Raw genomic sequence first — 72,089 nt, 5'->3', positions numbered from 1 at the left:
ATAATGAAATTTTGTAAAGATTATCTATGCAAAAAAAATGAATTAAAACAAGGTCGTTTGATCAATTTATTTTAGCAATTACATAAACGGTTAGTAATGCATTTACAAATTCCGTTCATATGTTTTTATACAATTCGATGACTAAATAACCATACTTATAATTGATTTTTAGGAAAACTAATGAAAAGGGTTTGAAAACTTTGAGTTTTAACGATAAAGACAAAATAAAGGATAAACTTTGAGTTTTAACGATAAAGGCGTTCACTATACGGTTTGAAGCAATCTGAAAGAATTTGGTATAATCGTCTAAGTGAGTATTTGACTAGTCAGGGATATGTGAATACCGAACTATTCCCTTATGTGTTCATTAAGAAGTCACATTCCGGTTTTGCGATTGTTGCAGTATAAGTCAATGACATGAATCTTATCGAAACTCCTAAAGAGCTCATGCGAACTGTCGCACACCTGAAGTCAAAATTTGTGATGAAATATCTAGGAAAGACTCGATATTGTCTCAGTCTCGAGATAGAACATCATTCAGATGGAATCTTAGTACATCAATCGAACTACACCCAGAAGGTGTTGCGTCACTTTAACGAGGATAAAGTGAAGCCTTAGAGTACTCCTCTGGTTGTTCGATCGCTAGATGCAAAACGAGATCCCTTCCGTCTGAAAAAGGATGATGAAGAGATTTTGGAGCTTGAAGTTCCTTATCTAAGTGAATAGACTCTTTATTGTACTTAGCTCAATGCACTAAACCTGATATCTTCTTTGTTGCTAATCTTTTGGCAAGAAATAGTATGCATCAACGCGCAGACACTAGACTGGTGTTAAAGACATCTTCCGTTACCTTAAGGGTAATACGAATTTGGGCTTGTTCTATCCCTACGGATCCCCAAGTGATGTCGCACCCTCTCTTCTCGATTAGATTCTTGCCTTGTTGGTTATGTCAACGCATGATACTTATCTGATTCGCGCAAGGCACGTTCTTAAACGGGTTATGTCTTTACCATTGGAGGCACCACAATCTCTTGGAGATCAACTAAACAAAACTTAGTTGCCACTTTGTCTAACCATGCTGAAATTCTCGCCTTACATGAAGCAACTTGGGAATGCTTTTAGTTAAGAGTAGTTGTGGGCCATATTCGAAGCTTTTGTGATCATTACCCCGTCGTTGATGTCTCGACGACGATCTATGAAGACAATGCAGCATCCATCAAATAGCTCAAGAAATGTTACATGAAATGAGACAATAGGAAGCACATTACGCCGAAGTTCTTCTTCTCACATCAACAACAAGAGCATCAGAAGATTGAAGTCACGCAAATCTGTTCACAAGACAATCTGACCGACCTCTTCACCAAATCACTGTCGAATATGACGTTTCGGAAGTTTGTTCAAGGAATTGGTATGCATAAACTTTCTGAGTTGTAACATTGCTAATTCTCTTTGGAATTGTGTCAAACTCAGGGGGAGTATCCTGAAGTATACTTGCTTGATCTTAATGTACTCTTTTTCCTGCAATTAGTAACATTTTTTCCACTGAGTTTGTGCTACCTAACTATGTTTTAACGAGGCATCCATCTTGAGTTGATCATATCCCTGATCATTTGACTTTGCGTTGCTCACGCATTTTTCTTTAGACTATGGATTTTGTCCCTACTCTGATTTTTACCATAGCCTTAAGGTTCTTTGTAAGACTTACTTCCTTTTGCAAGTTCCTATCTTATTTGAGAATAGCGTATTCCCAGACCATCAGCAAAGCTTACGTCAGTTGCAATTAAAAAAATTAATAAAAATACAAAAATAATTATATAAATTAATAAAAAAAAATACAAAATTCAAAATAGTAATTTTTTTTTATAATTTTTTTTTATAAATACATAACAATGTTCTTCCACCTTGCACCACATTTCAATATTTTCAAATATTTTCAACCAATCTTTTATTATCGCTCAAAATTTAAAAATGAAATTATCTTTTATTATTTTATAACAAAATACAATAATATTTTAATGTGAATTGCCTAAGCTATTCAGTTTAGGAGTGAAGATGCAATTAGACAGTTACTATTCACTAAAGGGAGTTATCATTCAATTGGGAGATTGAATTGCCTATTGTTCGGGGGACATTTTAAGGGGAGTAAGATTTTCTTCCCTCCTAATCTCCCTCCCCTTCCCTCCCCTCCTATTTGAAATGTTTCGGTTAAGCCACGTCAATGTTTTGTGTTAATTTTTTAATAGCTAGAAAAAAGACAAAATAATATGTGAGAGGAGGTGAGAGAAGGGGAGGAAAATATGAAAGGAAATAATTATACTCCTTTTAGGGATGGAAATGCTCTAACAATTTTCAGTAGTGTAAAATGATGCGCAAAAATAGCAGGAATTTCGTGCAAGAATAGTTTTCTAATTAGTAAGTCCTACTCAAAACTCTTCGCGTTCAAATTACAGAGTTTTGTACTTGTGATTAGGACGGTTCATATAATGAAATTTTGTAAAGATTATCTATGCAAAAAAAATGAATTAAAACAAGGTCGTTTGATCAATTTATTTTAGCAATTACATAAACGGTTAGTAATGCATTTACAAATTCCGTTCATATGTTTTTATACAATTCGATGACTAAATAACCATACTTATAATTGATTTTTAGGAAAACTAATGAAAAGGGTTTGAAAACTTTGAGTTTTAACGATAAAGACAAAATAAAAGGTAAAGTGAATAGTACATGATTGACTTTTTAATGTAAAAATGTGATTTTTCTTTAAATTAAACAGTATCGGAAGTTTTTTTTGTTAAAGTTCCCTTGATTTTTTTTTGCAAAGATAAGTTTTATAGAATGATTTATAATATGAATGGTTCCGATTACAGACACGAAGTTCTATGAATCAGAAATGAACAGTTTTGAATAGGAACTCCTACCCATTCTTTGAGTAGCTAAGTGTTGTTCTTCTTTGATATAGAAACAGTTGTCGAAGTTTCGTACATGAACATTTGTTCAAATTTATAGCAAAAAAGTTACGTAAATTTCGTCGAAAACCAATTTCAATAGTTTATTAATATAAACGTTTAACATTTGAAATAGATTTAACGAGGAAAAAAGAGTCTTATATTCAACCATACCAACTGCAAAAAAAGGAGAGACAACACAAGAAGAAAGAAAGGAGATGGAGCGACAAGCGCATCATGTAGAAGTGGGAACAATGAGTCGCAAGAAACTGCATTGAAAACATGGCACAAAAAACCTGTGTATGAGTGGCAAACGAAGGATCAATAGCGCAAATGAAAAACCAACATATTAAGATTTTGTTTTGAATACTGTTATACACACTGTTGCAACACAATAGCCGTATTTTTGAAAAATTTTGACGCTAAAGACAGCTACATAACGCTGAAATCATAGCACAGATAAACCTTTTTAAAGCAATTCTAAATAGCAATACAATTGAATGATTTTTTATTTATTTTTTGGCATAATGGACTTCCAATCATATAACTGTTGAATGCCAGATCAAATCAGATATTTTAATTATTTACTTGGGGCTCGGGTGCTGCATGCAAAGGTTTGCTCTCTCGTTCCATCAATTACAAATGCTTTTAAAAAAACCTAATCCAAACACTTAAATATCCATTATCTACTCAGTTTCAGCGATCTTGGGTCACGACTCTCCAACATGGAAGTTTTGAAGATGTATTGAAACCTATTTTACAAAAGTTTGGTAGAAAGCTGAAACATGATAACCCCCACTCAAACAAATCTCTCAAGGAAGCCTTGTTTCTCTGCGATGAAAGGAAAGCAAGAAAAAGCATACTGATTGATAACAAGAAGTAATGCCTCGCATTATCCAAACTCTGCACTGCGACAATGGTAAGAGACGAAGGGGAGTGATGCCTTCCAAAAACATAAACCCACAAGTATATGCATAGGCTACCCATCTTGTAATCAACGGTGGCAGTGGATGGCTCAAAGCTTCAATGAGACAAGGCAATCAGGACCAGGATAAAGGTTGTCTCAGGATGACCTACCATTTCATCAATTCAGCATACTAACAGGGGGTGAAGAGCTTCTTCCTCCAAATCCTCACCAATCCTTAACAATAATGCCTCAACAAGCAAGCAAAAAAAAAAAAAAGGTGCCACAACCGCCAAAAAATGCTTGAAGCACAACAACACAGACAAAACAAGCTCACCAATCAAGTCCCTCCCTTCCTCCAAACACAAAAGCGAAATCAACAAAATCACAAGCAAAAACCCATTGTCCTGGAAATGCAAATGGTCCACAATCACACAAAGACTAGTAAAACTAGCCGGTAAGAGCAGAGTTGAGGGCACTATGCACATCAACTCCAATCTGGGCTTCAGCTTTCTCCAAGTTCGGTCGACGCTGAGTTGAGCTTCTGGGTGAAATCTGCAAGCCCCTTCTTGACAAGATTTGCATCGACATAATCAAGAGGGGCAGCCTTTACAGCAATTATGTCTGCCATAGAGTTAGCGTGGATGAATGCAAAACCACTAAAAATAGGTGACTTTTACAATATCCAATTCTGTCAAAGCAAGGGGCATCTATCGCTCGTCATTCTTCAACAAACACTAGTTTTTTGTCCGGCAAAACAGTAGTTTTGGCACTAAAAAGGTACTAAGAACATTTTTAAAAATATGGTTTTGAAAGATATTAACCAGAACATGGACCATGCAACTAATCATTGCGTTTAGTTCCATTTCCTTTTAATCTATCAGAAGCAAGTTCTGCTAAAAGTTTATAGTCCATCTATCAATGTCAGAAATGCAGTGAAAAAAAAAGGATAGTAAAGAAGGTTTTCAATGGTTATCAATGTTAGAAATGCAAGTCTTCAATGAAACTGAGGCGAATAACCCTAATATTATAAAAGGAAAACCATGCTTAGTGGGGATCACAAAGTTGACTGTGACCTTAGTGGGGATCGACGACGGGGTTGCAGGCCGAGGCTTTCATGAAGGTCAACTGAGGCTTGGGGGGTTCTATGTGAGGCACCACTTTCTTCCAGAAGTAGAATCGGCTGGGGCAGTCGCAGCGACGTCGGTGGAGAAGGGACGGGCCCTGAGGGGATGGCTGATCGGGTCAAGACTCAAGAGGGTCGTGGCTCAGCGCAGCCTCGTGGCAGATTGAGGGATCGGTCGGGTCTCGCAGGGTCGGAGACAGAGAGGGTCGAGTTTGTGGAGAGGGTTTGGTTTATGTTTCGGAAATGGCTTCTGCCGTTTCGGCCTGTGGAGATGGAGGAAGAAATGGGCATGGGTTTTGTTGAGGCCGTTGTGGGCTTTAGTCAGCTTAGGCCCATTAAACGCATTTTGGTAATGACAGTGTCTGGCTCCTCAGTACTCCTCAATTTACTTACTGACTGATTCGTAGAAATTTGTATTTATAATCAAATTGTTTATATTATAAATACTCTTTAATGATATTTATGCAAAAAAGAAATTCAAATTAAGATTTTTTTTAGTTAATCAATTGTAGCAAATAAATAGACAATTCTTAATGCTTTTTCAAATCCGTTTATATATTTTTATACAATTCAATGACTAAATAATCTCATATTTTATAATATAAATCTGATCATAAGCGTGAAATTTCGTGACTTGGCTATTGACGATGTAGTGAATCAAGGAGGAACTCTTCATCAATTGAAGAGCCAAGTTAATTCCTCTTAGTAATTAGTAATATATGTGAAAGTATGCCGAATTATACTGATTATTTCAATTGACTGATTTATCGCCAAACTGTACTGACTATATAATTTAGAGTATGGTGTTATGTCGGATTAAACGGTGGATTATGTACTGTGATCATGCAATGGATAAGAGGTCATCGAATTGCACGATAGAGTTTTCAAGAGTACAAGTCTTGCGTTTTGGATGATGTTGGACCTCCATGAGAGCTTAAGGGAGATTGTAATTGTTGGGCATGTGAGGTTTTTTTTTTTCTCCGCTAGAAAATTTCCCATGTGATTTTTTTAGTCCCCTTCCTCTCATTCACGCACGATTTGTGGACGTACCCTTGGTTAACTGTTTAGTAAATTACCACTTACCCTTAAAATTTTTGGGTAATTTGTTATAGGGCATGAATATTTTCAATATTACAACCGACTTAATCAACATTTTAGTAGATTGTGTTTCTAAAGCAAGGTCAATGACTCTAAGCTGGAAGGGGAAGTTCGTATTGATCATAATTGAATAATAAAATTGTTTATATTAACCTATTTTAGAAATTTAAATGGAAAGCAACCTATGCCAAAATATTAAGGGCTTGTTTGGTATACTATTAAAAAAATTTCATCATCTTTCGAAACATTTTTTAAGGATATCTCTTTAAAACATTCTCCTCTAAATTCAAAAACTTGTTTAGTATGAAATTCATAATTGTTTTTAAAGAAAAAAAATCTCATTTTATACTGGAACTTCTAAATTCAACGAAAAAAAATAAGAAGAGAGAGCATCGGAGGAGAGAGATGAGAAAAAAAATAAGAGAGAGAGGAATGGAGGAGATTGAGAAGACTGGAGGCGAGAGAAAGAGAGAAACAGGGGTGGATAAAGAGAAAGATCGGAGGGGAGGGAGAAACAATAAAGGAAAACTAATGAAAAGTCCTAAAAAACTTTAATTTTTAACAAAAATGACAAAAGAAAAAAAGTGTAAGTAAATGGTACCATGAGTGCCTTTTCAAGGTTAAAATGTCCTTAACGTTAAAAATGAACAATACTATGAGTGTTTTATTAAAATTCCCAAATAATAAAGATAGAAGATAAGGGATTAGGTGTAAGAGGAAAGGGAAGAGAGAATGAGTGAGCTTTAAATTCAAAAACTCTAAAAACACCATTTGATGTTTTTAAGAAATAGGGTAATTCTTAGGTTAGTTTTGAATACAAATTTTTAAAAAGAGTCATGCTATACAAGTTTTCAACACTTAAAACTTGAAAAGTGTCTTTTAGTTAAAAAAAATTGAATTCAAGTAGAATACCAAACATACTTTAAATTATTCATTAACGTAAATCGAATTTCCCATTTATACACACGTTAATGAATATTTTCAGCTAGTGTATTATTAAAAATTAATTAATTAAAACTCCACCCAGAATTTCATTTCATAAACTCAAGTGATTAGAAGAAAAAAAAAAAAAAAAAAAAAAAAGGTGATAAGATAGCTTTTGAGAGCACGTAGGTGAGGAACGACACCACTATTGAATCCTTACTTCCTCCTTGTAGAATTTTATAAAGCTCTGCCTCGTACAAAAGTTGCGGGTATTTTGTCTTGACATTTTCCTGCCAAAAAATTACAACCGGTTGCTCCAACGTCATACTATTCGTCTACCTGAATTGAGAACAGGGAAACCCATATCCATTCTAATCCCATTGTTCATTGCCACCATAGAACTTCTGGACCCGAATTCGTCAACGAGGAGAGAGAAAGCTAGGGGTTTTAGGGCGAGGTTCTGTTAGAACCAATTTCTCAACTCCACTCAACCTGCGAGTAGCACTGGAAGCAATGGAATACTGATGAGGTGAGGAAGAAGAAGATAGAGAGCTGAGCTCAGGAATATTTTTTTTTTTTAACCAAATGACCGTTACAAAGCTTCACACGCAATTCTTCACTTATGCTATCTCCCCAAACACTACATGACAGTTGGCCACTCATTAAAACAACTCAGTTACTAATTAAAACACTCAATATCCTAACATTACCCATCCGTTCAAGAGTAACGTTGTCTTCAAGGTTACAATTCAAAGCTTAAAATCTGAAAATTTTGAAGTGAAATCATCACAATCTTCCCAAGTTGCTTATTCTTCATTGACATGCCTCCACTAGACTAGTAACTGGACTTCTGCTGGATTTCCCTTCTTATACATTCTCCTTTTCAAAACTGCTTCCGACTCATGAGATAGCAACCCTTCATCTATCACTACCGGCAATAATGACACATGACTTACATTTGTACCCAATTGTTTCTTAAGCATCTAACATGAAATACGGGACGAATCTTGGACTTTGCAGTTAGCCCTTGGCTTATAAACAATGGAAGTATCGAACAATCATCAAATAACGTACTTTTACATGTTGTCGCTTCTCCAACCTATAGGAGAATTGCCTCAAACAAGAGTGTTGGAGCTATTTCTATTTTCGGCCTATTGAAATCAAACATTTTGGAATATCTCCCTTATTGAGTTGTTACACTTCCGACATGGATACTTGATTTGAATTGAACATTGGTTGTGTCTAATTGCGTATCCACTAAACTGATTTATCTCGTCCAAATACTCAGCAACACATCTATTCGGATTTTGTATCCTTTATCTGTCCATTTTGTCAGCAAGCACATAATATATTTGAGGATTATTGTCTTCTGGTAACGCCACTTGAAGATGGCAGCGAAATAAAGTTAGCATGTTATGACACAGAAATAGTAAAATATTAATAATTATAATAACTATTATGTAAAAACTAATTATTAAATTACTAATTGAAACTTACTCATAACTCATTTAACAAAGACTTCTTTGTTTCCTCTAACACATTAGCAACCTTATGTCATGCACAAGAAAGGAGTTCGCCGGCCTCTCATATTCCGTTTTACGCATGAAATCACAGCTGATGCGCCTCAACTGATCATTCATCATCTGTTTGGCCTTGCGAGATGGTCTCTTTTGTTTCCCCTACGGAAAAAACAAAAAATTTCAAAACTAAACATAAAATTCTACCGAAAAATCGGCATACCCTAGCTAAAAATTAAAAAATTCCATAACCTAAACACTTTGATACACACACACACACATATATATACATATTGTCCACATCCAAATTCCAAGATTTACAATAGCAAACTAAGTAAATTAATGAACTTTTATTATAATAATCGAATAAATTTTTCCAATGAAAAATAATCGTAAATCATACAAAATTGGGTATTACCTATCCTAGATCCTTCCCCCTCACATGTCACAATCGCTCCATTGTCGAATGTATGCTCATCTGAATAAACAGCTGGACTAGCAGTGGAATTAGCAATCTACAAAGTTATAATTTTCATATACCCACAAAATATGAGACACGATTTAAAATTCAAAAAATAAATATAATCACCCAAACAAAATTTTCCTTTATTTGGAGAAATAGAGACTTACTATGGAAATCCAAGATCATCAAGGATGAAAGTATAGGAAAAAGGAAACAAAATTTTGATATGGGGTAGAAAAAGTTTTGGAGTTTGGGGGAGAACAAACTAGGGATTTTGGAGAAAAATATGAGGAAGAGAGGAAATGACGAGAGAAAGGTGTGGATCTGAGATTTTAATGAATCCCGTGAACCTTTGTGCGACGAAGCCCTCGTCGCCTAATGTTTCTTCTTCGCCGAATTTATTTTTTTGCCACTATTGTCTCACCGACCATTTCAGAGACTTTTCACGACGAAGCCTGAAGGTTACTGTGGATGCAAATTTCCGTCATCTTCTCCTTTGACAAAAATACACATGTAAAATAATAACACTAAGATTAAGGCTAAAAGCCTTACACGCCCATGATAAATGAGGGGCTTTAGCCGAAGAATCTCTGATGCCAAAGTTAGAATTTGAAAGAGAAAGTGTTTAGGATTTTTTGACAAGAGAATGGCTTAGTATTTTAGTTGAAAAATGAGACTATTTATAGTGGAGTGGTCAAGACTATTTATAGGGGACCTTATTTGGAGAATAGGGACTGCCATATATGGTGGCATTATGAGTTTAATTGCAAGATATTATGTGAAATAATATCTTGCAATTAACTTGGCAATTAATCCTAATTTGAATAGGAAAATTGGAGTTACCTTTTGAGTGAGGATTTGATGAGAAGTGATGAGAGGGATTTGAATAAATACAACCCCTTGATTGAGTCGTTATTGTCCGTTGTATGCACGTGGGAATCCTGGTGTGCCTCGAGGGTAATTTTGTCCTTTTAACCCAAAAGTCCACATGTCACCTCCATAATTTTCTTGATTATTTTTTGCTCCACAGTAATGGGACGAATAGTTTGTAATTTGTCTCACAAAAAAAGGCACCAAATCCTCATTTTTGAACAAATTTATTCAAAGTTTGTTGCGACGAATAGTTGAGTCCATCAGGCTAACAACTGTTGGGCGATATTTGTCGCGTAAAGTTTTTTGGTTTTTGGGCGATATTCGTCGCGTAAAGTTTTTTGGTTTTTGTTTTTTTTGCCCCGAACATTTGGCACGACGAATCACTCAATTTGTTGCACAAAGATTACATGGGCAATAAAAATTGTTTCGTCGCCTAAAGTTTGGTTGTGCAGATAGTTTTTATACTCGTGACAAAAAGTTAAAAGATTGAAATACTATTTTCCTACCCATTATTATTAAAATAAAAAATATTAGAATGCTGATAAACCTAGCCAAGCCTCCACTCACCGCCAAGGCCTCCCTTTCCAATTTTTATACCAATTAGAATTCCATAATCCAGTCACTTCTCAAATCTCTAGTTGATTGCAACTCTCCTACCTTTCATCTCTTTAGACCCCAATGCAACTCCTTAACTCCATTTTCCAAATCCCACAACCAAACCTCATGCCTCATTCTCAAAATTTCATTCTCATGCCCCATTTTCAAATTTGTGACAACACAAAAATCCCACCCCTCCAAGCCTAATTCCTTGGTCTAGTCTCCCACTTTATTTTTCATTTTTTAAAATAATTATTTTATTAGTAAAATGTTCTGAACAACGATTATATATGATTAAATTAGAGAAATAAAAAATAAAATAAAATATTTATTTGAAGAAATTAAGAATAGTTGTAGAGATGGTGAACATGGAAGAGAATTAACACACTCTGACTCGGAATTTCCACTTGGACTCCGAATCGAGCTGTGATGGCCGACACCAGGAGGGTGATGAAGCTATAGAATGTAGTGATGTGAAAAATGTGAATAAAGTACAATAAGGGCTGTGATGGCCGACACCTGTTTCACACGTGATGTCAAAGTATAAGTAAAGTACAATAAGGGTTGGATAAGAATTATACCATCAGAAGTAGTCTTTAATACCAGCTATATGTTAGAAATCCTTGTCGACACAAAATCTGCCACTAAAACCTGGAGGGGCAAAAAACCAAGGGTGAATGCCCATGGTTGGAAATATTAATAAAATAATAAAATATCCCTCATAAAAAAATATTAAAATATTTATATAATATTATAAAATTTTGAACAAATATATAAAATATAAAATGGTAATTTTGACAAAAGTATTTTTCGGATTCGTAGTTCCGTAAAACCTTTATCGTAACTCCGATTTCGATTCCGCTTGCGCCCACGTTTTCGTACAGTCGATAACTTCAAGAATACGGCAAAATAGTGGCTCGTACGTGTCACGAAAAGATGGTCAATGAAAGTCAACAATCTCGTCTCTAGGGCATTTTCGTCAATTCACTACTTTAAATTTATTAAAATCGTAAGACTAGGGATGAGTTATTACAAGAACACTTTTCATCTTCTGTGCAGTTAATATATTAAAAGAGTTGACAATTAATTTTCTTCCCATTAGATTTGTAGGCATAGCAGATATAAACTTTTATTTTGTAATTAAGGTCATTGTGGTCTACAAAAGCTGATCATCATAACAAAAGGAGGAGATTGTATTTTTTCTGAAGCTAACCAAAGCTATTGGGCATGGCCGATCAATCCAAGGGCTTAATGTAGAGCAACAGGTAATCCTAAAAATTTTGAAAATGACATGTGGACTTTTTTCTGAAGAATACGAGATTGCATAGAAAAGTCAGAGGCATTAAAGATATGATTAATCTACCAAATCATATCTTTAATGCACTCTCAATTGAAGATCAACTCAAACAAATATGGAATCCTCATCACAATCAATCATGGATGCTTCCACCATCATCGCAAGATATTGTCTCCTAATTAATATCTTGGCAATATTATTTCCTCATCCATCCTGCTGATGACATAACCTTGGCCAGGCATGTGTAGGGCAAAACCCTACACCTAAGCCGGGTACCTCCAAAAAAAAAAAAAAAAAAAAAAAACTCTATCTACACTAGTTTTGACAAGCTTTTTGCTAAGCATACAAGCCCTAAGTACTCTTTTCTGACTTTTCAAACGTTCATTGGCCAAACCCTTCCACCCCACGTAGGCGCGTGTGGCTTTGGCCTTGATCAAATGTGTTTAGTTGATTTGCAGGTACAAATTCGTCAAGATTGAAGACGACGAATTTTTACCACCACAACTCTCAGTTCTCAGATTTTTTCCGTTTTACCCGTAAGTTTGAGTGTATGCTTTCTTTTTCTTTTTATTTATAGAAGAATAAACCGTAATCATATAATTTGTTCCACAAATTGAATGATTTTTTCCTTAAATAATATCTCAAATGTACAAATCAAAGTGATGCAACAAGTTAGCTTGTTGTATGATCAAGTACTGATAATTTATTTTGGAATTGGCCAACCGATGTCGCATACTTTAATTGAAGGAGAAATTAGGTTCTCATTCCTCCTTTTGCTACTTCATTGATTAAAACCTTATTCCTTTTCAATTTTTGATCAAGGTCTTTGTGTATTAATAACATCATTAATTATTTTAATAATACAATATTTTTTAAAATTTAAATATATTCCTTTATTGTTCAAAATGTTACAATTAGTATATTTATATTTATGGCTAAATTTTTTATCATATATTTTTATTTTTAGTTTGTACCCATTTTTAATTTGCAAGCCTTTTTTTAATTTGAACCAATTTTCGTTTTCAGTTTTAGTTAGTACCCATATATTAATTTCTTTTTGTGCCCATACTTTTTTAAAGTTTTATTTGCATTTGTGCCCATGTGTTTATCGTCATGTGACATTGTATAATTAATCAATGATAGAAAAATTACATATAGTATATTTTATGGCTAAACTTTGTATCATATATTTATATTTTTAGTTTGTACCCACTTTTAATTTGCAACCTTTTTTTTTTTTAATTTGAAGTATTTTCTTTTTAGTTTTAATTTGTACCCATGTATTAATTTCTTTTTGCGCCCAAATTTTTTTAAAATTTCATTTGTACTCATAATTTTTTAATCTTTTATTTGTACCCTAATTTATTTATAATATACATGTCACATCCCTGCCCGAGCCCCCACCACATCCCGAGCCGGGATGTGACAATACCCATTCTTCTTTATTAATGTACCACTTTGTTATATGTGAAATGTACCAATTTTTTTTGTAAAATGCACCAATTTTTTTAACACTATGGATACATTCTTTTGCCATTTATTATTTCTTATTGATACATAGTTTTTATCCATTTATTCAATCAAAATTTTTGAATTTTTTTATTGTAACCGTTTCTAATAGTATTATAATGAGGGGTTTTAAATTTATAGGATTGTAAATCTCATAAAATATCAAATAATTAATGTCAAAACTATAAAAATATAAATGTCACATCCTGGCCCGAGCCCCCACCACATCCCAGGCTTGACTCTATTGTAGTACGATATTATCTGTTTTGGGCCCCGACCACGGCCCTCACGGTTTTGTAAAATGCCTCGTGCTAAAGGATGTGGGCATGTACATATAAGGCATAAAGGATCTACTCCCCTGGGCGATGTGGGATCTAACAATAAATATAATAGTAATATAATGAGGTGTACAAAGTCAATAGACTTTGATCAAACATTGAATACCATTAAGGTTTTAGTCAAAGAGTGTTAGGGATTGGAGACCGCACCCAAAGTATCCCTTAATTGAATGATATATTTTCATGGTGTTAAATATACTTAACCCTGGATATTACTACTTGCCTAATCTTTAGTTATTGTTTTGCACATTCTCTAACAAAAGTTCGAAACAGAAAAAGCCTGCTTTGCGGTCTGTAGACCGAATCGCGATCTCAAACTCTTAGCTTCATCAATGCTTAATCGCTGGCGGTTTAGTTTGTTGAAATGCCGACAACTCTGCGGAAGGAGGATGAACTACACTTTCATATATTATTTATCATAGGCTCCAATGGCACGGTAAAGGAGTGTTGTTAGTTTGTCCAAATGTTTGATTTGACCATATGTACGTACATTTTCGGATTTCCCTTTGTAAACTCATTACCATTAACAGAAAAATTACGTATATCATTTTCAAAGGATTGCGGATCATTCTACTGTATTAATTGAGACAAAAAAAATCATACAAACGGCTTTGGAAAGAACTTAGTAACTTTCTTGTCTAAAATTGCTTTTACGATAGAAGACAATTTTCTCAATTCAATAAAATGAAAGTTTTAGGAATTGATAAAAGGGTAGGATGCTGTAATTCTAGCAATTCCTTTTTCATAAGGACAGAATACAAGGAGGGATTACTTGATAATGCCTTACGGCTACTACAGCTTGAATAGCGATTCACATGTGGCAATCATTTGAGAAAGAAATCTCCCTATGTAGTTCAGGTTAAGTTTTCTTTCTATGTTTTGGAGTTGAGCTACTTCGTCATTCGGAAGTTTCGCTTCACTAATTCTTTATTTTGTTCACGAGTTCTTCCTGTCTTTGAAATTTCTCATCTCAACCCAATGCCGGGAGAATTGTCTTATATTCCCTTCCTCCAAGACAAGGGAGTCACGGGAAAGCTGACCAAGTAGTCTATAGCTCCTCTAGGGCTTCCCCCGAGGAAACTAGTCCCCCCACTCCCCCACCCCCCCAATCCACCCCCCCCCCCCCTCGGCGCACCTTTGAATGGTTCAAAAACAGAGACTTTTTGGGTTAATAAACAAAGACCAACCACACCCACACCACCCAAAGTAACGTGAATGGTTTTCCGGCTCCTGCCTTTTGAATCGGAAAGGGATCCTCTCTACCAAATCAGGAAATCCATGCCGTTGAAATTTGATCAAATGGTTATAAACAAGGACCCACTTTAAAAAGATATAATAACTTCAACTGTTTGATCAAGTTTCAACGACACTAATATTCTGATTTAGTGGATTAGGAGGAAGGGTGTCGGAGAGGATCCCTGTAATACCTTGAAAATTTAAAATATATGAATATGTGGAGTGAATCGAGAATAAATAGATTTATGGTTATGAAAATTTGATTAGAGAATTTTAGAATTTTTTTTTCCGGGATTTATTATAATTTACGTCGTAAAATTTATCAATAAGCAAAAATGCCCCTAGTTGGTTTAACGTAATTGTACAAGAACGTATTTGATCCTCATAGATTTTATCAGATTTATTGACATATTTAAATAGAGGACAACTATACAAGCGCGTAGGCGAAAACTGTTTACGAAACGCAGTTATAACGAAAGAGATATAAACGATCAAAGTTAAGGGTAAAATGGTCATTTGACCATTAAGCTGGAGTAGTGGCCTGGTGGAGATAAGCCACGTGTGTGGTTATGGCTGGAAAAAAAAAAAAAAAAAAAAGGAGACCAATGAGAGGGAAGAAAAAGGGAAAAGGGGGAAGAAAAAAAAAAAACAGGTAGGAGGTGCTCTTTCATAGCTTTTGGAAGAAAATTCTTCTTCCTTTAGACAAAAATCGGAGAGAGTGTTTGGCGGAGAAATTGAGAGTTAGAGAATGTGATTGTGAAGGAAGGTTTCAGGGATTTGAAGGGTAAATTCCTTATTCCTTGATTAATTTGATTTTCGAATTTAATTTCCCTAAGTTGAATTGAAACTGGCATGATATATTTGGAGTTCTTAGTTTTATTAAGGGGTTTCTATCATTCAATGAACTAGTTTGAACATGAATTAGAGTTGGGTAATTCGGATTGGGTTTGTAGATCAAATTTCTTGATCAAGGGTTTGGTTCAAAAGGTCAATTTCTTGTAAACTTTTTAGTCTTGTTAGTTTTGGATGTTGTATACATGACTTCTGGAATACCTAGAAGTATTTTGGGATTTGTTATATGAATTGGGAGTGGGTTGTTACGTAAGTTGCAGAAAATTGGTTTCTTTGCAAAGAAAACTCAAGTTTCGAGTAGCCTTTTTTGGCTCTTAATTTCTAGGTCTTTATGTGCTCTGTAAACACGAAAATTCCTTGAAATGAGAACACGTGTACAAAATATATTTTGTATTGATTTTGGGGTTACAAACTCTTCTACGAATTTAACCTCTGATTCTATCTTCGTAAAATGTAGATATGTGGATGGGCTGTTGATCCAAAGGGCCGTCGGGGCTTGGTCTAGGGATGAATGGTTGATGAACAGATCTTCAAGGGCTTTTGGGCTTGATCTTGAAGAACAGGTGTGCGGATTTGTTGGTGTTGTTGATCCAAAGGACCATCGGGGCTTGATCTTAGGATGAACGGATGATGAACGACGAACACTTTCTTCAAGGGCCATCGGGGCTTGATCTTGAGTTGGTGGAAGTTCTTCAAGGGCCGCCAGGGCTTGATCTTGAAGGACGATTTGACGAAGAACGAAGAGGGCTTTCTTGATCCTTCGGGATTTGCTTGAGAGCTTTAGAGTTTCAAAGCTTCAAGGTTTTGGTGTAATGTGTATTAGTGAAATGAAATGAATGAAATTGGCTTCTATTTATAGAAATTTTCAAGGCTTAATTTTGAATATAATATTCAGATGAAATAAATCGTTTCTGCCAGGTGTTGCCACATGTCCTATTTGATGACTTTTTCGATTCATTTCAATTTTTCGTTGAGTCACACATTACGTGTAAAATTTATGTGACACGTGAGCGTTAAAATTTTATTTATTGGTCAACATTCATTTCACCGAAATTTCGATGTCAACATGCTCATTTGGAGAAAGTTTTTAGCGTGTTGAAGGTACATATGTTCATGATCGTAACCTAATTGTTTTCACTCAATTCCGTTGAGTTTTAGTTGATCAAATCCTTATTTAAACTTGGGTCGCGAGCTGCCAAATAACAAGACTCCATTTTTCTTTTTGGCATAACTTCCAATTTAGAGCTCTATTTTCTACAAGCTTTATATGCTTTTAAAGTACAAAACACAAGCTTCAAAGGGAGCCTAAACTTGGTCCAATAGTGCTGTTTTTCTAAAATGTGTAAAATGGATTGTGAACTACGATTGGCTTGATCCATCCGAAGGGTACGTAGGCAGTCTAACGAGAAGTTAGATGCAGCTATAAAATAAACGAGATTAAATATTAATGGAAAAATCGTCAAAGAGAGAAATGTTAGTATGGTTAATAACATAAAAGGTAACTATGACATTTTTGTGCCTATCACTGTAGTTAGTTTCTGAAATAAAATTTTCGGGTTGGGGCGTTACAATCCCTTTCCTTTTGAACCTGCCTTTGAATGGTTCAAAAATAGAGACTTTTTGGGTTAATAAACAAAGACCAAGATTTGAAGAAAATTTTCAAAGTGACAAACATGATTCGATACAAAGTGTCATAATACAAGTGAATGAAAATTGGAAAAAAAAAAAATTTCCAACAACTTTGTATTATGACAATTGATATATCAACTCGTATTTCCAGTACATTGAAAATTTTCTCCAAGACTCAATAACTTGCAATTTTAATAACATCTTTAAAAATGAATCAATAATTTAATTAAGGGATATAAGTAACACAACTAAGAACTTGCTCAAGTTATTTTTGTCGGGCCAATTCTATTCGTTCGACGAATGTTTATTATCCGTCAGGCAAAAATTTAAGCGACGAATTTTACACGACGATCTATGCTTGGTGGAATGTTGTCGGGTAAAGTTGTAGGCAATAAAAATGTATTTTGCCTGAAGATAGATTTTTTTTTTTTTCTTTTGTGTAGCGAATTTGCTCAAGTTGCTGTAGCAAATACTTTCTTTTTTTGGTTAATAAACAAAACTATTTCGGTTTATAAACAAAGATCAAGACTTAGAACAATGCAATTTTAATAACATATTTAAAAATGAATCAATGATTTAGTTAAGGGGATATAAGTAACACAACTAACAATTTGCTCAAGTTGCTGCAACAAATACTTTATTTTTTGTTAAAAAAAACAAAGATTTTTTTTATTAAGAAACAAAAACCAAGACTCAGAAACTTGATTTTAAGAACATATTTAAAAATGAATTAATAATTTAGTTGATGGATACAAGTAACACAACTAGCAATTTGATCAAGTTGCTGAAACAAATACTTTTTTTATTGGTTAAAAACTTAAAATATAAAGACTTTTTTGGTTATTAAAGAAAGACTAATACTCGGAAACTTGCATCTCTAATAACATATGAAAAAAGTTAAAGTTTTAACATAAAACCAATAGGTAATAAGAAGAGTAATAGTCTAACTTACTTATAAGTTTATGCAATGTTACTTTTTCTATCAATATGAGATCTATTCTCAACATATCCCCCTCACTTCTTAGCAAGCTAATCGAATTCATTCTCAACGTGCGACCTCACTCGTTAACAACCTAAATCTCAAAGGTGTAATAATTAACAAGATTATGCTATTTAATTTCCATACGTGATGCAACTTGAGAACTAAGTAGGATATTAACAAGCTTGTTGTGGATGCAAATTTCTGCATTCTCCTTCTTTGACAAAATTGCACCTACAAAACAAATCACACTTTTGGTCAAGGCCAAAAAGCCTCACGCACCCACGATGAATGAGGGGGGCTTTGGTCAAAGAACCTCCGATGCCAAAGTTAGAATTTTGAGGGAAGAGTGTTTGGAGAATTTTGTAGAGTTTTGCAAGAGACTTGGAAGTAGTTTTTTGAGAGAATGGAGAGCTATTTGTAGGGATATGGCCGGCCCTATTAGTAGAATAGGGACCGGCCATTTGTGGTATTTTTTGGGTGTAATTTGTAGTTAATTAGTCATTAATAGATTAATTAGGTAATAAATCCATTAATTGACTAATTAACATAATTTAAAAGAAATGTTTTGGGGGTTATGGAATAATTACCTTGTGGAGAATATCGGATGAGGGTGGATGAAATAGTTTTGAATTTGTTACCTATTTTGGGCACTTTTGACTTGGTTGTGGAATGATTGCCCGCTGCTCGCGCGTAGGAATCCTGGTATGCCTTAAGGGTATTTTTGTCCTCTTCTATCCAAAAATCCATGTGTCGCCTTGTGATTATTTTTGGCTCCACAAATGCCCCCCACACCTATTGGGCTACTCGCAGAAAAGGGCAACATGTGTACAGATTTTATTGCTTTAGGAAACTTTGGACTGCTTCCTATTTTGATGTAGATTCCCTCTTTAATAGGAAATTAGATCCTTCTGGGAAAGAGAAATAAATTTCTCTCAAAGCCTATTTAAGTCCACCTTAAGTGGGTTATTAAATCAACTTTGAAGAGTGATTTATTCTACCCTACAAGAGAGAGAGAGCTTAGAGGATATTTGTTTCCCCTCCTCTAGCAATCCTCTACATCTTGCCCGTGCAAAGGATCGTCTTTCATTACTTTCTTCGTTTTCTCCGTGCCATACTGATTCATTTTTCTTATCTTCTTCGTGGATAGTGCTGTTGTGGGGCAGCCGTCGGGGTGGTGTGACATGTCGGCTAGCAGGGGCCAGGAGTCAACTTGGCATAGGCCAAGGAGGTGGTTTGGCAGGGGCCAAGGATTGGCTCGGCATGGGTTGATTAAAGCCAAGGATTGGCTCGGCATGGGTTGAGGAGGTGGCATGGCATGGGCAACGGTTTGGGCTGCCACGTCTAGGCTGTTTGCCAAAAATGAGGAAATTGCTTGAGTTTGATTTCTTAGCTGCTGTAGAGGGGAATTAGTTTGCCCTCTCGCACTGGAGAGCAATTAGTTTATCTTCTCGCACTGGAGAGCGGATCCTTTTGGGTGTCGGGGAATTGGTTTACCTTCTCGCACTGGAGAGCAATTAGTTTATCTTCTTGCACTGAAGAGCATGGAAATCATTGTTGTGAGGGCAGCTGAGGAAAGCTGGACTGTTGGGACAACCGAAATAATCCTTACCTTCCTGCAGTTATTGGTAGTTGGGATGGTGTGTCTTTCTGGTACTCATCTACCCCTGGTGTGCCATTAGGCTGAGCTGCTACATTTATCGGAACAGAAGTAGTCCTTATATCCAGCAATCTATATCGGGTAGTCCTGTCTGCTCGATCTTGTCATTGAAAGATAACTCACTCATGTTGGTCATGTCTCATCAGAACGCCTTATCAATAGCTTTGTTGCGCGGGAAATTGCGCAATCGCTTGGTTATGAGTCTTTCTACTTCTTCTTGAATTTGAATTTGTTGGGGGTGGCAGAGCTCTCAGCTGCCCCCGGTCGTGACCTGCTGATGAAGGCTGCTCTTCCATGCGTTCAGCTCGTCTATGTCGCGGCTGCGGTAGGTGTGGTATGTTCCTAGCAGGCGAACGGGTAACTCGCAGGTTGCTGGTTGAACTTGAACCGGATTGAGTGACTGCTTCTCTCCGTCCACTGTGCTGCCTACTCTAATGTGAGGTGGAGGATGCTCCTTGCGGGTCTTACCGTGAATGAACACTTGTAACAACCCGTCCCGGGATTTACATAACAAAAAGGGTATTTTTGTATTTTCACTAAGTTTGGGGATATTTTTCCTTTCAAAAAAATGGTTTTTTGGTCTTAAACGGTGTGCCCAGGAAGCCCACCTTGCTTTTGTGTCCCCCGTCTCTCTCATCTCTGTTCTTCCCCGAATCAACCTCTTCTTTTTCTCTCATTCTTTTTCTTCTCTCCCTTGTCTTTCTTTCGGCTTTCTCTGCAACTCTCTTTGTCTCCCCGAGGACCAACCCACACACACACCCGTGCCCACACCTTATCAACGACAACAACATCACCATCATCACCATGTTAGCTCTCTCTCTTTCTCTCTTCGTCTCTATAGAGCATAGAGAAACTCCGACGAGTTCCTCGTCCTTCCGTTTTGGATAAGCCTCAAAACACTCCAAATGCTTCTTTTTCAACCCTATAGTTCTTTTTTGACCCCGTGGTTGTGTTTTGGACGTCAAACCATGAAGAAACACCTCAGGGAGACTTCCCCAGATTTTCAGTGAGAAATTGACGGCTTTCGAGCCAATTTTTGGCCAAACCACGGAGAGTTAGCCAGCATGTAAGATATTAATCTTTTCATCTCGTTGAGTACTACAACTTTCCTTTTTGTTTCACCTAATTTCGTTGAGTATTGAAGAAGTTATATCCATTTGAATCTTACCCAATTTCCGGCGACCTCGGCAGCTTTCGAGTCATTTTTTGGCCAAAAAACGATGATTTGGACGTCGTGCGATGTACCATTCTTTTCGCCTCTTCGAGAGCTATGCTTTCTATTTTTAAATCACTCGATTTCATTGAGTATTGACAAAGTTATGAGCGTTTAAAGTTTGTCTAATTTCCAACCGAATTCTAGCCTTCTTCCCCGGTGAGTAATGGGCTCCCAGGCCCAACCCTTCAAACCAGGCTCTTTGGCCCGTTAAAAATCAAACCCAACCCTTCTAAGCCCAAACCTTTAAACCCTAAACCCTTTGTGACCCAAGCCCAATCCTTTTTAAAACCCAAACCCAAGTCCAAACCCTAAGCCCAAACCTGGATCAAATCTTAAGCCCAGGCCCGTTTGACCCGGTCTGACCCAGACCCATGAGCCGTTGACTTCGACCCGGTCTAACCGTTGACCCGATCAACGTTGACCGTTGACTTTGACTTTTTGAGTTTTATCCGGGACCTCTCCTAGGCTAATTTCGACGTCCTGGACCTATTTTTGAAGTCCGTTTTCCCAAATTTAATCGTTTGAGTAGAGTTTGACTAAATGTACCCTTTATGTGCTTACGGGCAATTAATTGTGGCGTTTCCGTCTTCGCTAGTTGCATGGCTCTTCGGCAGCTAAGTACTGTGAGTGGACCCCTTCTAAAAATGCATGTTTTAATAGTAGAAATGCATACATGGAAAATCATGATTTAACAATTATGTTCTATGAAAGGCTTTGAAATAAAATGCTTACTAAGGCTATTTTGAATTATTACTATTTTTCCTATAACCCGTGTTCTTATAGAATATTTGATGGATGACGATATGATATTTAGAACATGTTTAGAACACCTCTTTATAATATAGATGATGGAGATGACTTTATACTATGAAGTTGCTTTTCAATATATGTATGTTCAATGGTTTTGTACTTACCTAGTGGTCCTTATTTCGCTATGGGACATAGGGATAGTTTCCGGTCCGTCCCGGGCGACGGTTTGGTGTTGGCATAGGGCTTGAAGTGTGTTTCCTCTGGCTATTAGCACAGGGATGGGAAGCCAGCATGGGGCCTGTAGTGTATTTTCCTCTAATTGTCTGCTCAGAGACGGGGAGTCGGCTTGGGGCCTAGGGGTTATCGGACATTCATTAGTGATTATTATATATATAAGTTATGATTTGAGACATTGCACGCCATGCTAGGTTTCGGAAAACCCATGTTTATCATGATATATATGTGTTTTCATAAAACCTGGGGGTTAGTACGTTGATAACTGTTTTATTTTATATATATATCAACTAGGTCCACTCATGTTTGTTTTGCGCCCCCTTCAAGACTTAGAATCGAGGCATACAATCCCAGCGTCCAAGCACTTCCGTATCAGCATCTTCGAGTCCTCTCGGTGTAGGACCCACTCCTTTGTTCATTAATTTTTTTATTAATTTTTTTAGTGTTCTAGATTAGATGTGTGCTCTGAACACGTTCCTTAATTGCATATTCATTATTCTTTTATATTTATAAGCCTTATTTATTCCTTGTTCTCAGTTTTTGCATTCAATAAATGGCTTTTGTCACCTTTGGGTGTCAGCCAGCACATGTTTATCCTGGAATTTCGAGGAATATCGGGATCCGCGTGTGTCAACACTTCGCCTGGAAGGTTGCTCACGTTGATTATTGAAGTGTGGCCCCAACCGTGAGTGTATGTTTGTCCGTGGGCCTAACTGAGAGTGCACGCTCCTCCACGCGCTAAGACGGGAGTATACGCTATCTCGGGGGTTATGGAATAATTTGTGGATAATATAGGATGAGGGTGGATGAAATAGTTTTGAATTTGTTACCTATTTTGGGCACTTTTGACTTGGTTGAGGGATGAGTGTCCGTTGCTCGCGCGTAGGAATCCCGATATGCCTCAAGGGTATTTTTGTCATCTTCTATCCAAAAATCCACGCGTCGTCTTGTAATTATTTTTGGCTCCACACTTGTGGTTACTGTAAATTAGATATAGCAATTTTTTACATGATCTATTAAACTGATTCGAAACGATATAAAATAACAGGTTTCAAATCAACACATTAATTAATCGAATCGTTATCATATCACATGTTAAGAACTAACAAATTCTTAATATATTTACTTGCGAGTCGTTATCTGGTCAACACGTTAACTCATTTCATGTTTGTTTGGTTTATTATGGATTTATATTGAAACTATTATTTCAGTTTGCTGCTTTACGACTGCAGCGAGATACGTAAATGGTTGAAGTGGCAAATACGACATTGAGAATGAAAGAACAGTTTTAGTATTTGCGTAGATGAATGTTGTAATGAAACTTGAGAAATGGTTGTAAAGGATTGATTGATGAAATGGCATAGTTCCACTGATTCAATGGTTGAATAACATTTAATAGCATTTAGAAAGACAAAAGACTCATAAACGAAAACTTTTAATAGCATTTGTCAAAAACAGATTTTTTGGTTAATAAACAAAAGACCAAGACTCAAAAACGTGCAATTCTAATAACATACTTAAAAATGTCATTTAGTACTACGGTCTAACGGTATTTATTTTCATTTGTAAGTGAGAGGTCTTAGGTTCAATTCTTATCAAAAGCGAATTTGAACACATTATTGCTACCTCATTATGAGGCCTATCTGACACACCCCGACCGAGATCAGGGCGTGCTGGCCGTCACGCGGAGGTGACGTAACCATGTGTACGCGCGGAAGCTAATAAAAGTAGTAATATAAAAGTACGAATAATTAAAAACTAGCATACACAGTACTAAACAAGTGCTAGCGTATGTGAGACATAAGTTCAGAGCAAGTCTACAGCAGTCCAAAAGAAAGGATGCGACAATAGTACACCCGAAGGTGACCCTACGCTGGTGAGTATCTGTCAGAAATGCCGGGACGCCCTCTGGGAAAACCACCGAACTTGCTAGACCACTAGAACCTGGAGGGGCGCAAAACAAAAGCGTGAGTGGGCAAAAACAAATCTCTTTGAAATCCATTTAGTAAAACACATTCTAACCCCTCGCCGTAAAACCTGTATACTTCCCAGAAAATAAACATATATACGTATGTATAAATATGCCAAACGTGCTCAAGGGTACATTAATCATGCTCAAGAATGTGCCATGTCAAAGCCTCATAATGATATGCAAGTGCTCAGGTATAAATCACATCAATAGCATAACATCTGGCAGCCGGAGTCACCTAACGTGACCTGTACGGCTGCATATAGAGCTCAAATCTCAACTTAATAACTGAATAACTGAACCTGCCCACGAGTCGGAACCACCTAAAGTGGTCTGTACGACAGGCCTGGGTGTAACATATATATACGCTCTAGTGCTACGATCACGTGAAGACTGTGCGAATAATCGCGGGTCACCTACGAGTCGGAACCACCTAATGTGGTCTGTATGACAGGACTGTGCACCTAACTTGGATCCAAGCTGAGCGTATGGTGCGGGAGGTGAACATCACGTGAAGGATTGTGCCCTACTCTGGGCGGGAGCACTAACACCGGGGGTGCAGGTTATGAGCTCTCTCAGCATCTCAAATCACTACTGAATGTAAATACGAATACCACTTACCTGGCACTTACCTGTGCGTCCACAGCACCAATTACGCATATATAAATGTATGCCACTACTAATGCATGTGATGATGCATAAACAATAATAATATGGTGCATGGCATAACATAAATAACCCTTTTTAATCAATTTCTGGGAATATACATGTATATAGGTATATACGGAAAACCAAAAGCCCACTCACTGATAAGTGGAAGGGTCGTAGCCCCCCTGCCTCGAGTGACCACGCTCGTCCTCGGGGTACGTATCACCTATACGCGAAATAACTACAAAAACGTTAATTTAAAAGCACATAACCAACTTCTCGTAATAATTTCTCATACATTGCTCAAAATGGACAAATGAATATACCAACGTGCTCTACACAACCTCAGGATCACAACCATATTTTTAGAATAATTTTCATCCGCCGCACGCGCCCCCACGCGCAGGCACGTGCGGTGCACACGGACGGCGTCAACTGACGGCGTTAGGAATATTCCGTCAGTTTTGACAGATTCCGTCAACGGCGTCAGGAATATTCCGTCAGATTTGACGGAATATTCCGTCACCTTCTCCGGCGACGTCGCCGGCGCCGGAAAACTGGAAAAACTTCAAATCGTGTTTTCTCGTTCGTTTCTCAACCAATTTTCATGATTCTTGGACCAAAATGAAGCTTAGACCTAGGAGAATCACGATAGACTACTTTTAAGGCCTAAAAATCACACGATCATACCTGTCCACACAATCCAAAACCGGCCAACTTCGACCACGGTGATCCCGACGTCCAAACTTCTCCAACGAAGCACTCTGAGACTCCTTAGGACCTCACTAAGACATCTATGAGCTTCAAAAGTCCAAAAACATGCTAGATTAAGTTTGCATGAACAATACACAAATCGGACCACCTCGAATCGACGTGAAAACGAAGGATTTCTCACCTGAAAATGGTATGGTTGCACTCGCATGAGCTTCACGAGTTCAATGGTGTAGTTGGTTCCCTCGATCTACTAAGGTTTGGGTGAGTTGTGTGTTGTCCGTACGTTGAAGGAAGAAGAAGAATGATAGAGGACTCGGGGGAGAGAGAGAGACAGGGAAGAGACAGAGGGATAGGGAAACATGGGAGAGAGAGACAGTGTGTGTGAGTGTGTGTGTGTGGTCCAACACATACCACACCACACAAAACAACCAATAACGTGACAAAAACGAACTAGGGGCAAAGTCGTAATTTCACACGTACGTTAATATGAATTTTGGGACGGGATGTCACACTATCCACTCCCCCTTAATGCAGATAATATTGTTTATTTTTAAAAAAAAAAACATACTTAAAAATGAATCAATAATTTAGTTAATGGATAAAAGTAACACAACTAAGAGCATCTCCGATGTGAGTCAATTTTTGGGACTCCGACCACCACACATGACATGAGGACTCATTTAGGGACTTAAAGAGAATTTTTGCATTCCTAAAGGAATATTGTCTCCAATAGGAGAATCCATATAGTAGAATTTTTAAATTTGAGGTTTTTATTATGTTATGTGATAACTTGATTATGTGCAAATTTTTTGTTTGTGTTAAATTTTTTTGAATTAATTTCACATTATGTTGTCGTAAAATGTTTTTTATGGGCATTTCGACAAAAAAAATTAAACCATAATGGCTTTATGTTTGTAACTTAAAACGAATGAAAAAAAATTAATAAGTACATACAGATTTAACTATTAAATTAATTCATTACATAAAAGAATTAGTAAGTGCTTACGGATTTAACCAAAATTAGATTTCGAGGGAAGAGGAATGATGAAAGCAGCAGCAACGGCAACAAAATTTGATTGGGGAAACAAAAATCACCATTCTTGATCTTGTAACTATTAATTTTCAACAGTAACAAAATATCAATAAGAGGGACCTTCGATTTGGAATCTGTTAAAAGGAAAAGAATATTATAAGGCATGTCAGTTGGGCCATGTTTTCCACTCAGCTGTCCCAATTGGCTCCATTGTCCTTAAACAGTTTTTATATCGGTGAGTAGCGATACATTACAACCATATAAATAAATAAATAAATTATAAAAAAAAATAGTGAATGCTGGAACGCTAGTTGTACAGATCCAATTGAATAAACAAGGGGATCCCTTCCACTTATTTCTCTTCGTCAAACAATTCGGATTTTTAAAATTTAATTTAATAGTTAAAGTTATTACAACTTTTAGAGTGAGTTCCTGTTTGTATTCGTTAGATTAAATTTTAAAAGTTCAAATTATTTAATAAAAAGAATTAGATGGAAGAAATCAGAAGATGATCCCTTTCCTAAACAAAGACCAATATTCAGAAAGGTGCAAAGACCAAGATTCAGAAAGGAACAAGTTTAATAACATATAAAAATAAATCAATAATTTGGTTAGAGCAACTCCAGCGTTGGAGCCCTCCCCCCAGGCTATGCACTATTCAATTCACCTAATGAACAGTAACTTCCCTTAATGAATAGTAATAGCCCTGATAATAGCATATGCATCTCTACCGTTACACTTCAATAGCCCTGGCAATAGGCAATAAAATATTAGTATTTTTTTTATTTATAAAATAATAAAAAATAATTTTAATTGTAATATCGGATAAGATTTTTAATCGTTCTCGTTGCATCACGTGTCATTATCCGAAGTATTATTAAATAATACAAAATAATTTTATTTGTAATTTCGGATAAGATTTTTAATCGTTGTCGTTGCACCACTTGTCATAAAATCTGAAAAGACAATTATTGGGGATGGATTTCCGATAAATTTTTTAATCGTACTCGTTATGCCACATGTCATTATCTGAAAATACAATTATTGGTGATGGATTTCTGATAAGATTATTAACCAATCACGTTGCGCCACGTGTCATAATCTGTTCACAATCTTTGAGGATAGATTTCCATCAAATTTTTAACGAATGACGGCATGCCACGTGTCATAATCTGTTCACAATCTTTGAGGATAGATTTTCATCAGATTTGTAACTAATGACGGCATGCCACGTGGCATTATGTACAACCTAATCCTTTCTGAATCCTCCATATAATCCACCATCCATCCTCACAAATCTCACACCAATTTTCTCAAGATTTCTATCATTATTCATAGTTTCTGCTTCCTTCTTCACAAAAATCTGTATCATTATTCATAGTTTATGTTTCTTTCTTACAATGTCTTCTTCTTCCTCAAGGATGATGTGGGAACTCGATCAGGAAGAGGAAGAATTGTTTAACGAATCAGAAGAAATGTTCAATCACCAGGGGGCAAGAAATGAGAGGGAAGAGGATGAGGAGCATAAAAGGAGAGATGACGAAGTAAGAATGGGCAGAGCCTCACATTCCCGTCAAGTCGTCCAAGCTATGGCTCAGATTTGCAGGCCCAGCCGTTCCGGAAACCTTGATAGAAGCAGGCAACGACGAGGTATGGAACTCTTGGATGATTATTTCGTTCCTAATAGTGCATTCCCTGATACGTACTTTAGACGTCGTTTTAGAATGGAACGACATTTGTTCAACAAAATCATGATTGCTGTTTGCAACCATGATTCTTACTTTGTGCAAAAGAAAGATGCTTTTGGTGCTATGGGTCTACTGCCTGAGCAAAAAATCACTGCTGCCTTGCGGATGCTTGCATATGGAGCATCTGCAGACCAAGTGGATGAGATAACGAGGATAGGGAAATCAACCATTCTTGAGTCCCTGATGAGGTTTTGTGGAGCAATCGAATCTATCTACACCGTTGAGTACCTCCGCAAACCTACAAACATGGACTTGGAATGGCTGTTGAAGAAGGCCGAGATGCGTGGTTTTCCTGGGATGATTGGAAGCATTGATTGTATGCACTGGACGTGGAAAAACTGTCCAAGTGCATGGTAAGGCACTTATGGGGACAGAAAAGGAGCAAAAAGTATCATTCTGGAGGCGGTGGCATCTTTTGATACATAGATTTGGCACGCATTTTTCGGGGTCCCGGGAGCTCAAAATGACATCAACGTCCTTACCCAATCCCCTGTGTTCAACGATGTCCTGCAAGGAAAGGCACCAAAAGTCACGTATGAGATCAACGGACGTATGTACGACGGGCTATACTACCTAGCTGACGACATTTACTCGCGATGGTCAACATTTGTCAAAACAGTGCCACGTTCGTGAAATGCAAAGGAAAAACACTTTGCAAGTTGTCAAGAGGGGTGCAGGAAGGATGTGAAGCGTTGTTTCGGTATCCTCCAAGCTCGCTAGGCGATCGTCAGGGGTGCTGCCAGATTGTTTGATGTAGAGTCGCTTCGATCCATCATGATGACGTGCATCATTCTTCACAACATGATTGTGGAAGATAAGTACGATTATGAAGCCGTTGATGAATATGAGCCAGACACGATGAACAATTCAAGAACACGTATATATTGTGTTCATGACGCCACCGATGAGCCCGTGCAACATGAGCCATTACAAAGGGATGGACGTTACTATGAAAGGCTCATTCAACGATATACTGCATTTCAAATGTCAGACATGCACAATGCCCGACAAATTGACTTGATAGAGCACCAGTGGGCATTGAAACAAGCTGAAGATAATTAAGTTCATTTTGTGTGTTTTTTTTTAATTTGGTATGTTTATGTTATTTTATTTGGTGTGTTTTATTATTTGGTATGTTTATGTAATTTTTTTAGTGAGTTTTTAATTATTCCGTATGCTTATGTAATTTTATTTGGTGTGTTTTTGTCATTTCAATAAATATTCTCTTAGTATAAATAACTTACCAAATTAATTTGAATAAATATTCAATAAATTGGAAACAACATAAATAATACAAACAATAAATAATAAATTACAACCCAAAGTGATTGGAAAATTATGGACTCCGATTACAAAAAGTACTCTATTCATCATCACTTAACCAATTTGTGGTGCTAGGATGATCTTCTCTTGTGGTGCTAGGACCACCTTGGCTTGCTATCGCTTCTCTTGCACGCCTCCTTCGCACCACGTCCGCTTTCTCTGACTTCCAAAAAAATTTGGAATTTGGAGACTTCCCTTCTAAAGGTGTGTTCATAATCTCACGATCTCGTTGAGCCCGTCTTTCTTCTCTAAAATGTTCCCTTTCTTGCCTAAGTAGCTCTCTTTCTCTCTCATTAGCCTGAAATTCTCTCTCAATAGCTGCAGCTTTTGCGTCCTCTCTAGCCTTATCAGCCTCATATTTCGCCAGTTCCCTCGCCAAAGTCAATTCACCTTGGCTCGTAAGTTCTTCCATGAACTTTGCATAAGTATTCTTGGAAGCACTCCCTTTTCTCTTTGAAGCCTTCTTACCTTGAGGCCTAATTGGATAACGGGTCGAACCCGACGCTTGTTCAGGGAGGGGCATTTCGGGCACTTCTTATACATCATCTTCATGAACATGCGAGACATAATCGGGTGTAGAGTGTAGAGGGGTGTTGTTCATGTGCACTTCTGGACCGACTGGCACAACTCTAAATTTAGGACAATCTTTGACAATATTCCAACATTCCCACCGGTTGAATGATTTATTTTTGCTTTTGGTTTTGGCAGCGTACCAAGTTTGTGCTTGAAGTTCCTACACAATGAAAATAAGTAACAAATAAATAATTATAATGCAAATAAGTAACAAATAAATAATACAAACAACATAATTATAATGTAAGTAGGTAACAAATAAATAATACAAACAATAAATAATAAATTATGTAGGTAACAAATCAATAATACAAACAAATAATTATAATGTAAATTTGGGTATCAAATAAATAATATATTGTTACATGATCCGAGTAATTTTCCCCACTTCGAATATCACTACTAGCTTGTGCCAAGGCGTCTCTCCACGTACTAAACGATTGGCTAAGTAATTTCCAACGACTGGACATCGATTCTTTGGTTCTTTTGCCACCAATTTTCTCAAGATAATTGGTATGAATAAGACTCCACATTTCTCGCAACTGCATCTCATTACCTGTAAGCGAACTATGAGTAATTTCAACCCAGCTAGTACACAACGCAACATCTTCAATAAGCGACCAATTCATACCTGCACCAGTGGTCATTTTGTTGAAAAAAAATGGATTCAAACTTTGAGACAAAGAAAGGAATGTGATTGAAAGTAGTTGAGAAAATATGAAATTGTTGTGTAAGGTAGATGATAATGAGAAGGTATTTATAGAAAAGTAAAAACAATTTTTTTTTACAATTTTTTTTCAGATTTTTCATATTTTTTTAGACTTTTCAGATTTTTTTTTTGAATTTTTTACAATTTTCTTTAAATTTTTATTCAATTAATTAATCTTTGCCGTTGGATATAAAAAAAATTGAATTCCAACACTCCAGATTATGCCACGTGTCACAACGGTAACTTTTCTTAATTTTAAAACTATTTTTTCTTTTATTTTTTTATTTATAAAGCATATTAATATCCACCGTTGATCTCAGATCGAACGATGGATATTAAATAAGACTTTTTTATTTTTTTTGACCGTTGAGATCGAACGGTCCAAATTAAATAACCGTTGAGATCTAACGGACCGTGGGAAGCCACGTGGCTTCCCAACAGTAACTGACAAAGTTTTTTTTTTTTTTTTTTTTTTCTGATTTTGTGTTGGCGACGCGCGAGTGGGGTGCATGCGCCTGACACACAAAAAATTAAATATTGTCTGACGCCAGGCTGACGTCACATGGCCTCAGGCTCTCGGGCTGGCAATTCCCCACGGGCCCGGAGCTCGGGCCTCCACCTTCACTCGAGCTTGCCCACGCTGGAGCTGATCCACCGAGCCTCGGGCCCTTGTTCTGTCCCCAATCCCCCGAGCATGCGCCCACGCTGGGCTTGCTCTTAAGAGATGTAAGAAACACAACTAACAATTTGCTGCAATAAATGCTTTCTTTTTCGGTTAATAAACAAAGATCAAGACTCAGACAGGAGTACTTATAATCCTTAGCCAAAATTTAGCATCTCAAGTCATAAATATCAATTTTTATTAAAATTTTAAATATAGCAAAAAGACAACGTAAAAAGGTTGATATGCCCTCACCATTGAAAACTGAATACACGTAAACTACAAAGAGATGGGCTTCTTGTTTCCAAAAACAAAGAGATGGGCTTCTTTCCGATTTTATAGTTTGAGGCTTTGATCATGAAATCCAGATTCCAATTTGAAAAAAAATCCCTCAAGAAGCTTAGGATGGTGCAATTTTAATTACATATTTGAAATTTACCACTTAGTATTACAGTCAAGTAGTATTCCTCTTCACTTGTAAGTGAGAGATCATAGGTTTGATTCTCTCCAAAAGCGAATTAGAACCACATTATTGCTAAGCTGCTAGCCCATTGTAAGGCTTACTCCGCCCTGTTTAGTCTGCTCTCTCCCTTTTAGTGTAGATAATATTATTTTTTATACAAATAAAAATTACATACTTGAAATTTAATCAATTATTTAGTTAAGGGATATAAGAAAAACAACTAACAATTTGCTCAAGTTGCCGCAAAATACTTTTTTTTTTTTTTTTTTTTTTTGTTAAAAAGGCAAACACTATACATTTTGGTTAATAAAAGAAAGACCAGACTCATAAACTTTAATAACAGATTGCTAATTTAGTTAAGGGTGCGGAGTTTTATCACAAAAAAAAATCTCGATGTTAGTTAGGGTAGCGTCAAGATATTTAAACTCTTCTTTTCTAAAAGATATAGTCGATACGAGATTTTTCAACAAATATTCCTGTTATTTTATTTTTCTTCACTAATCTCTGGTTTGTTTGTAGTTAGTGTGACTTGTTTGATCTGAATAATGTTGTCAGGAAAAGATGATGCTCATTCAACTTCATTCTGAAACCAGGAGTGAAAAGGTTGGCTTGTTATCAATCTGACTTGACTAAACTATTTGTTTTTGATGATTTAGTTGGTTTAATTTACTTTGTTATACTATGTTCTCATTGTGCTCACTTCACAGAATGCTGAGATGCTGCTTATACTTTTGGAAGAAAGCGCACGTATCCTTTCCTTTTGTGATCTATTTGTTAATTTTCTTCTTCTTTTTCGTCTTTAATTCAGTTTAGGAAGTAAATCTGTGAACTACATTGTCGAGTTGGAAAGAATCAGAGAGGAGAACAAGGTGCTTGTTAAGGAGGAAACGTACGGAGTGATGTAACATGAGTTAATAAACTGGACGTTGTTCGACTTGTACATCTCTTCAATTCATATAGGCTGTGGAGGTGAAGAAGCCAGACCATTCAAGGAAGCGTCACTGTAGATCTCGAAATTACCACTATCATTTGGGAGCGCCAAGATAGGTGCATGAGTGAGACAATACTTAAATTGCTGGAAGCTTTGCTCATAATTATCGTCTCACTCAAATTTAACATATTTTCTTGTCAACCTCGTTGGTGGTAATGCAATAACTGAAAAATCTTTAACAAACCGTCGGTAATAACCTGCTAGACCAAGGAAACTCCGTACCTCAGTGACGGTTCATGGCTGCTCCCAATTCTCAACGGTTGCTACCTTTTGAGGGTCCACCAGAATACCTTGGGCGGATATAACATGTCCCAAAAATGCCACTTGATCTAACCAAAATTGGCATTTGCTAAACTTAGCATACAATTGATGTTCCCTCAACTGCTTCAACACCAAAGTGAGATGTCGAACATGCTCTACTTTAGACTTAGAGGACACCAGAATATCATCAATAAAGACAATGACAAACCTGTCTAAATATGGTTGGAATACTCGATTCATCAAATCCATAAAAGCTGTAGGTGCATTAGTTAATCCAAATGGCATAACAAGAAACTCATAATGACCATATCGAGTCCTAAAAGTTGTCTTAGGAACATCCTCACTTTTAATCTTCAATTGATAGTAACCAGACCTCAAATGTGAAATCTTGTTTCGGGATTTCATTGTTATAATCTACGTAGTTGTATTATTGAGATTTTATATTATTTTTCGAGAATTTATATTAATTTATTTGAAATTAGATTTCAATTAAACTAGTTACAAGGATGGAAGTTTGGAAAATTATTATTTACTCATTGAACTTTCGAGGTCACAAGTAACGTTTTCGAATAGGTCTCGAAGCCACGAGCGCATAGACGAAATCCGTTTGCGAGTCCTGATTATAACGGTATAGTTATGGATGTTTGAAGTTGTGAAACTTTAGGTTATGAAAATTATTTAATTTCCACTAGAGGGTAGAAGGCCCAAATATATAATTGGGTCAAGGGAACCGGCTATTAGAAAGAAAAAAAAAAGAAAAGGTTAGGCAGCAGCCAATCGAAAGGGAAGAAAAGAAAAGAGGGATTTTTTTCCCTTCCATTTCCATCGACCGTACACCCACAACAACACCTTGGACCCAATTCTAATTTCGGCCATTTCCACCATGTTTTCAGGTGATCTTCAACCATCCCACACCTGCCACATCTTCCATTACCTCCCATCTACCATATCCACACAATTTCGAAGGAACTTTAAGCCCAAAAACCGTATAAACCGTGCAGGTGCCGGAGGTTTTTCACGACGATTCCACCGTTCCGGCGAGTTTCACAACTCACCACCACCCTTAATCAACTTCCCTTGGACCCAGGAACAAGACCCAATTGGTTGTAGAGGCGTAGGAACACCAAGGAAGCCGAATTGAAGAACACCCACCTTAGGGTTTCAACGGGTGCGAGCCAATTCGAGGGCCTTCTCGGCCAAATTGGACTCGGCCACAGGTATAAAGTTTACTCCACTTGTTGAGATCTTCATTCTTGTAAAATTTGAGAATTTTTGAAAAAAGTCGAATTTTCCGATATGTAACATTCGATTTATGAAATGTTGTTGGTTGAGTATATTTTCGATAAGGTCCGCCACTTGAATATTCTAACAATTGACGATCTTACCATTGAATTGACACCAAATTTTAGTATGCTATTGTAGATATGATTTACGGACCTTAGGGAATTACTAGTGAAAATCTAGAGGGCTTATATTGGTTAGATAGCGACTTGAATATATATGAAATATGATTATTATCTTAAATTCTTATATTAGTATCATTTGTGAATATGAATTGGTCTTATAATTATAATTTCTATTGAAATGTGAATTTTATACATTTAGCCATAGACCTATGCTATTTAACTATGATTTGGCTTGTGTATTGATGATGTTGTGATATATATGTGTTTGATTAACTTTTTAATAATGTGAATGATAATTATGATGAATGTTATGATAATTATGGGATCTAAATATTGTTTGATAATGATTTGGTTATGCTTGCCAACTGAATGCCTATTTGAACTTGGCACTATTACCTAGCATGAGATGGAGATGGAAGTCAGGAGATGAGTTAGGTACTTTATTAGATTTTTAGTAGATATAGTAATTAAGGGAATTCCTTGTGTTCTGCTCCATCTGACTAGATGCTGGTTAATATGTGGAATCGATAGCATGTATGCGTATAATTATGTTTAATGTGTGATGATGAGATTGCATCACGTAGTAGTGGTACATGGATGGCCCTGCTTGGTATATCCGCGATGGGGGACCATATGTATTCAAGGGTGATCATGCTTGGTATATCCGCGATATATCTGCGATGGGTGATCACTGCCTGCACGATGAGTTTATGCTTATGGTCCTGCTTGGTATATCCGCGATGGGGGACCATACGCATTCTAGAGGTGATGATGATTAGTTGTACATGGTACATTTTTAGGCGATCATATTCGGTTTGGTTCCATTGAGTGGTCCGGAACCCGAGGTTGTTGAATTTCGTGAAGTGGCCTAAAATCCCATTATTTGAAGAATTAGGCTTGGCCTAACTGTGTCACTCTAGCCTTATATATATATATATATATATATATATATATATATATATATATATATATTTGTGTCAATGGTTTCGAGTCTTGTGAATTGAGTTAGAAAAGATGTTGGACGTCCGAGTGACTCATTCGGGATTTTCTATGATTCGATTATGATTTCATAAGGTATGAATTTAGAAGATATGGGAATGATTATTATTACTTTGATCAAATTAATTAATTAATGCGGCTAGAGAATGGTTTTGTGTTTCATCAGCTCTTAAATATGATGTGTGTTGTGAATTACGATATCATGATGAGACATAATGATTTATATGTTGGATGGGAGAGAAATCATGTTTTCATGGGGATTGGTTATGTAGCATGAGTCCAGGAATTACATGTTGTCAGGTTATATTGAATGATTGAGGAATACTATGTTTTTCTGCTTGAACTTAGTGCAATAAACATCTGATTTTTGTGATAAATGAACTACGAATGGCTTGATCCCTCTTTGAGGGTACGTAGGCAGTCTAACGAGGAGGTTAGATGCAGTCATAAGGTAAACGAAAAATTTCTTTGCAATTGGATTCTCGAATTGTGATTTGCCATATTCCTAAGACGGGTATATGAGAAATACGAGTAATTGGGTGACGTCACGTGTCGATCCTGGACATATGTCGGGATCGAGGCGTGACATCAAATCAACCTTAGAAAACACGCAGGCCTCGAAGCTGATCAAATAAATCGTCTATACGTGGCAACGAATAACGGTTTTTAATCGTTACCCAATTCAACTACCGATAGTCAATACATAGCCTCAAAGTCCTGTCTTTCTTACGTGCAAATAAAACTGGAGCTCCCCAGGGCGAATTACTAGCCTAAATAAAACCCTTATCAACTAGTTCCTGTAATTGAATTTTCAATTTTCAATTCTCTCAATTCGACAAGAGCTATTCGATAAGGAGTTACAGATATAAGATATGTACCTGGAAGTAAATCAATAGTGAACTCTACGTCTCTATCTGGCGATAATCCAGGTAAATCATCAGGGAATACATCAGGAAATGCCTGATTACTCGTACATCCTTCACACTATTAGGAACATTATCATTCAGCACCACATGAGCCAAATATCCTTGACAACCTTTTGTTAACAACCTTTTAGCCCTTATAGCAGAAATAACACCATGTCTCACTCCACTACGCTCACCCACAAACGTAACCTCAGGTAATCCAAGACGATGAAAAGTGATTGTCTTCTCATAGCAATCTATATTGGCACGATTGTAATGCAACCAATATGTGCCTAAAATAACATCAAAATCAACAATATCTAACGGGATGAGGTTAGCTGGCATAACAACATCCTCCACCAACACAAGACATCATGTATACACACAGCTAACATAACATGTCTCCCCTTTAGGCATTGAAAACTCTAAATCATACCCAAGAGGTGTAGGATAAGGTTGTGTCGTCTGAGCAAACGTATAAGAAATAACAGAATGTGTAGCACCACAATCAATTAATACTCTAGCAAAATGACCAAGAATATTCAACGTACCCATGATCAAATCAGGATTATTCTGAGCATCCTGCAGTGTAATGTGGTGAATACATCCATGAGCCTGCTGTCGTCCTCCTCGACCTCTGCTAGCCTGATTACTACGTCCCTGCACACTACGCCCCTGACCTAGTTGATTAGGCTGCCTCGATGGTCCTGTATTACTAGAAACAACCTCCACGTGCTAAGACTGTTCTCCAGGATACCATTGAAACCCATCAGCTAAATAGGGAGGATACGACATATAACCTCCAGGATACTGAGGGTAACCACTCTGATAATATGGATCATGTGGATACTGATACTGCTCTGCAGAATAAGGAGCTACGTCGCTCTGATAATGATAAGCACCCTCACGACTAGTCTGGGCATAACTACTAGGTCTTGGAACTTGCTGGATTGGAATTGGTGGTGGTAAGGAAGACGGCTGGGGCTTCTGCTGATTCTGTGGACAATGAATAGCCATATGCCCCATCTGACCACAAGTATAGCATCCGCTGCTGCCTCACCTACACTCCCCAAAATGTCTATTATTACATCTACGACATAAGGGAGCACATGTGCTACCGAAATCCCTCTGTCTCTAAAAACAAGGACCTCCAGAAAATCTACCACCCATTCTCTGCCTAGTGGAACTTAAACCCCCGCTAGAAGAACTAGAACTGGCACCACTTCTCTTAAAACTTTGAGTCTTATGAGGTCCCTGAGACGATTGACCCTTATCTTTACCATTTTTCTTCTGGTTACCATCTTTTTGTTCTTCATCCTCGCTATTACTGGGCATGTTCTTTGAATCTTCAATTCGAAGCAGAATCTCATAAAACTCCTGGTAAGTAGCACAGGGACTCATGGTCACCATAGAACGCCACTTTTTTCGAGTACCTATCCTAAAACGACAAAGCATCTCTACTGGATTAGCAGCAACCTCCGGGTGATAGCGAAATAAATCAGTAAACCTTCTGTAGTACTCGTTAGCTGTCATCTTCCCCTGTTTCAGGTGCGTAAATTCTTGCTTCTTGCGATCTATATGCTCTAGAGGAATGAATCTTTTCTGAAATAACCGCTTAAAAACTTCCCAATCAGCAGCTTCCTCTGGTGATAACTGATAAAACTCCTGTCTCCACCAGGATGCAAGCTCCATACCTAAAAACCAAGTAGTCTTCTCAACCCACTTATCCTCAGGGAGATTCCCCTGCCTATGCATCAAACAGAAAGTCTTCTCAAGATGATTGAGCCACCGCTCAGCTCCCTCATGTCCTTCATTACCCATAAACTTATCCAACTTCAGATTATACACAGTCTCCAGGGAGTCCTCTGGGGAAGGCGAAGCGAAGACTGAATAACATTGGCTATAACTTCCCCTAACTAAGCAATATCAGGGAAACCAGACTCAGCCGAGGAACATGGCTCTCTACGAGGTGGCATAGTTCTGACAGAAGACACCAAAATAATTAGAATATTTACAAGATATGCATGACTGCCAAACCTAGGCTCTGATACCAAACTGACACACCCCGATTGAAATCAAGGCGTGCTGGCCGTCACGTGAGGGTGACGTAGCCATGTGCGCAATGCGGAAATGATAATGATATAAAGAAATGTGAATAACTAAGAACCAATCTAGCTAATTTACACTAAGCAAATATAAATGCAAATCCCGATATTTAAGTGTGATACACCATAATCAGAGCATAGGTAGCCTAAGTGCAGTCCAACATAACACGTACTAATTATACAATACCAGAGGTGGTCCTACATTAGTGATAATTTGTCAGAACCGCCGTCAATTCCTTGTAAGCCACCAACAAGCACTCCTACCTAAAACCTGGAGAGGCGCAAAACAGAAAGTATGAGTGGGCAAAAACAAAGATTTTCAAAACCATTTCAATTATCAAAGGTAGTAACCCCTTGCCGTAAAACCTGTATAATTACCCAAAAATTAGAATACATATCTATATCACAACCATGCTCAGAATAGCAAAATCCACATATATGCCATGTCAAATATCTCAGCATAAAATATGTAAGCCAGGTGATATAAATCAATGCAAATGATATGTCAGCTGGAGTCACTTAATATGACATGGACGGCTAAATCTATAACTCATCCATCTAGCCGGAGTCACCTAATATGACCTGTACGGCTTAACCAATAGCTCAACAAATATGCCTGCACACGAGTTGGTACCACCTAAAGTGGTCTATACGACAGGACTGGGTGTAAATAAATACGCTCAAGTGCTACAATCACGTGAAGACTGTGCGAATAATCGTGGGTCACTTATGAGTCGGAACCACTTATAGTGGTCTGTACGACAAGACTGTGCACCTAACTTGGATCCAAGGTGAGTGTATGGTGCGGAAGGACTGTGCCCTGAACATGGGCGGGAGCACTAACACCAGGGTGCAGGTTACGAGCTATAGATACATCTCAGCATAATCATGCAACTCACATCCACAATCTATAAACTCACCTAAAACTTACCTAAGCATCCGCAGCGTCAAACATAAATATATGCAACTACTAAATGCATATTCTAAATATAAAACATTTGGCATGGCATTTTAAAGCACAAGTCCATTTAAACACATGTTCTTGGAAAAATACCAAGCATGTGTGTATATATATATATATATATATATAAATATACTGAACATCAAAAGCCCACTCACTAATATGTAGAAGGGTCGTAGCCACCGAGTCTCGCTTGATTGCGCTCGTCCTCTAGAAAAGTCTCACCTATATGCGAAACAACTATTTTAACATTATTTTTAAGCACATATACAAAACTAGGTAATAAGTTCTCATACGTTGCTCAATTGGGGTATTTGAATATATCATTGTGGTTTACTCAACCCCACGAACATCCCCATGTTTTTACAATAATTTTCCAAATTCCCACGCGCCCTCACGCACAGGCCAAGGCACGGCCACATGCGGGGCCACACGTAGGCACGTGCCTAGCACACTGGACGGAATCCCTAACGGCGTTAGGGAATATTCCGTTGAATAATGGAATATACCATTAAATATACCTGACGCCGTTAGTAATATTCCATCAAAGTTGACGGAATATTCCCCTTCTCCTTCCTGGGTTCGCCAGAGTCCGGCACTGGTCACCACTACTATCACCAGATTCTGGGAAAATTTCAAACCTTAATATCTCACTCATTTTAACACCAAATTTCATGAAATTTGTACCAAAATGAAACTTAGGATGAAAGGAAGACATCCTTACCACTTTTATGGCCTAAAACCAATGGAATCTCGCCGGAAAAATCTCGATAGTCCGGCCACCCCTGCAACTCGATGAACTCGAGTGTCCCGACATCCAAAACCTTCCAAAACTCCTCTCTAAGCTTCGTGAAGAAGTTTTAAGACTTCTTAGGACCCTAAAACTCGACGAAACCTCTGCGATCACAACGGATGAACAATGCACTTCGTCGGAGCTCCCTGGTTCTAGAGTTTCCGAAGTTCTCACGTCCAACCAAAGGTATAATTGAGTTCGTAAGGTTACAAGGAAGGTGATGATGGTGTCCACAAGCTTGATTCGTGAATGGAGAGCTAGATTAGGAGTTGTCTATACTGGTTGTACAGACGGATGAAAACGATCGAGAGGGAGAGAGATAAAGAATGGTCAATGGGTAAGTGTGTGTTTGTGGTCCGGATTTAGGCAACCAACCAAAAACAATTAAAGCCTAAATTCTAATTGGGTCCAATTAATTAGGGAGAAAATGAATTGGTCCAAATCCTTAGCCCAAACGCTCAAGGGAAAATTAGTCATTTCATGCCATCGAGAATAAAATATATTATATTTCAGGACGGGTTGTCACAATACTTATAAGCAATAAATAAGTATCAAATTAAATCTAGTATTGATAAAGACATACATACATTAATTTATTGAAAACTAAAGAGGCCAAAATTTTAAATCAAACTTTGTAAATCATATGATGTATTTGTTAATGATTGAATTGTTATGTCAGTGTTGTTTAATGTGCATATTTTCTATTAATGGCACGTCATATGTTTTGCAAATTTAGTTTATCTCGCATTACTTTTGCTGAAGTTTAGACTTGAGTTGGAATAAATGTCTAAAAACTACAACTCACATACCTACTAATTAGTAATTATAATTGCATAGGAGGTACAAAAAAAATAAGAACCAAACAGAAATTTGAAAAAAAATTAGAAAGTAAAAAAAAACAAATGTAGCATTTCAAAGCCAAGATCTCCTCATTAATTTTAAATAGGCAAAACCACCACTTCTTGTGACAGCCCGTTCCGGAAATTTTAAGAACGTACGCGTGAAAATACGATTTTGCCCCTAGCGTGATTTTTTGTTGTGTGGTTGTTCTTTTTTGGCTTGGTGTGGCTGGTTTTGCACCACACACTCTTCCCCACACTCACCCTCACTTTTCCCCTGCCCTGTACCACCCCTATCCCAAGCCCTCTCTTTCCCATTTCCCCCTCCATTGTACGGACACACACACAAACACACCAAATCTTCACAAATCAAAGGAACAAAGTACATATCCATGCTCGTGAGGCTCGTAGGAGTCCAACCATACCCATTTCAGGTAAGGTTACCTTCGTTTTCACGTCGAACTCGAGATACCCGATTTTTGGCACTATTCATACACACGTAATTTCTCATGTTTTTGGGAATTTCAAGCTTGTAGGAAGCTTGGTGAGGTCCCTAGGAGGCTCGGGGTGGTTCGTTTGAAGGTTTTGGACGTCGGGATCGCGAGTTTCGAGGTTGGCCAGAGTTGGGGGTATTTTCCAGGCGAGATTTCATGGATTTTAGCACTTGAAAGTGGTATGAACTTGTTCCTCTCGTTGTAAGCTTCAATTTGGTACCAATTTTGTGAAATTTGGTTGAAAAATGAAGAAGATAGGACGATTTAAAGATTTCCCGATTTTCCAGCGCCGGAGCCTCGCCGGAGAAGACGACGGAATATTCCGTCAGTTTGGACGAAATATTCCTAACGCCGTTGACGGAAACCGTTAAAGATAATGGAATATTCCTGACGGCGTCAACTGACGCCGTCAGCGTGCCAGGCACGTGCCTGCGCGTGGCCGGCGCGTGCAGCGGTGAAATTTTTTTCTAAAAATATGGGGATGTTCCTGAGGTTGAGTAGATCACGTTGGTGTATTCATACACCCCATTTAAGCATTGTATGAGAAGTTATTTCTTAAGGTTGGTTATGTGTTTTAAAATTAACGTTTTTATAGTTGTTTCGCATATAGGTGAGATGTATCCCGAGGACGAGCGTGGTCACTCGAGGCAAGGGGGTTACGACCCTTCTACGTATCAGTGAGTGGGCTTTTGGTTTTCCGTATATACCTATATACTTATACTTTTCCCAGAAATTGATTTGAAACGTTTATTCGCTTATATGCCATGCATTATATTGCCGTTTGTTTATACATTATTAGTGCATATGTATATATGTATGTGGGTGCTGTGGACGCACAGGTAAGTGCCAGGTGAGTATGATTTATGTTTTCGTTCAGTAGTGATTTGAGATGCCTAGAGAGCTCATAACCTGCACCCCCGGTGTTAGTGCTCCCGCCCATAGTCGGGCACAGTCCTTCACGTGATGTTCACCTCCCGCACCACACGCTCATCTTGGATCCAAGTTAGGTGCACAGGCTTGTCGTACAGACCACTTTAGGTGGTTCCGACTTGTAGGTGACCCGCGATTATTCGCCCAGCCTTCACGTGATCGTAGCACTTGAGCGTACTTACATTACACACAAGCCTGTCGTACAAACCACTTTAGGTGGTTCCGACTCGTGTGCAGGTCTAGCTAGTGATTTGGAGGTTTGAGCTCTAGATTCAGCCGTACAGGTCACGTTAGGTGACTCCGGCTGACAGATTATATGACATTGATATGACATTACCTGAGCACTTGCATTTTACTTAATGGTTTTGGCATAGCATATTCCTGAGCATGACTTATATATATATATATATATATATATATATATATATATATATATATATATATATATATTTTTTTTTTTTTTTTTTTTTTTCTGGGAAGTATACAGGTTTTACGGCGAGGGGTTAGAACTTATTTATTAAATGGTTTTCAAAAAGTTTTGTTTTCGCCCACTCACGCTTTTGTTTTGCGCCCCTCCAGGTTCTAGTTGGCTAGCACGTTTGGTGGCTTCCCTGAAGATTTCCCCGGCATATCTGACAGACCACCACCAGTGTAGGACCACCTTCGGGTGTGCTTTTGTTGTGTCGTTTCCTTCTGGATTGCATTAGGCTTTTATGCTCTGAACTTAGAGTTCACACTTATGTTTGCACTTGTTCGTTATTACCTTGTGTAAACCAGTTTTTATTTATTCGTACTATTATTTATTTAGCTTCCGCACTATGCACATGGTTACGTCACTTCCACGTGACGGCCAGCATGCCCTGATCTCGATCGGGGTGTGTCACTTCTAGTTAAACTTCTTGATAATTTAATCAAATTTCATAAATTTATACTTTTACGGAAATAAAATCATAAAAAATGGAAAGTAAAAAAAAAAAGCACATAGCATTTCAAACTCAAGACCTCCTAATTAATTTTAAATAGCAAAAGCCACTGCATCTAGTGAAACTGCGAGATCATTTGCCCAAATTTCATAACTATATATATATATATATATATATATATATATATATATATATATATATATATATATATCTACTAATTAATAAAACCCTCTTTGTCAACCAAAAGAGGGTGAAAAGACAAATTAGTCTTTTATCAAACAAATAAAATGATGGGCAATAATGTAATTTCATATGTTCAAATTTTACTGTTTTTTATTGAAGCCTCACCTCCAAGTGATGTTAAAATACCTCCAATATTAAAATAAATAAATAAACTATAAACAAAAACCTACCATTCCCTCCATGTTCTCTCTCTCCCTCTCCTTCTCATTTTCTAAAAAAAATGTCTTCATAAACACAAAGTGTGTAGACAAATGCTAGTGTGTGTGTGTGTGTGTGTGTGTGTTGTTTTTTTATATGGAAATAAATTCATAAAAAAATGGAAAGTAAAAAAAACACGATTTCAAACTGTTAAAATATTTATATTTTTTAATCTTTATATTTTTTATTTTAAAATATAAAAATTAAAATTTAATGATTAAAATATTCTGTGTATCGAATACTCAGAAATGCCAAAAATAAAATTACATGTCAAACACTTTGTGAAATGCACGCACTGTCAGTACATACCGTAAAGTGCTTGTATTTATATTTACCAAACTACTTATACAAGTAGTGTATTTACACTCATGTATGTTTTAAAACAAAAGTTGCCAACCATGTCGAGCGATTTAGGAAAAATAGAATTACTTATTTTCGACTAAGCGGAAACTAAGTAATTGTACATTACATCCAGAAAACTACTAAATAAATTATGTCCCACTACACAAAATCACAACTAATTGAAACTGAGTGGTATCTTTAAGAAGTCCACGTAAACAGTGAAAATTAATTCGCCAGAACTCTAATAAAATCGACTTGCTCCATCAAATAGCTACCAAAATAACGTCAGACAGCAACCCACACATTATAAAGAATAAAACAATATTAGCCAGCTATAAAAGAAATGATCTAGCAATTGGCGCACATTTTGCAAAAGAGTAATATTACTCTTATTATTTATTTGTGTTGTGGTTTATTTTATCTGACAAGGTTAAAAGGGGCCGGTGGTAGAGGGAGAGAGGTTGAGAGAAATGTATTTGTAGAATTGTAAGGGAATATGTGTTGTTATCCCTCCTATATTGTGCCTTTATTTATATTAGTAAAATGAGAGGAGATATTCATTCTTCCCCAAGTAATACAAGTTGTAATAGGAAAAGATAACTAGAATCTAATCTAATCTAATAACTGCTTAAAAACTTCCCAATCAGCAACTTCCTCTAGTGATAACTGATAAGACTCCTGTCTCCACCAAGATGCAAGCTCTAGACCTAAAAACCAAGTAGTCGTCTCAACCTACTTATCCTCAGGGAGATTCCCCTGCCTATGCATCAAACGGAAAGTCTTCTCAAGATGATTGAGCCACCGCTCAGCTCCCTCGTGTCCTTCATTACCCATAAACTTATCCAACTTCAGATTATACATAGTTTCCCCTATGGGGAGGGCGAAGCGAAGACTGAATAGCAATGGTTAGAGCTTCCCCTAACTGAGCAATATCAGGGAAACCAGACTCAACCGAGGAACATGGCTCTCTACGAGATGGCATAGTTCTGACATAAGACAGCAAAATAATTAGAATATTCACAAGATATGCAGGACTACCAAACCTAGGCTCTGATACCAAACTGACACACCCCGATTGAAATTAAGACTTGCTAGCCGTCACGTGAGGGTGACGTAGCCATGTGCGCAGTGCGGAAATAATAATGATATAAAGAAATGTGAATAACTAAGAACCAAGCTAGCTAATTTACGCTAAGCAAATACAAGTGCAAATCCCAATATTTAAGTGTGATACACCATAATCAGAGTATAGGTAGCCTAAGTGCAGTCCAACATAACACATACTAATTATACAATACCAGAGGTGGTCCTACATTAGTGATAATTTGTCAGAACCGCCGTCAATTCCTCGTAAGCCACCAACAAGCACTCTTACCTAAAACCTGGAGGGGCGCAAAACAGAAAGTGTGAGTGGGCAAAAACAAAGCTTTTCAAAACCATTTCAATTATCAAAGGTAGTAACCCCTCGCCGTAAAACCTGTATAATTTCCCAAAAATTAGAATACATATCTATATCATAACCATGCTCAGAATAACAAAATCCATATATATGCCATGTCAAATATCTCAGCATAAAATATGTAAACCAGGTGATATAAATCAATGCAAATGATATGTCAATCGGAGTCACTTAATATGACCTGTACGGCTCAACCAATAGCTCAACAAATATGTCTGCACACGAGTTGGTACCACCTAAAGTGGTCAATACGACAGGACTAGATGTAAAAAAATACACTCAAGTGCTACGATCACGTGAAGACTATACGAATGATCGCGGGTCACCTACAAGTCAGAACCACCTATAGTGGTCTGTACAACAAGACTGTGCACCTAACTTGGATCCAAGGTGAGCGTATGGTGCAAGAGGCAAACATCACGTGAAGGACTGTGCCCTGAACACGGGCTGGAGCACTAACACTAGGGTGCATGTTATGAGCTATAGATACATCTCAGCATAATCGTTCAACTCACATCCACAATCTATAAACTCACCTGAAACTTACCTGAGCGTCCGCAACGTCAAACATAAATATGTGCAACTACTAAATGCATATTCTAAATATAAAACACATTTTCTTGAAAAAATACCAAGCATATATATATATACTGAACACCAAAAGCCCACTCACTGATATGTGGAAGGGTCGTAGCCACCGAGTCTTGCTTGATTGCGCTCATCCTCTGGTAAAGTCTCACCTATATGCGAAACAACTACTTTAACGTTATTTTTAAGCACATATACAAAACTAGGTAATAACTTCTCACACATTGCTCAATTGGGGTATTTGAATATACCAGTGGCCTACTTAACCCCACGAAAATCCCCATATTTTTACAATAATTTTCCAAGTTCCCACGCGCCATCACGCACAGGCCAAGGCACGGACATACGCGCGGCCACACGTAGGCACGTGCCTGGCACACTGGACGGAATCCCTAACGGCGTTAGACAATATTTAGTTAAATAATGGAATATACCATTAAATATACCTGACGTCGTTAGTAATATTCCATCAAAGTTGACAGAATATTCCCCTTCTCCTTCCTAGGTTCGCTGAAGTCCGGCACCGGTCACCGCTACTATCACTAGATTCTGGGAAAATTTCAAACCTTAATATCTCACTCATTTTAACACCAAATTTCATGAAATTTGTACCAAAATGAAACTTAGGATGAAAGGAACACATCCTTACCACTTTTAGGGCCTAAAACCAATGGAATCTCGCCAGAAAAATCTCAATAGTCCGGCCACCCCTACAACTCGATGAACTCGAGTGTCCCGACGTCCAAAACCTTCCAAAACTCATCTCTAAGCTTCGTGAAGAAGTTTTAAGACTTCCTAGGACCCTAAAAGTCGACGAAACCTTTGGGATCACAACGGATGAACAGTGCACTTCGTTGGAGCTTCCTGGTTCTAGAGTTTCCGAAGTTCTCACGTCCAACCAAAGGTATAATTAAGTTCGTAAGGTTACAAGGAAGGTGATGATGGTGTCCACAAGCTTGATTCATGAATGGAGAGCTAGATTAGGAGTTGTCTGTACAGGTTGTACGGACGGATGAAAACGATCAAGAGGGAGAGAGAGAAAGAAGGGTCAATGGGTAAGTGTGTGTGTTTGGTCCGGATTTGGGCAACCAACCAAAAACAATTAAAGCCTAAATTCTAATTGGGTCCAATTACTTAGGGAGAAAATGAATTGGTCCAAATCCTTAGCCCATCCACACACACCACTACCAAACGCTCAAGGGCAAATTAGTCATTTCACGCCATCGAGAATAAAATATCTTATATTTCGAGACGGGTTGTCACAATACTTATAAGCAATAAATAAGTACCAAATTAAATCTAGTATTGATAAAGGCATACATACATTAATTTATTGAAAACTAAAGAGGCCAAAATTTTAAATCAAATTTTGTAAATCATATGATGGATTTGTTAATGATTGAATTATTACGTCAGTGTTGTTTAATGTGCATATTTTCTATTAATGGCACGTCATATGTTTTGCAAATTTAGTTTATCTCGCATTACTTTTGTTGAAGTTTAGACTTGAGTTGGAATGAATGTCTAAAAACTACAACTCACATACCTACTAATTAGTAATTATAATTGCATAGGAGGTACAAAAAAATTAAGAACCAAACAGAAATTTGAAAAAAAATCAAAAAGAAAAAAAAAACAAATGTAGCATTTCAAACCCAGGATCTCCTCATTAATTATAAATAGGCAAAACCACCACTTCTAGTTAAACTTCTTGATAATTTAATCAAATTTCATAAATTTATACTTTTACGGAAATAAAATCATAAATAATGTAAAGTAAGAAAAAAAAAACACATAGCATTTCAAACTCAAGACCTCCTAATTAATTTTAAATAGCAAAAGCCACTGCATCTAGTGAAACTGCGAGATCATTTGCCCAAATTTCCTAACTATACACACACACACTAATTAATAAAACCCTCTTTGTCAACCAAAGGAGGGTGAAAAGAAAAATTAGTCTTCTATCACACAAATAAAATGATGGGCAATAATGTAATTTCACACGTTCAAATTTTACTGTTTTTTATTGAAGCCTCACCTTCAGGTGATGTTAAAATATCTCCAATATTAAAATAAATAAATAAACCAAAAATAAAAACCTACCACTTCCTCCACGTTCTCTCTCTCCCTCTCTCATTCTCATTTTCTAAAAAATTGTGTTCATAAACACAAAGTGTGTAGACAAATGCTAGTGTGTGTGTGTATATATATATTCTTTTTTTATATGGAAATAAATTCATAGAAAAATGGAAAAGTAAAAAAAAAAACACAATTTCAGACGGTTAAAATATTTATATGTTTTAATCTTTATATTATTTATTTAAAAATATAAAAATTCTAATGATTAAAATATTCAGTGTATCGAATACTCTGAAATGCCAAATATAAAATTACATGTCAAACACTTTGTGAATGCACGCACTGTACATACCGTAAAGTGCTTGTATTTATATTTACCAAACTACTTATATAAGTAATGTATTTACACTCATTTATGTTTTAAAACAAAAGTTGCCAACCATGTCGAGCGATTTGGGAAAAATAGAATTACTTATTTTCGACTAAGCGGAAACTAAGTAATTGTACATTACATCCAGAAAACTACTAAATAAATTATGTCCTACTATACAAAATCACAACTAATTGAAACTGAGTGGTATCTTTAAGAAGTCCACTTAAACAGTGAAAATTAATTCGCCAGAACTCTAATAAAATCGACTCGCTCCATCAAATAGCTACCAAAATAACGTCAGACAGCAACCCACACATTATAATGAATAAAACAATATTAGCCAGCTATAAAAGAAATGATCTAGCAATTGGCGCACATTTTGCAAAAGAGTAATATTACTCTTATTATTTATTTGTGTTGTGGTTTATTTTATCTGATAAGGTTAAAAATGGCCGGTGGTAGAGGGAGAGAGGTTGAGAGAAATGTATTTATAGAATTGTAAGGGAATGTGTGTTGTTATCCCTCCTATATTGTGCCTTTATTTATATTAGTAAAATGAGAAGAGATATTTATTTTTCTCCAAGTAATACAAGTTGTAATAGGAAAAAATAACTAGAATCTAATCTAATATAGAATTTACAGAATCTCGTTTAAACTAGGAATGTTTACAATAATTTGTACCATTATTTATACTATTATTGTAATAAAAATGCAATCCGCGTATGTTAATGAGTCTTACTTTTATAAAAAATATAACACAAATATATGATAAGAAAAAAAAATTTGTTTCGCAAATCACATTTGCTTAATCATTTGACACAAATAGCATTTCTTCATCTATGGTAGGGTCCACGCGGAAAGAAACCACATGGAAATTATGGAACGTAGCATGTGTGATTGTCGACGGAGCTACGCGGTTGTTTTGTAGGGCACACGTGTAACCGGCTGAAAGGAAGGAGAGCCTGGTCCCTGCCCGTGGGGCACGACCAATGGTCATGGGCCCGGGAGAAAAGGACCTTGACGTAGAGCCAGCATGGTCCTGAGTCAGGTGGATCCCTCGGCTTCAATGGTTTTGGTGGGTGTGGGTCCCCTAACAAAACTGTACGAACAGAGTTTGTAAAATTTGTTAGTGGTCGATCATCTTTCTTTACTTGTCAAAGGATGTTGGTTCAGTCATTGAAAAGTTTATTCAAAGGGATTCTTGTATAATTTTTATTGTGTGTTTTTTTTATTACAAAAAAAATTATGCTCTAATCTTTAGTTAAAAAAGGTGGAAGAGTTTAAATACAAAACGCAGCAGTTTGAAAAAAGAAAACTCTAAGTATTTAATTCACTACTTGTATTCTTTTCCTTTATATTTTGATGTAAAGTGTCTTTAATATTGTGACTTTTCATGCGAAAACAAAAAGAGAAATATAGAAAGAATGAAAGAACGGGCCATTCCAACTTTGATCTTTGCCAAAAGCATGGATGTGATCTTTACAAAATATCCATAACTTCTTCTTCGTTTTAATAAAATTCGATGGGAATTTTGCACAAACACTACTTGGACGATTAGGATTTTTGCAAATATCCCTTAAAGAATTTATTTTGACAACTAACCAAGATTTTACTTTTAACGTGAATGTATCACCATTTTGTTAGTTTTTATTGCAAATTCACTTTATATTATTATTGTCACATCCCGGCCCGGGGGACCACTTTCCGGGCCCGCTCCACCACCGTAAAACGATATTGTCCGTTTTGAGCTTACCATTCCCTCACAGTTTTGTTTTTGGGAACTCACGAGCAACTTCCCAGTGGGTCACCCATCATAGGATTGCTCAAGCCCTCTTCTCGCTTAACTTCGGAGTTCCTACGGAACCCGAAGCCAGTGAGTTCCCAAAAAGCCTCGTGCTAGGTAGGATGGGAATATACATATAAGGACTTCCCGGTGGGTCACCCATCATGGGAGTGTTCTCGCGCGCTACTCGCTTAACTTCGGAGTTCCCAGGGAACCCGAAACTAGTGAGCTCCCAAAAGGCCTCGTGCTAAGTAGAGATGAGAATATACATATAAGGATCACTCCCCTGAATAATATGGGATGTCACAATTATTGTAATAAAAATACAATCCACGTATGTTAATAAGTCTTACTTTTATTAAAAATATAACACGAATATATGATAAGAAAAAAATTTTTGTTTCGCAATTCACATTTGCTTAATCATCTGACACAAATAGCATTTCTCCATCTATGGTAGGGTCCACGCGGAAAGAAACCACATGGAAATTATGGAAGGTAGCATGTGTGATTGTCGACGGAGCTACGCGGTTGTTTTGTAGGGCACACGTGTAACCGGCTGAAAGGAAGGAGAGCCTGGTCCCTGTCCGTGGGGCACGACCAATGGTCATGGCCCCGGGAGAAAAGGACCTTGACGTAGAGCCAGCATGGTCCTGAGTCAGGTGGATCCCTCGGCTTCAATGGTTTTGGTGGGTGTGGGTCCCCTAACAAAACTGTACGAACAGGGTCTGTTGCTGTAGCCTGATTGATCTAGACTGAGAGATTATTGGTGGAGATTGTTATCTAACTTTCAGATCATTCCACGTGGCAAGATCACAGTGGAGGTGATCAAGGTTGACTGGGTGTTGTGATTTGTAAAGATGAGGTGGTGGATGAGTTTAAATACAAAACGCAACAGTTTGAAAAAAGAAAACTCTAAGTATTTAATTCACTACTTGTTTTCTTTTCCTTTATATTTTGATATAAAGTGTCTTCAATATTGTGACTTTTCATGCAAAAAGAAAGAGAGAAATATAGAAAGAATGAAAGAACGGGCCATTCCAACTTTGATCTTTGCCAAAAGCATGGATGTGATCTTTACAAAATATCCATAACTTCTTCTTCTTCTTCTTCTTCTTCTTTGTTTTAATAAAATTCGATGGGAATTTTACACAAACACTACTTGGACGATTAGGATTTTTTCAAATATCCCTTAAAGAATTTATTTTGACAACTAACCAAGATTTAATGTGAATGTACCACCATTTTATTAGTTTTTATTGGAAATTCACTTAAAAAATTGCTCTACTTAGCATTACTCATACATAAAAGCCAATCAAAATGAAAAAAACTTGGAGACTTAGATCAAACAAAGAACAGCCCCAAAATTACCAAGGCACCTAATTCAACTCCTCAGCCAATAGCTATTTATTTGCATTGAAGTTATTTGTACATGCAAATTGCCCTTGAGGCCGTCAATAAGTCTTGAAATGAAAAATGTCATTGAAAAAGGCTCATGTGCGAAGCATGTATTATTTTACACAATTTCTTTCCGAAATTTATGAAGGAGGTATATACATTTAAAGTAGCGTATTGATTGTATTACTTATGAAAATTAATAAAGGTGTATCATTCACACTAAAATTAGAGACTGAGTGGCTAATTGGCAAAAATAAAATAAAATAAAATGGGTAGTACGGAGTTGAAGAATTTCATGTTTTGCCGGTTGGAAGCTTTTGGTTTATAAATGGACAAAAAAAGACAAAAGCTTCATAAATGAACAAAAAAGAAAGACAAAAGCAATAACTTATTTTCTTATTTATTTATTTAGTTATTTCAAAACTAAAGATACTAGATAGGAATGTAGAAAATGATGAATAGTTGACCGTTAGTGATGGAATGTAGAAAATGATGAAGAGTTGACCGTTAGTTGTTCAGATCCAATTGAATAAAGAGCATGTGAAGCAAAGAAAAACAGAAGACGCTTCTTGAATCAATCAGAGAAGCAGAAGTCGGAACAGAAAGCTGGTTTAGCTTTTTCCTTTTGGCCGAAATCAGAAATATGGCTGAGGCGGTAGTTTCAATGGTAATTGAAGGGCTGACAGGCGCCCTCGTTGAGGAAGTGAAGTTTTTAAGTGGAGTCCGCGATCAAATTGAGCATGCACAGATCGAGCTACTTTTGATGCATGGTTTCCTGAAAGATGCAGATGCAAAACAAGAAGACAATAAAGTAGTACGAATTTGGGTTCAAATTATAAGAGATGCTGCTTATGATTTGGAGGATGTCATTGAATCTTTTGCCTTGAAAGTGGCTCTCAAAAGGGGAGGAAATGTGAAGCTTGTTCTAAAAAGGTTTGCTTGCATCTTTAGTGAAGGGGTTAATCTTCACAAGATCGGTTCAGAAATTGAGAGCATTACAGCCAAACTTTCCAAATTAAGGTTGAGTTTGCAAAGTTATGACATCAAGCAAATAAAGGGTACGCAATATGAAGGTGCCACTTCTTTTGAGAGGCAAAGGGAACAAAGGCAAACTTATCCTCATGTTATTGAACGTGATCCTGTCGGGTTAGAGAATGACGTGAAGATACTAGCCACGCAGTTGGTGGAAGAAGAAAACGGCCCCCAAGTTGTATCTATTTGGGGGATGGGCGGTTCAGGAAAGACCACTCTTGCAAAACAAGTTTATGGTCACAATGAAGATGTTAAGCGTCACTTCGATTGTTTTGCTTGGGTGTGTGTGTCACAACAATGCCAAGGAAAAGAGGTTTTGGAAGATATTTTGAACCAACTTACTCCCGACATCAAAGATAAAACTAAAGAAATGGACAAGAATCAAATAGTAGAGAAGCTTTGTAGCATCCAAAAAAAAAAGAAATGTTTGGTGGTTCTTGATGACGTTTGGACTCGTAATGCGTGGGACTCTTTAAAATCTGGATTTCCAAGAGGTGCGGAAACAAAGAGTCGTATATTACTCACCACTCGGAAGAAGGACGTTGCTGAAATTGCAGAAAATGGTTTTGTTCATGCATCTCGTGCGCTAGATGACAAGGAAAGTTGGGAACTGTTTAAGAAGATAGCAATCTCTGGGAGAGATCAAACAAGTATGTTTCTCACTTCTCAGTCAACTCTATTTTCATAACTATATTGATAGTAGTTCATAAACTTTTTTTTTTTATTTTTTTTTATTTTTTTATATGAGGTTTGCATATGTTCCATGTCCACGTAATAAAGAGATTGAAATATGGAAATACATGTTAAATATACCTATAACGGTGTTTAATTGTCAGAAAAAAAAAAATTATGACAAATTTCTTTTTTAATTTTCAAGTTGTTAAAAAAATGTGTGAACAAGTTAGAAAAGGGGTAAACGGCTAGGCGGTTACTGTTAAATGAGTATAACTTTTTATGCAATCACTCAACGCGTAAACGTTTAAGCGGATAAAAGTTTAAAAGGTTATTGATAAATAACAATAGTTACATGACTGTCATAACCGCTGTCCATGACACGCTGCCTTGCTGGACAAATCTTAAGTTTTTTGTGCAATTGAGTTCCATAAATTAACCACAATGTTTGGGTAATTACATTCTACCCCTGCATTTCTGAAAATTGCAAAATTGCCCCAAAACTTCAAAACAATTTACAATAAGGTTCTAGCTGCAGGAACTGTACAACAGGGGTAAAATTTCAGATTCAATCTTCCATTTTCATAGCAAAACGGGGCCAAATCATTTATGATGACTTCCAATACCAAATCACCATTTTAGTCCAAAGTTCAACTTCCGTTTTGTCAATCATACTACATAATTCAATCCAGCTCATCAACTTCTCACCAAAATGAGATTCAACAACAAAACAATTCCAGATACTTAAATCAAGCCTGCAACATGCTCCCTAATTCTCAACTGAAATTCCAAAAGGATCTACCCGGCATAAACACTTTAAATCAAAGATTAAAGCTTATGTAGTCATAAATCCCCAATATGGCAATTCCGAAATCTGTAGTAAACTCTGAAACTCCTACCTCACATTGTAAATTGTAATGCTTTTTTGTCCAGAAATCCGGAATTGAATTTGGTGAAGTACATAAAAAATTATGATAGAATATTTTATTTGGGTGTTTTTTTTTTCTTAATAATTTGATTTGGGCCTTTTTTGTCTATTTAAATAATTTGATTTGGGGGTTTTTTATTTAAATAATTTGATTTGGGTGTTTGAGTGAAAGAGATGGCATGATTCTTAATGTTTCTCGAGACTTATGCTTCGAGAACGAAGAAAAACAATCAGGTCTTATGATTTAGATCAGGTGCACCGTACTGCTTCAATTCTCTTTACTATTCTATCCAATGGCAGCCTGCCATGTGTCCAAATGTCATTAGACGCTACCATGTGTCCAAATGAATAAAAACTGATTTCTGTCATCCTTTTTGTTTGCTCTTTTCTTTCAGTCCTTAATAACACCACCATCAGCACCCCTCCTTGCTGGTCACTCCAGCAGCTATCACGGGGCAAGTCAGCCACACCTTGACTGTCACGTCGCATTCCAAAATTCCATGAAATTTTTTTCCTAACTCTGAAAAATAATTCAAAAAAGATGCTATGAACTTGTAATTGTGTTCATTGACATCTTTGTCATCTTGTCACTTAAAAAATTATTCCTCCTTGTTATCAACTAAAACTCTAATAATTTTAGTTAACTATTAAACCTAATTGATACTGATTAAACCTAACTGCATTTCAAGTAAATATGATTTCTTCCTTCCAAAATTCATTTTCTTGAGAAATCAGACACTAATATTTATGTTATGCTGCCAAATACATTCGAAAATCCAAAAGGACATTGACAACATATATAGAATATCTAAGGAATTACTAGTCTAGGACATAATAGTTAACCATTTTTTTTCCTCTTCATTTTCGGACTCTAAAATTGATGCTGAGAAGAAAGAACTAGGAAAGAAGATGCCTCAACATTGTGCAGGTCTACCATTAGCCATTACTGTGCTTGCATAGTCTAGGATATAATAGTTAAACCTATTTTTCTTATTTTTATTTTTTCAGAATCTGAAATTGATGCTGAGAAGGAAGAACAAGGAAAGAAGATTCCTCAACATTGTGCAGGTCTGCCATTAGCCATTATTGTGCTTATGAATGACTAATCTAGAACATAATAGTTAACCTATTTTTCTTAATTTTTTTTTCCAGACTCTAAAATTGATGCTGAGAAGGAAACACTAGGAAAGGAGATGCTTCAACATTGTGCAGGTCTGCCATTAGCCATTACTGTGCTCGCGGGACTTCTAGCTAGAAAAGTCACAGTTGATGAGTGGAAAACAGTAAACAAGAACGTCGATGTGTATATACGGAGAGGAGCTAATCTTGACCAAGAATACAAAGGAGATCAAGAATATGCAGGTGCATCATGGGTGTTGGCATTGAGTTATGACGACTTACCATATCGTCTAAAACCATGTTTTCTATATTTAGGCCACTTTCCGGAGGATTATGAGATACCGGTCAAAACATTGGCTCAGTTATGGATAGCAGAAGGTTTTATATCTTCGGGCTCCCAACGACATGGTTCAGTGGAAGTATTGGAAGATGTAGCATCTGCTTGCTTAATTGAGTTGGTGGAAAGATGTATGGTTCAAGTTGGAACATTTGGTTCAACTAAGAAGATCAAAACATGTCATCTTCATGATCTTATGCGAGACTTGTGCTTGGTAAAGGCAAAAGAGGAGAACTTTCTCCACGTTGTAAATGTTACTGGCAAGATAATCAATGCAGCGACAGTTCCTAAAGTTCGAAGACTTGCTGTACCTATGGGGGAAAATTTTTTTGATAGATTTGCTCCCACAAGAAATGACCACCTTAGGTCTTTGTTATTCTTTGTCGACCCAGAATATGGATTCTCCAGCTGGAAGAAAAAAGTCTTGCGGTCAGTAGTATGCAACTTCAAATTGCTCAGGGTTCTAAAGTTTGAAGGCATGTGGCTGGAAGAAGTAGAGTTGCCGAGTAATATTAGGAATCTAGTCCACTTGAGGTTTTTAAGTCTAAGGGAAAGTGATGTAAGACGGTTGCCATCATCTTTAGGTAATTTGGTATGTTTGCAAACTCTAGACTTACGCTTGTCTCAATTTCATGCTACACGGTTGAAAATAAAAGTAAAAGTACCAAATGTGATTTGGAAGATGAAAGAATTGAGGCATTTATATTTACCCGAACGGTACACAGGGAAGTTGAAGTTGGCTACTCTTGGGAATTTGCAGAGTTTAGTCAATGTTGCAGGTGCTGAGTGTGATTTGACTCATCTTGCTGAATTGACCAATCTCAGAAAACTGTCCATAGAAGGTGGGGTGAAAAATATGGAGGAAATGTTGAAATCTACTGGCATCACATTTAACCATCTTCGATCTCTATCTCTACGGGTGGATGATGATGATGATGAACGGGTGGATGATGATGATGATGAAGTTATACCAATGAATATGGTATTGAGTTGTCCTCATATATACAAACTTCAGTTGGATGGGAGAATAAGAGAACAATCATTGGAAGGTCTCCAGGGTTATGAGAACCTCACTAAGATGTTGCTGTATCATACTGGTCTACAGTTGGAGAGTCTCAAAGTACTTGAGAAGATCCCAAACTTAAGAATGCTTGGGCTTCATGCTTGTTTTGATGAGAATGTTACAGAAGTAGTTGTCTCAGAAGAAGGTTATCCTAATCTTGAATTTCTTGAAGTTTCTGGATTGACGGCATTAGAGAGTTGGAGGATAGAGAAAGGAGGCATGCCTAGTCTCCGCAGATTGTCTATTGCAGCTTGCTTCAAATTGAGGGCAGTTCCTGAGGGGCTTGAGAATGTTACTACCCTCAAGGAATTAACAATTGATAGGATGCCTCCGGAATTCTGTAGTAGGGTTGGGGAAGGAGGAGAGGATTTCCGCAAAATTCAACATGTGCCTTCTCTTCTCATTGCAGATATTGGAATTCGGTACTAGGGTTGGGGAAGGAGAGGATTTCCGCAAAATTCAACATGTGCCTTCTCTTCTCATTGCACATATTCAGGAGGATTACTTAACTGGTAAGCATGTTGCTACTTATATTTTGTTTGCTATTTATCTGTTTCTCAGGGGTAAAATCATAATGTGTTTCTTTTATCTTTTCCGGTTGTTCCTTGAAGGAGAAAGTGAAGGGGAGTGAAGTGTGGCAAAGGTGGCGAATGCTGCTGGGAGGGCAAGGCCAATCTCGCAAAATTAGGTGAAGATTATGTTGTTAATAATTGAAGGCAGTTAGCGTATCCATGTGTTATATCATAGGATTTGCTTAATTTCTCTTTGTTTAATACTTGGAAAATTGTAAGCCATGGTCATCTGTAATCTATGCAAAAACAGTTGTCGATAGTATGACGCCACAATAGTTGCTAATAACATGTGCAATCGACTGCAAGAATAGGTTTTCGATAATCAGTTAAGTAATTATTTCAAGCTGCTCTACTTTGAGATTTCATCTGCTTTTCTAACAGCAGAAAGGATCCCTAGTTGCTGAGTATTCTGGTCAATGAAATCTGTCTTTCCTTGCTGCCTGGCTCAGACAACAAAATGATAGTTCAGCATTACTGTTTGTTAGGAAGCTCAAAGTCTTTATTACGCTAATGCAATATTATCGAGTTAACAAAGATACGATTCCAGATGGTCCTGATTCCAATATTAAGATATACAAAACACAATACAAAGAGATGGCACAACTAGAAGTCTCTTACTAATTGTTTGCAAAGTATTTAACATATTTTCAGCTCTCCTCAAATCTAATTGTTTGCAAAGTATTTAACATATTTTCAGCTCTCCTCAAATCCCTTTTTGATGGAAATCAAATCCAAAGCTATACTTTGTTTGAGCGACAAGTCACATGCAAATGTTACCATGCTCTGAGATTGCTTCATAGCAGCAGATTAGACTAATATGAAGATTGCAAATAATCATTTCAAAAACAAAAAGGCAGAGCCTGAGAGATTACCTGCCCATGATACACAAACGAGCCATATGCCAATGCGAAAACAGCCACAACAACAGGCCCCAAAATCAAAAGCTGCCAGAAACGCCTCACCAATCCTTTCCAACAATAACGCCTCAACAAATAACCAAAAAAACTGGTGCCATGACCGCAAACAAATGCTTGAAGCACAACAACACAGAAAAAACAAGCCCACCCATCACGTCCCTCCTTCTCTCCCTCCCTCCCTCCCTCCAAACACGAAAACGAAATCAATAAAATCCCAAGCAAAAATCCATTGTACTGGAAATGCAAATGGTCCACTATCCCACAAAGACTAGTAAAACTAGCCAGTGAGAGCAGAGTTGAGGGCACAATACACATCAACTCCAATCTGGGCTTCAGCTTTCTACAAGTCAGTCGACGCTGAGTTGAGCTTGTGGGTGAACTCTGCAAGCCCCTTTTGGACAAGACTTGCATCGGCAGGATCAAGAGGGACAGCCTCTACAGCAATTATTTCTGCAATAGAGTTGGCGTGGATAAATGCAAAACCACTGCTGACGAAATGTTCTGTGACATCAGTTCCTTCATGTACCGACATGACCCCGGGTTTCAACTTGGCAATTGTTGCTACATGTCCAGGAAGAACACCCATATGCCCAGTGCTCGCTGGGATTATTACCATGTCCAGCTGTTAAGATATGAATCGTAAAAAGCAAAACTTAGGGGGTACAAATATCATCTTAGTATTTATGTTTTGGAATCTGCGGATAAATAATCAAATGCAAACAAAACTTATGATCCTTGCCATCACATCTTTGGGTTATTGATCACACAACCAACAGATATAGTTAATGCTAAAAGTTTCTGTCTCAACAGTCATTATGTTTGGCAACTGACATGGTGACCCTCACCCACTAAAAAAAAGTTGGCTGTTACATTATCGAATTCTGTCCAAGCAAGGGGCATATGTCGCTCATCATTCTTCAACAAACACTAGTATTTTTGTCGGGCAAAACAGTAGTTTTGGCACTAAAAAAGGGTAACAAGCACATTTTTAGAAATATGGTTTTGAAAGATATTAATCAGACCATGGACCATGGACCATGGACGTGAACTTAACCACTCTCTACCACTCAACAGTTTGGGAAGAGACTTTGGGTCATAAGTCATAACATTGAATGAAGGAAAAAGACTTGAATTTTAATTTGTACTTTCTCTACAGGTGGAACTCAACTTCATGAAAGACAAAATTAAAATTAGTCATGCAGTGCAAGTAATCATTGTTTTTAGTTCCATATTCTTTTAGTCCATCAGAAGCAAGTTCTGCTAAAAGTTTCAGTTCTGACTATCAATGTCAGAAATGCAGTGACAAAAGGATAGTAAAGAAGGTTCTCAATGATTGTCTAAGGCCAACACTAAATATGCAAGTATTCAATGAAATTGAGGAGGACAACACAAATATTACAAAAGGAAGAGCATATTGATCTCAAAATACATCACCAAAACTTTTCTTATTTATGAAAAAGATTCAATTGGTTTTACAGGGAAAAATCCAAAGTCAGCTCCAAATGGGACAAATAAAACTAAGACACGTATAATATTTCAAGATTTACCTACCTTACTTATGCACATGAGCAATGCATTACACAAATCATATAGGTAGAAAACTAACAATTCAACTGCCAATGGGACCAGCTATGTGACACAAGTCTGATTTCCATACCCATTTACCAATCAAAAGGCCTAGAAGGAGTCACAGAGCTTGATGAAGAAGCGGAAATGGAATTAACACTACACGTTTTCCATCACTAGTTGGAATTTTAGTTTTCATTACAAACAGTATTGATTTCTCATCAGATTGACAACTCTACAAACTTTTTGAAAGGAACATAATTTTCACATCCATTCACATGTGAATTTGAATTATATACTTTAACATTATACCATATGACTTGTAAGAAAGAAAATGTAACACACATAAAGCATCCTTACATACACTAAACTGAGATGAAGTTCAGCCTACAACAATAACGAATGAAAACTAGGTGTATATTGCACCACTATAATCAGTTACAAAGTATTAACATATATTCAGCTCTCCTCAAAATCCCTTTTTTGATGGAAAACAAATCCAAAGCTATTCTTTGTTTGAGCAACAAGTCACATGCAAATGTTAATATGCTCTGCGACTGCTTCATAGCAGCAGATTAGACTAATATGAAGATTGCAAATAACCATTTCAAAAACAAAAAGACAGCCTAAGAGATTACCTGCCCATGATACACAAACGGCCCATATGCTAATGTATAAACAGCCACAACAACAGTCCCCAAAACCGAAAGCCGCCAGAAACCCTTCACCAATCCTTTCCAACAATAATGCCTCAATAAGTAAACAAAATAAACAGGCCGCGACCGCAAACAAATGCTTAGCACAACAACACAGCAAAAACACGCCCACCCATCAAGTCCCTCCCTTCCTCCAAACACGAAAGCGAAATCAACAAAATCCCAAGCAAAAACCCATTGTACTGGATATGCAAACGATCTACAATAACAAGAATTGGCGACCAAACCACCAGAACTCAGATAATCTTTCCCTTCATCGAATCCGAATTCCTACTCAATTGATAAACCCCATACAGAAAGCACAACCCCGATAAGATACCCGAGATTCTTTGGAAGTAGAGAACTGTGTTTGCGCTGGAGTTCAAGCCCTTTTGGAGGTGACTGATTTGTCGGTCGATGAGATTGGCGAAAACAGAAAGGAAGAGCTCGATGTAGGTGAAGAATGGCGGGCAGTCGAGGGTCCGTCCAAATGCTCATCTCGTCGGAGTACCAATGGGAAAGAGGCAGAGGTGGGTTATAGCTAGCCAGTGGCGGTGGACCTCATAGTCTGTGCTTTTGTAGGCTAGGATTAGAAGCAGCTTTACGCAGGCGGCGATGGCGAATAACCCCCGTAGCTCTGTGATGAGGTTGCAGGGTTTCGGAGGGTTTGGGAGTTTCGAGGCGGTTTGAGCTTCCATGGAGTTGAAGATTCAGAAAGCAGCGAGGAATTCACCATTCTTGTAGTGAGACTAATTTTGCTCCATGAACATTGTTGGGAGAGCAATATTTTGACATATATGACCTTGTTGACCGAATCCTCTTAGTAAATCATTTACTTTGTGAAAAAATTTCATGATCTTGGATTCAACTTTGATGTTTGTTTTTGTTATGGATAATCTTATCGATATTGTCCTCGAATATGAGTTAATTGAATCATGTTTCTTGTATATATGCGACCGAATTCAATTAAACATGTGATTAGGTACGATTGTAGAAAAGTTAGTTACTTGTATGAATGCGATACTACGCACACTAACTTTATACCTAAATCACATCTCTAGCAACAACTTTAGGTCTATCCGACCTAATTAAGAGCATTGGCCCGCTCCTTGTTGTATGAATGGTACTACATCACCATATAAAAGACCTTATATTATCCTCATTTTGGAAGAACGTCGTTGAGTCTTAAGGATATTCGAGAAGACAATGATCATGAATGAAACTAGCGACGAAAATAGAGTGAACTATTTTTGCACCACCTCTAAAATATAAAGCTCGAAGTTTTATTTTGGGGCCAATGGACTGCCTCCTAAACTGGGAACACGCTATATGTGGTTGGCCTACAGCCGAGTGATTCAAACAATTTACTTGCCTTGGCACTACCGTTTGGGACATTTAGATCAAACAATGATGTCATGCCAGATCTCCTTACCTTACCCGAAGTAAGGATATTATGCCTAAAATCACATTTTGCCAAGCATGCTCATTTGGGAAATTTGATTTCTATATCATCCTATGCAAAAATACGAAATGACCCTCTTTTCACATGGATTTAAGGGAATATATGTAGACTAATCTAACCAAAATGCAGACCATATAAATACTTATGATTTTGGTTGATGAATCGACAAACTGGTCACATGTTTGTCCACACACATTGCTGCTAAACCTTCTAGCCGATTTTAAGGGCTTGCCACCCTAAGTATCCTATAAAGTATGAAAAACTGGATAATGCCAGAAAGTTTATGTCGAAGGTTTTCAATAAGTATTGCACATCTTTTGGGTTTATAATTAAACATCAAATTCTCATGTTCACCCCAAAACAGCCTCGCATGGTGATCATAAACCGCAATTTAAATGATCGCCAAACCTTAATGAACGCACCAAGATTTCGGTTTCTCCCTAGGGCTATACAATTTTGTACGCAGCTATGTTGGTCCACCTTAAGGCCCATTGACACCTAACCATTTTCGACGTTATAGTAGGTTACTGGGTATAAACCTAATGTTTCGTACTTACGCATTTGGGTATGCATTCCAAGTGCTAAGTTGCTCTGTCGCAACGTATCAATATGAGTCCTCACAAAAGGTTGTGAATCATTGTCGATTACAAGTCTCCTTCACACTAGCTCTCTTAGAGCATATGCAAGCGATCTCTTTACCGCTATTTTGCAGATTGTTACTTAAATGAGATAGTTTTCCCGCCGTTTGGGAGAGATATGAATGTCAACGTTCTTGTAGAATGACGCGAATTTGCATGGACGTTGCCTACTATGTCTCATCTCAATCCTCGTACTACACAAGTGTAATAAGCAAGTGTGTTGTATTCTAGCTTTCAAAATGTTGCTCCAGACACATTCCTCTGATCTAGCTAAAGTGACAAAATCATATACCAGCTGCAATCATGCATGCAAGGATAGACGTACTTAACAGACATCGAGTCAACATCCCCGAAATGTGTGCCACCCCTAGTGGATGGTTTGGCTGCCCCTATTGGACGGTCCGGTACATCAGCGGATAACCAATCAATATGTCTTAGCTTGAAGCACAACAGATCACTTGGTTCATAAGATTCACTTCCTTAGAAAAGGAAGGTCACGACACAAAATGAATCTATACTCGACTGTTGTCTCAATCATTTCCATCTTATGAGATTAATCCAAATTACTCTCGAGACTTGAAGTTCTTAGTCCAGTTTACTAGTTTGGATGAGATAATGGAATTGGAATGAGATTATCATTGATAATATTTTCACTTATATGGTAGCTAATGACATAAATGAAAGAGACGATATTGAACGTGTGTTCCTTTGATTAGTAACAACGTAGAATCGATTGGACAACTGAAATTACAATTCAAGTTAAATTCCTTACAAAGTGTGTTTGGACCTTTAGTTCCTACACTACCCAAGGTAACCCTATTGTGTTACAAGTGGGAAAAGAAGCGTAATAAGATGAATGAAATAGTGCAAAGTACTGCATGCCTTACGGCGCAAGGTTTCTCTCAAACACCCTATGATTGATTGCAACATTATGAAATGTGGTTAGTATTTCTCCATAGGGATATTGATACAGAGATTTACATGTAACTTCTTGAAGAATTACATGGATTGATTAAAATAGTTCCAAACCACGAAACACCCTCTTAACTCGTTTGAGGCGTTCACTTAGGTCATCTCTAACCGAAGGGTCCAAAAGGCCAGAGGGTTGAAAATAGCCAGAAAACCATCTATAACCGAGGGTTAGGCTAGAGTGTAACATCCCACATCACTCAGGGGAGTGATCCTTATATGTGTATTTCCATCTCTACCTAGCACGAGGCCTTTTGGGAGCTCACTGGCTTCGGGTTCCGTAGGAACTCCAAAGTTAAGCGAGAAAGAGGCTAGAGCAATCCCATGATGGGTGACCCACTGGGAAGTTGCTAGTGAGCTCCCAAAAGGCCTCGTGCTAGGTAGAGATAGGAATACACATATAAGGATCACTCCCCTGATTGATGTGGGATGTTACAATCCACCCCCCTTAGGGGCCCGACGTCCTCGTCGGCACACACGCGGTCAGGGTTAGGCTCTGATACCAAATTGTCACATCCCGGCCCGGGGCGGATCACTTCCCGGGCCCGCTCCATCACCGTAGCACGATATTGTCCGCTTTGGGCTTACCATTCCCTCACGGTTTTGTTTTTGGGAACTCACGAGCAACTTCCCAATGGGTCACCCATCATGGGATTGCTCTAGCCTCCTTCTCGCTTAACTTCGGAGTTCCTACGGAACCCGAAGCCAGTGAGCTCCCAAAAAGCCTCGTGCTAGGTAGGCATTGGAATATACATTTAAGGATCACTCCCCTGGGCAATGTGGGGAAATTGGTATCAGAGCCTAACCCTGGTCGCGTGTGTGCCGACAAGGACGTTGGGCCCCTAAGGGGGGTGGATTGTGACATCCCACATCGCCCAGGGGAGTGATCCTTAAATGTATATTCCAATCCTTACCTAGCACGAGGCCTTTTGGAAGCTCACTAGCTTCGGGTTCCGTAGGAACTCCGAAGTTAAGCGAGAAGGATGCTAGAGCAATCCCATGATGGGTGACCCACTGGGAAGTTGCTCGTGAGTTCCCAAAAACAAAACCGTGAGGGAATGGTAAGCCCAAAGCGGACAATATCGTGCTACGGTGGTGGAGCGGGCCCGGGAAGTGATCCGCCCCTTGCCGGGATGTGACAATTTGGTATCAGAGCCTAACCCTGACCGCGTGTGTGCCGACGAGGACGTCGGGCCCCTAAGTGGGGTGGATTGTAACATCCCACATCAATCAGGGGAGTGATCCTTATATGTGTATTCCCATCTCTACCTAGCACGAGGCTTTTTGGGAGCTCACTGGCTTCGGGTTCCGTAGGAACTCCAAAGTTAAGCGAGAAGGAGGCTAGAGCAATCCCATGATGGGTGACCCACTGGGAAGTTGCTCGTGAGTTCCCAAAAACAAAACCGTGAGGGAATGGTAAGCCCAAAGCGGACAATATCGTGCTACGGTGGTGGAGCGGGCCCGGAAAATGATCCACCCCGGGCCAGGATGTGACATAGAGGGCTCGTGGAATCTAAGAAGGCCCCACGAAATCTGAAAAGACCAAAAGGCTGGAGGGCTAGCTAGGTTGGCTAGAAAAACCATTAATCCTGTCGGTTATAATCGACAGGAATGCTTAAGCTAAAATTCAAATGCAACGGCTAGCTGACGTCAGCTAGTCATTGCATTTTAATTTTTTTTTTTTTTTTTTTTTTACAGCTTTATTATTTTATTTACAAAATTTTTCCTATAACTTCTTTTTTTTTTTTTTTTCTATGTTTTTTCCTATAACTTTTGTTTTACAAAATTTGTTTCATTTTTTTTTTTTTTTGAAATTCCATTTTTTCCTATAACTTCTATTTCACAAAGTTTGTTTCATATTCTTTTTAAATTTAAGCTGTAGTTTTTAAATTTAAGTTGTTGTTGGATTTGAATTTAAGTTGTTGTAGTTTTTAAATTTAAATAATAAATTATATTTGACCTTTTGGCCCTCGATTGGAGACGATTTTTTGTGACAGGGCTAAAACGAGCCATACGGCCCTTTAGCCCTCAGTTGGAGACGGAGACAAATATGGTCATATACTGTTCATTAAAATATTAATATCTTGGAGGGCCAGATGGCTAAAACGACCTTATGGATTGAAGCAATCTGGCGGATGTGGTATACCCGTCTAAGTGATTATTTGACCAGTTAGGGATATGAACTATGCCCTTGAGTGTTAAACTATGAAGTCTTATTCTGAATTGCTAAAGTTACGGTTTATAATCTCACTAAGACTCTAAAAGAGTTTGAGAAAACTGTCTCGCATCTGAAGACGAAATTTGATATGAGGGATATTGGGAAAACTCATTTACGCCTTGACCTGAAGTTGAAACATTATTCTGACAGTACGTTGGTCTACCAACCGAGCTATACCCCGAAGGTGATACCTTTGAGTATACCTATGATATTCCATAGGCTATATGCAAATGAGACCCTTGAAGAGGTTATTGAATCTGAAGTTTTATATCTGAGTTCAACTTTGCGCTTTGTTATACTTAGCTCATTGCGTTAGATAGGACATCTCATTCGTTGTTGATCTATTGGTAAAGATTCAGCACCGCGCCTAGGCCTGGCAAACGGGTCGTGTCTATCGTGTTTGTGTCGTTTTCGTGTAACACATGTTATCTTAACGGGTCGTGTCGTGTCACACCCGTTATCTTAACGGGTCCTTAACAGGTCGTGTCACTTTACCCAACGGGTAAAGTGACCCGACCCGTTATGACCCGTTAAGAAAAAAATATTTTTTTTTTAAATTTGCACATACCACACATTGCCACATAAATATTACTTCAAAACATTAAAACATTTCTCGTTCAAGTACTATATCTACACTCGAAAATAAAAGTCTAATAAAAAAAATAATACATACACTACTAATCTATTACAAATATTAAATGTGCAAGGATAAAGAGTTTTTGTTTTTAAGATTGTAAGTCTTTCTCAAAAGTTTACACCTCCATTTAAAAAATCTTCAATTTACATCGAACTTAATGAGAGAGAACTTCTGTTTTTGAGTAATAGCCTACACAATGGTCGGCTGAGATTAAATCTCAGCCGATCCAATGGTTATCAATTTTTTAAATTTAATAAAATATATATATATAATTATGTGAAATGGACGGCTGAGATTTAATCTCAGCCGATCCAATGGTCATCAATTTTTAAATTTAATTTAATATATATAATTATTATGGTTTTTACTTTTTAGGGATATAAAATTATTAAATTAATGTATATAATTATTAATATTATAGTTGATTCATACTTTTATTAAGTATATAAATTATAATATAAGATTTTGTGATATCCACATCCACTAGTGTAAATATTTTAAATTGAAGATCAAATTCATTCTTTGTATTCATATAGGGTCAAGGAGTGTAGCTGTAAAAATTCATCAAAATCAGAGTTAAAATAACCGTTAAATCTTGATTTTTCGTTTATAACCGTCGAAAAGCTTTGTCCCGTTACTTGATCTCTGAATGTTTTTTTTTTTGTGATTTTTTGCTGATGTGATCTTCAAGCATATACAAACAATTTTGACAGTTTGGATCGTTGAAATTAGTTTTGGAGAATTCGTAAAACGATAGATTGACTAACACTTAGAGTTTATTTATACTTTCATTAAGTATAACATAAGATTTTGTGGTATCCACTTGTGTAAATATTTTAAATTGAAGATCGAATTCATTCATTGTATTCATATAGGGTCAAGGAGTGTAGTTATAAAAAATCATCAAAATCGGAGTTAAAATAACCGTTAAATCGTGATTTTTCGTTTATAACCGTTGAAAAGCTTTGTCCCGTTACTTGATCTCTGAATGTTTTTTTTTGTGATTTTTTGCTGATGTGATCTCCAAGCATATACAAACAATTTTGATGGTTTGGATCGTTGAAATTAGTTTTGGAGAATTCGTAAAACGATAGATTAACTAACACTTAGAGTTTATTTATAATTTCATTAAGTATAACATAAGATTTTGTGGTATCCACTTGTGTAAATATTTTAAATTGAAGATCGAATTCATTCATTGTATTCATATAGGGTCAAGGAGTGTAGTTATAAAAAATCATCAAAATCGGAGTTAAAATAACCGTTAAATCGTGATTTTTCGTTTATAACCGTTGAAAAGCTTTGTCCCGTTACTGGATCTCTGAATGTTTTTTTTTGTGATTTTTTGCTGATGTGATCTCCAAGCATATACAAACAATTTTGACGGTTTGGATCGTTGAAATTAGTTTTGGAGAATTCGTAAAACTATAGATTGACTAACACCTAGAGTTTATTTATACTTTTATTAAGTATAACATAAGATTCTGTGGTATCCACTTGTGTAAATATTTTAAATTGAAGATCGAATTTATTCATTGTATTCATATAGGGTCAAGGAGTGTACTTATAAAAAATCATCAAAATCGGAGTTAAAATAACCGTTAAATCGTGATTTTTCGTTTATAACCGTTGAAAAGCTTTGTCCCGTTACTTGATCTCTGAATGTTTTTTTTTGTGATTTTTTGCTGATGTGATCTCCAAGCATATACAAACAATTTTGATTGTTTGGATCGTTGAAATTAGTTTTGGAGAATTCGTAAAACGATAGATTGACTAACACCTAGAGTTTATTTATACTTTTATTAAGTATAACATAAGATTTTGTGGTATCCACTTGTGTAAATATTTTAAATTGAAGATCGAATTTATTCATTGTATTCATATAGGGTCAAGGGGTGTACTTATAAAAAATCATCAAAATCGGAGTTAAAATAACTGTTAAATCGTGATTTTTCGTTTATAACCGTTGAAAAGCTTTGTCCCGTTACTTGATCTCTGAATGTTTTTTTTTGTGATTTTTTACTGATGTGATCTCCAAGCATATACAAACAATTTTGATTGTTTGGATCGTTGAAATTAGTTTTGGAGAATTCGTAAAACGATAGATTGACTAACACTTAGAGTTTATTTGTACTTTCATTAAGTATAACATAAGATTTTGTGGTATCCACTTGTGTAAATATTTTAAATTGAAGATCGAATTCATTCATTGTATTCATATAGGGTCAAGGAGTGTAGTTATAAAAAATCATCAAAATCGGAGTTAAAATAACCGTTAAATCGTGATTTTTCGTTTATAACCGTTGAAAAGCTTTGTCCCGTTACTTGATCTCTGAATGTTTTTTTTTGTGATTTTTTGCTGATGTGATCTCCAAGCATATACAAACAATTTTGATTGTTTGGATCGTTGAAATTAGTTTTGGAGAATTCGTAAAACGATAGATTGACTAACACTTAGAGTTTATTTATACTTTCATTAAGTATAACATAAGATTTTGTGGTATCCACTTGTGTAAATATTTTAAATTGAAGATCGAATTCATTCATTGTATTCATATAGGGTCAAGGAGTGTAGTTATAAAAAATCATCAAAATCGGAGTTAAAATAACCGTTAAATCGTGATTTTTCGTTTATAACCGTTGAAAAGCTTTGTCCCGTTACTTGATCTCTGAATGTTTTTTTTTGTGATTTTTTGCTGATGTGATCTCCAAGCATATACAAACAATTTTGATGGTTTGGATCATTGAAATTAGTTTTGGAGAATTCGTAAAACGATAGATTAACTAACACTTAGAGTTTATTTATAATTTCATTAAGTATAACATAAGATTTTGTGGTATCCACTTGTGTAAATAGTTTAAATTGAAGATCGAATTCATTCATTGTATTCATATAGGGTCAAGGAGTGTAAGTTTTAAAAAATCATCAAAATCGGAGTTAAAATAACCGTTAAATCGTGATTTTTCGTTTATAACCGTTGAAAAGCTTTGTCCCGTTACTGGATCTCTGAATGTTTTTTTTTTGTGATTTTTTGCTGATGTGATCTCCAAGCATATACAAACAATTTTGACGGTTTGGATCGTTGAAATTAGTTTTGGAGAATTCGTAAAACTATAGATTGACTAACACCTAGAGTTTATTTATACTTTTATTAAGTATAACATAAGATTTTGTGGTATCCACTTGTGTAAATATTTTAAATTGAAGATCGAATTTATTCATTGTATTCATATAGGGTCAAGGAGTGTACTTATAAAAAATCATCAAAATCGGAGTTAAAATAACCGTTAAATCGTGATTTTTCGTTTATAACCGTTGAAAAGCTTTGTCCCGTTACTTGATCTCTGAATGTTTTTTTTTGTGATTTTTTGCTGATGTGATCTCCAAGCATATACAAACAATTTTGATTGTTTGGATCGTTGAAATTAGTTTTGGAGAATTCGTAAAACGATAGATTGACTAACACTTAGAGTTTATTTGTACTTTCATTAAGTATAACATAAGATTTTGTGGTATCCACTTGTGTAAATATTTTAAATTGAAGATCGAATTCATTCATTGTATTCATATAGGGTCAAGGAGTGTAGTTATAAAAAATCATCAAAATCGGAGTTAAAATAACCCTTAAATCGTGATTTTTCGTTTATAACCGTTGAAAAGCTTTGTCCCGTTACTTGATCTCTGAATGTTTTTCTTTTGTGATTTTTTGTTGATGTGATCTCCAAGCATATACAAACAATTTTGACGGTTAGGATCGTTGAAATTAGTTTTGGAGAATTCGTAAAACGATAGATTGACTAACACCTAGAGTTTATTTATACTTTCATTAAGTATAACATAAGATTTTGTGGTATCCACTTGTGTAAATATTTTAAATTGAAGATCGAATTCATTCATTGTATTCATATAGGGTCAAGGAGTGTAGTTATAAAAAATCATCAAAATCGGAGTTAAAATAACCGTTAAATCGTGATTTTTCGTTTATAACCGTTGAAAAGCTTTGTCCCGTTACTTGATCTCTGAATGTTTTTTTTTTGTGATTTTTTGCTGATGTGATCTCCAAGCATATACAAACAATTTTGACGGTTTGGATCGTTGAAATTAGTTTTGGAGTATTCGTAAAACGATAGATTGACTAACACTTAGAGTTTATTTATACTTTCATTAAGTATAACATAAGATTTTGTGGTATCCACTTGTGTAAATATTTTAAATTGAAGATCGAATTCATTCATTGTATTCATATAGGGTCAATGAGTGTAGTTATAAAAAATCATCAAAATCGGAGTTAAAATAACCGTTCAATCGTGATTTTTCGTTTATAACCGTTGAAAAACTTTGTCCCGTTACTTGATCTCTGAATGTTTTTTTTTTGTGATTTTTTGCTGATGTGATCTCCAAGCATATACAAACAATTTTGACGGTTTGGATCGTTGAAATTAGTTTTGGAGAATTCGTAAAACGATAGATTGACTAACACTTAGAGTTTATTTATACTTTCATTAAGTATAACATAAGATTTTGTGGTATCCACTTGTGTAAATATTTTAAATTGAAGATCGAATTCATTCATTGTATTCATATAGGGTCAAGGAGTGTAGTTATAAAAAATCATCAAAATCGGAGTTAAAATAACCGTTAAATCGTGATTTTTCGTTTATAACCGTTGAAAAGTTTTGTCCCGTTACTTGATCTCTGAATGTTTATTTTTTATGATTTTTTGTTGATGTGATCTCAAAGCATATACAAACAAGTTTGACGGTTGGGATCGTTGAAATTAGTTTTGGAGAATTCGTATGCCATCAATCAAGTTCCGTGTGTGTGTGTGTGTATATATATTTATTAAGTAGATTTAAATCTATTTATTTTGTACGTATAAATTATAATTGACTGACTGGTACACGGAATAGTACATACATCACGTGTCACGTGTGTCATTATAAAAATAGTGAGATATGTCATGACAGTCATGTGTGTGATAAAAAGTTAATAACTTAAAAAAAAAAAAAAAAAAAAAAAAATTTCTCACCACTTCTATTAATTTTCATTTTTCCCTCTCATTTTTGTTTCCTTTTCAACTTTTTCTTATCATTTTCACTTTTCCCTCCAATATCTTTCCCTAATTCCCTCACTTTTTTGTTTCATTTTCAACTTTTCTTAACATTTTCATTTTCCCTCCATTTTTTTTTCAAAAAGGACGGC

The 72,089-nt window shown here is 36.8% G+C and overlaps 2 protein-coding genes and 1 pseudogene across 5 annotated transcripts; 1 reads left to right on the top strand and 2 right to left on the bottom strand.

Annotated features, from left to right (window-relative positions):
• Positions 1-36,272: 36,272 nt before the first annotated feature.
• Positions 36,273-40,723, bottom strand: LOC148695616 (uncharacterized). 2 transcript variants are annotated; one of them, XM_088697974.1, is made up of 2 exons: positions 40,344-40,723; positions 36,273-38,929 (listed from the first exon to the last, which is right to left on the bottom strand). In XM_088697974.1, exon 2 carries the CDS (start codon positions 38,372-38,374, stop codon positions 37,688-37,690), a length of 687 nt encoding a protein of 228 aa, XP_088554100.1. In that variant the 5' UTR covers positions 38,375-38,929; positions 40,344-40,723; the 3' UTR covers positions 36,273-37,687. The 2 variants fall into 2 exon arrangements, with proteins under 2 accessions (XP_088554100.1, XP_088554099.1); XM_088697973.1 differs by lacking the exon at positions 40,344-40,723 and adding an exon at positions 39,778-39,854 and having other exon boundaries at positions 36,564-38,929.
• An 11,797-nt stretch (positions 40,724-52,520) lies between these two features.
• LOC137735588 (putative disease resistance protein At1g50180) lies at positions 52,521-58,043 on the top strand. Of its 2 annotated transcripts, XM_088697899.1 has the most exons (4): positions 52,521-53,743; positions 55,702-55,761; positions 55,846-57,724; positions 57,824-58,043. In XM_088697899.1, the coding sequence occupies exons 1-3, from the start codon at positions 52,705-52,707 to the stop codon at positions 57,639-57,641; spliced, it is 2,895 nt and encodes a 964-aa protein (XP_088554025.1). In that variant the 5' UTR covers positions 52,521-52,704; the 3' UTR covers positions 57,642-57,724; positions 57,824-58,043. The 2 variants fall into 2 exon arrangements, with proteins under 2 accessions (XP_088554025.1, XP_088554026.1); XM_088697900.1 differs by lacking the exon at positions 55,702-55,761.
• A 259-nt stretch (positions 58,044-58,302) lies between these two features.
• Positions 58,303-61,808, bottom strand: LOC148695615 (dolichyl pyrophosphate Glc1Man9GlcNAc2 alpha-1,3-glucosyltransferase-like; annotated as a pseudogene). Its single transcript, XR_015964777.1, has 2 exons — positions 60,906-61,808; positions 58,303-59,323 (listed from the first exon to the last, which is right to left on the bottom strand). The product of XR_015964777.1 is annotated as a dolichyl pyrophosphate Glc1Man9GlcNAc2 alpha-1,3-glucosyltransferase-like (transcript).
• Positions 61,809-72,089: the final 10,281 nt, after the last annotated feature.

Source organism: Pyrus communis, chromosome 7 (genome assembly GCF_041283825.1).
Source record: "Pyrus communis isolate YQ-2024b chromosome 7, ASM4128382v1, whole genome shotgun sequence".
NCBI lineage: Eukaryota > Viridiplantae > Streptophyta > Magnoliopsida > Rosales > Rosaceae > Pyrus > Pyrus communis.
This window is presented reverse-complemented; position numbering and strand designations above follow the sequence as displayed.

Coding starts and splice junctions, on each gene's coding strand:
- LOC148695616 (XM_088697974.1), bottom strand. CDS start 38,374: ATGGGTAATGAAGGACATGAGGGAGCTGAGCGGTGGCTCAATCATCTT.
- LOC137735588 (XM_088697899.1), top strand. CDS start 52,705: ATGGCTGAGGCGGTAGTTTCAATGGTAATTGAAGGGCTGACAGGCGCC. Junction 53,744..55,701: donor CTCTGGGAGAGATCAAACAA/GTATGTTTCTCA, acceptor TTATTTTTTCAG/AATCTGAAATTGATGCTGAG. Junction 55,762..55,845: donor GATTCCTCAACATTGTGCAG/GTCTGCCATTAG, acceptor TTTTTTTTCCAG/ACTCTAAAATTGATGCTGAG.